The 72,089-nt window shown below is 44.5% G+C and overlaps 1 protein-coding gene across 2 annotated transcripts; it reads right to left on the reverse strand.

The window, feature by feature from the left end:
• Positions 1-7,423: 7,423 nt before the first annotated feature.
• On the reverse strand, positions 7,424-55,478 carry SNX7 (sorting nexin 7). 2 transcript variants are annotated; one of them, XM_081914247.1, is made up of 9 exons: positions 55,281-55,478; positions 38,125-38,307; positions 36,236-36,346; positions 35,543-35,707; positions 34,044-34,248; positions 33,191-33,390; positions 28,973-29,059; positions 21,392-21,544; positions 7,424-8,183 (listed from the first exon to the last, which is right to left on the reverse strand). In XM_081914247.1, exons 1-9 carry the CDS (start codon positions 55,461-55,463, stop codon positions 8,109-8,111), a joined length of 1,362 nt encoding a protein of 453 aa, XP_081770373.1. In that variant the 5' UTR covers positions 55,464-55,478; the 3' UTR covers positions 7,424-8,108. The 2 variants fall into 2 exon arrangements, with proteins under 2 accessions (XP_081770373.1, XP_081770374.1); XM_081914248.1 differs by lacking the exon at positions 55,281-55,478 and adding an exon at positions 54,878-55,045.
• Positions 55,479-72,089: the final 16,611 nt, after the last annotated feature.

Here is a 72,089-nt window from a genome sequence, read left to right on the forward strand (position 1 = left end):
ATTTTCTCTCTCTCATCGTTTCCCAGGTATATCCAGAATGTGATGTCTCATACAATACGGAGGTGTTATTGAACAATAATTGTACTGATCGGTGTTGACCAGTTTTAAAAAAACAAATTCGGAAAAATCCCACAATATGTGGAAACATTGCAATAATCAGTTGTGTCATTGTAAGAATCACGTAGACAGTGTGAAGCTGTAATGGTTTGAAGCACTACATTAAAATGGCTCTTATTTATAACGGATAAAAGAGTAACTTGTGTTGTGCCTATTGATGGAATGTTATATTCTCCCCTGTGGTTTTTGCTTCAAATGCCACTTTATTCTGATGTGTGGGTGTTTTTAGTGACTATTTTGTAAACTGCTTTGTGACCCTTGATGTTGAAAAGGGGTCTATAAATGTTGCGAAGAAATACCGGGAGCAAATACTACATGTTGTTTGCTTTTCTGCCAAGAACACTCAATGTTTCTTAGATTCTTTATGGGTCACATTGACTTGGCCCTATAGTTTTTGTGGCTGGGACACTGAACAGGAACATTCTGTAGGGCGACATGTTGTTACCAAAGTATATTAAAAAATTAAAAAATTGTCCAGTAGCACCTTAGAGACCAACTAAGTTTGTTCTTGGTATAAGCTTTCGTGTGCACTTCTTCAGATACCTGCATGCACACGAATTGCATGCCATTGGTCCCATCACCTCCTGGCAAATAGAAGGGGAAGAAATGGAAGCAGTGAGAGATTTTACTTTCTTGGGCTCCATGATCACTGCAGATGGTGACAGCAGCCACGAAATTGAAAGACGCCTGCTTCTTGGGAGAAAAGCAATGACAAACCTAGACAGCATCTTAAAAAGCAGAGACATCACCTTGCCAACAAAGGTCCGTATAATTAAAGCTATACATCCCAGTAGTGATGTATGGAAGGCTGATCGCCGAAGAATTGATGCTTTTGAATTATGGTGCTGGAGGAGACTCTTGAGAGTCCCATGGACTGCAAGAAGATCAAACCTATCCATTCTTAAGGAAATCAGCCCTGAGTGCTCACTGGAAGGACAGATCCTGAAGCTGAGGCTCCAATACTTTGGCCACCTCACGAGAAGAGAAGACTCCCTGGAAAAGACCCTGATGTTGGGAAAGATTGAGGGCACAAGGAGAAGGGGACGACAGAGGACGAGATGGCTGGACAGTGTTATTGAAGCTACCAGCATGAGTTTGACCAAACTGCGGGAGGCAGTGGAAGACAGGAGTGCCTGGCGTGCTCTGGTCCACGGGCTCATGAAGAGTTGGACACGACTAAACGACTACACAACAACAACGACAAAGGTGCTACTGGACAATTTTTTTGTCTTATATATATATTTCAACTGTCAGACCAACATGGCTACCTACCTGAATGTTGTCACTGGTCCCACTTGTGTGAACCTACCCCCAGCCGTAGTCAGAGGATCCATGTATTAAATAGAATGCTTGTTTTTGGACTTTTGTGAAATGTGCAAACTATTCCTTTACCCTCCTTTGGTTCCCATCTGCAGAAGCGATGACTTCCAAGTTGCAGAGAAGTCAAAAGCATCACACAGCTCTTGACACTTTAGCTTGGAGGCGTTCTTTTGTACCCTTGCCCTGGTGGGGCTTCTGGCGACACAGTCCCCTCATTATAAGATTGCGGAGAAGAACTAATTGCGTGTGCAGCTCAAATCCATGTTGCCTCCAAGCCAAACACACAAGACTCTTGAAAATCTACATATCTTTCAACAAATCTACCACTGCCAGATGTTAGATCAATATTGAAAAGGACGCGTTTAAAGAACTTGAGCTGTAAATTGCAGGGACGCATGTCTCTCCTGGTTTCAGCACATGCTGGAAGGTCATAGTACTAAGCTGGCTGTACAAACCAATCATTTTCATCTGGTGCGAACCGCAAGCTCCAGCTCCCTGAGGGAATGGAACAGGAGAATTCCCATAGCAACCTTTGCATCACAAGACAAAATAGAACGAGAGACACAATATCCTTATATGAAGTAATTCAAACAAAAAGGATTCAGATGATTAAGTGGTAAGAGAGCTTGACAAATACAAATTCAACTGGGAAGCAAATATTGGTTTTAAAACGAAAGGCTCATAAATGGAATATTTGCATTAACTCTTTATTTATTTAAGCTGTCTTCAAACGCATTTCTTCAGAAGCAGTAAATACCATTGCACCGTTAGGATACGATAATTTAGAAAGAAAGAAAAAACACCACAATCCTGTGATTTCTGACTTCTTCAAGCTGAAGATTCGGCCAATGCAGTAGGTGTTTTGCATTTATATTAATCTGCTGACCTTTGGCCAACTTGTTCCTTTTGTACTTTGTAAACCCTGGAATTGCAAAGCATATGCACAAAGGAACATTTTAAAAACAAACAACTGTTTATCTCCCACGGCTCCCCCTCTCCTTTCCTCCTCTCCAGAAGCATCACTAACAAATATAGACAGATGGTTTAGCTGCTAGGGCTCAGTTCTGGTCCCAGGCCCAGAGAGTGACAAAGGGAAAGGAAGGAAGTGGGATCGTGTGGGTTTGTGTTGTGGGTGTCAGAACCAGCAAGGCCAGAGAATCACTATGCCTTTTATATGTTTCCATGGAGCAATTACCCAAAATACATGGTAACAAGCTCATCGTTCGAGCTCCCTTCCTTCTGAGCCCTTCAAAGCACTGCTGTTTGCCGAAATCTTTGGAACAAAGAAAGCGGTGATCAGTTTGGGGAAATGATATCACATCTTTGAGGTGCAATTACCTGTGCAGTTTCTGTGCGCTGTGAATTAGTTTTCATTTTTCCTCAAAGAAACACTGTCTGTTCCCTCATCTTGGGTGATTGCCAGCGAAGCCCACACTGAAAGGATTCAAACACCTAGCTGATACCCATACCTAGCACACAGGGCTGGCTCACCCATGAGGCAAGGTGAGGCGAGTGCCTCAGGCGGCAGGATCCAAAAGGGCAGCAGATCCGGCTTTCAAATAGGTAAGGAAAGATGTACAGGGTTTCATACAAATAACACTAGCTGTTTCAGGAGTGGAGATGTTGCTCCAAATGTTGCTGGTCTACACTTTCCCATCAATCATGACCATGGGTCAACTAAGGCCCGGGGGCTGGATCCGGCCCAATTGCCTTCTAAATCTGGCCTGCGGACGGTCCGGGAATCAGCGTGTTTTTACATGAGTAGAATGTGTCCTTTTATTTAAAATGCATCTCTGGGTTATTTGTGGGGCATAGGAATTCGTTCATTTCCCGCCCAAAAAATATACTCTGGCCCCCCACAAGGTCTGAGGGACAGTGGACCGGCCCCCTGCTGAAAAAGCTTGCTGACCCCTGTTCTTGACCACTGACCATGTTAGCTGGGGGTTGATGGGAACTGGAGTCCACCAATATCCAGAGGGCCACAGCTTCCCCATCCCTGATTTAAAGATTTGGGATTTTGAGCAGCCTAAGACTGGGAAAAGATAGAAGTGGCAATGAGGCATGTTGGGCCCCCGTGACTCCTTTGAAATCTCTAGCAGCTTTGGAGTGGGTGACTCCCGGACGATACAAGCAGAGGGGAAGGAACTTTCTGAGAACTTATTTCATTTACCTTACGATCCAAGACTAATTTTAAACAATTCCTTCCTCTTTCAGCACCGCCCCCGCTGCCATGCACCAACCCGCATTTCAAGGTTTGCAGTTCTTTATGCAATTATGCACACGGTCACATCAAAATTACTTTTTTTTGTTTTTACAGAGTTTTATCAGTGCACTAATGCACATAAAAAATTCACAGCAGAGATAGAAAACCTTTAAGCAAACAGAAGGAGGTGAAAGATCGGGTGAGTGCTGCATGCTTTGCCTCAAGTGAACATACTTGTAAACATGCTCACATTTCATTGGATGCCAGGATTGGACACCCACCCTAGCTTCTGTTCTGGAAGCTTTTAGAATGTGATGGTGGTGGATGCAGGTACCTTTCCCCCATTGACGAGGGGACATTTTCTTTCCCTGTACTTTTCAATGTGTTGATATTCTGTGTTAAGTTACAGCCCCATGGAAGCCATGTTCTGCCACACCCCAAGGCAACCATTTTGTGTCATGCCACAACTCCGAAGTTGCCATTTTGTGACTGGCACCCATGGCACCTTCTTGATTCCAAATGGGCTCCCTGGCCCCACAATGTAGGCAAGCTCTACCTTATTGTAATGGAATTTCATTAGAATATGTTTTTGGCATGTTATATCTTTAAAAATAAAATAAAAAAATAAGTGTGTGGAGGTGGAACGATCACAGCCAAACATTCCCATCTGTGTCTCGGCTTTTCTGCAACCGAGTGTTGGCATGCCTTGGGTTTCAAGGGAGAGAGGGGGGAAATGTCCTGTTTTCATGTTTTATAGTAATGAGCTGTGCAATATGCACCATCCAATTACAGCTGTGTTTTGTGGAAGTACTTCAGCAAGTACTTCCACACTAGTCTGAAGCATATTCATACAGACATAAGATGTAGTTGCAGGATCAGGCCAATGCCTCATCTAGTCTAGCGTTCTGCTTTCCCAATGGCCAATCAGAAGCCCGAAAGCAACAACATCGAAAGTTCCAAATTGTGTCAACCTTACATTTTATTTCCCACTATTGTCATATCTGTGTTTCCTGGACCAGTCTCTTCCTGTTTTTTGAGAAATTGTGTAATCATTTTATAACAGAAATGTTTTTCACTTTCTACTATGAGAAAATAAAAATAACTACCTCCAAAATGAAGGGTGTCAAAAGAAAGAGAGAGAGAGAGAGAGAGAGAGAGAAAGAAAGAAAGAAAGAAAGAAAGAAAGAAAGAAAGAAAGAAAGACAAGACAAGACACAAGTACTGTCTCTCTCCCCCCCCCCTTCCCCGCCCTAAGCAAGGCTTTTTTTTTAAGGAGTGAGGGTATTGGAAGTGACATACAATGGTACCTCAGGTTACAGATGCTTCAGGTTACAGACTCCGCTAACCCAGAAATAGTACCTCAGGTTAAGAACTTTGCTTCAGGATGAGAAGAGAAATCACGCTGCGGCAGCAGTGGGAAGCCCCATTAGCTAAAGTGGTGCTTCAGGTTAAGAACAGTTTCAGGTTAAGAACGGATCTCCGGAACAAATTAAGTTCTTAACCTGAGGTACCACTGTAGTTGCAACATCCTGTATTTTTCCCACTTTAAGAAACAGACCATGTTTCAGTGTCTTTTCTCTTTCTATGGTTTTCCTCCATTCCACAATAGGCAGTTTAAAAGTGTGTTGATAAAAGGCCAGAGTATATTATTCAAACTTTTCTGGTAGCTACATAGCCCTATTTGTTCCTTGTGTTTCAGGCATAATTCTGATCATTCCAGCTGTGCATATAATACCAATGGTACATTTGGAACAATCCCATCTTGTAACCTTGACTGTACATTTCTATGCATGTTTACACAGAAACAAGGGTGGGGCTCTTGCGATTTCTTATTCTTCCAATCTCAAATCAGTTCTCGACATTTTCATATCAATAATGTGATACCTTGTTTTTAGAGTCCTCCGGAAAATTTCTCCTAATATACAGGTTTGTATGCAATGTTGCGTATAAATATAATGTCTTGTCTTCTTCCTTTAGACTTCCTGGTACTATCCCAATAGAAAGCCTTCTGGTGTTTTCCTAAATGAATATCTGAACATTTTTTCCATTTTGTTATATATTGTTTCCCAAAATTGTTTGATGTTTAAACAATTCCACCATATATGTATCATAGTACCTTTTCCAGTGTTGCATCTATCCACAATTTGGGAAAGCCTGTTTCTACTAATACTTGTATATCCCCTAACATAAGGCATTTTTGTATGCAATATATGCATTTTTATGCACACTTTACCCTACAATATGCATTTTATTTTATTTTAATATTTTTACGAATTACTTGGCCGGAGAACTGCATTACAAATTTTAGGGAAGTGTGACTTTAAAAGGATTGTGTTTCCAATCTGCGTATTGCTTCAGAAAGTGCAAATTTGCCTTTAAACCAAATCAAACTTATTCCCCATCCCTATTCAGAAGTAAGTTCCACTTTGTTCAGTGAGGCCTGCTTCCAGGAAAGATTGCAGACGTCCTTTTGCTTCTGTCTCATTTAAATAAAAATAAAAATAATTAAAATGGTTCACCTGCAGTCACCTAAAGAAAACAGGTAAAGCAAAAGGACATTTCCAGTCAAATAAGTAGGCGGTTAGATGTTAACAAAGCACTTGGGATGCATGAGCTGTGGCCTGAGGGAAAACAAATGTTGACAACCAAGAATACGTAAAGAAATGAATCCCCAGAGACGGGGGTCAATGGGTGATAAATTGCCAGAAAAATTCCTCCTGAAAAGTAATATAAAGTATATAACCACATAATATGTATTGGGGGTGGGGAAGGTTAGTGGCATTTTGATGACTCCATATAGTAAAACTATAAATGAATTATTGAAACAAGAAGTGTTTGGCATACTTGACGTAAGAGTATTAGAGGGAGGAAGATCACAGAATGGACAATATTGTGATGTGAAGGAGCTTTGTGTTTATGGGCTACTTGTGAGATTCTTCCTTCCATAATTTACAGCTCGGCTGGATAAGGAAAGCAGAAGTACGAATTTTAAAAATGTAACACGAAAGGGAAGCCTCACTAGTGGGGGGATTAAAGCAAATGTAAAGTAAATGTGCTATGATGTAATGAACAAAAATGGCCACCTGCTCTTAGAAAACAGCCATTGCCCATCACCTCCCTGATTTGTGTAACACACTAGGAAAACAGTCCCCCCCCTTTAAAAAAAGGGAAAGAGTGTGTTCTTAACTTGCAGATTCAGAAGCGGCTTGCCTGGTTAGCTAGAGCCACAATGCCTAGCATCCCGGCAGCATGGGAGGAAGAGGTGTGAGGGGGCTACCAGGGTCATCTAGTCCAACCCACCACAAAGCAGGAAGCTTTGTCCAATATGGGGCTCAAATCTATGAGATACAGAGTCTCATGCTTTAACAACTGTGCTAAGCTAGTGTTGCGGTTCCAACCCACCGGGAGAGAAGCTTCTGTGCAGATTAAAATTTACCACTTTAATTGGCTGATCTAGCAATAATGAAAGTGTACGAGCCTTGTTTATATTGATTAATATAGAATAACATCATTTGTTTCTGTGTGTGAGCATGCAAACACACACACACACACACACACACACACACACACAGTAGTCTGACAATCTAAAAATAAAAATAAAAAATTCCTGGTGTCAGACACGTTAGACTAATTGGTGTTGAATCTGCCGTTAGCGGCATCCGCATTCCATCTAGTGAAAGCTTGGCTGCAATGCATTTACCAAGAAAAGATTTCATTCAGTGATTGTTCTGAAGTTTTATAAACAGGCTGCACCAATGAGCATAAAGAGAGAAAGGGAGAAAATCCTCTTAATTTTTATTTATTAAAATGGAGCTATTTTTTACATATTTAAAATATTTTATATCCAAATTACAGGGTATTTAAAAAGAAAAACCAGATAAATGCACAAAACTGGTAAAAATAAAAGCAGATCTCTCTCTCTAACTCAGTTTGGATCCAGTGCTAAACCATGATTTGGTGTTATGAGTGTTAGAAGGTTTGCATTCTCCTTCCTCCAGCACAGCCATGAAGGAAAGTTTGGGCATTTTTGTTCCATTTTTGATTAACTGCGGCTTACCATCCAAACCCAACAAACCATAGTGAATCTTAACTATGGTTAGCTGAAACAGACCAACTTCAAACCATGGTTTAATAACCAAACGATGCTTTTAACAAACCTTGGTTTAGGGTTATGACATAATGTGGTTAATCAAAACCTTCCAATGTCTTCCAAGATCTCATCCTCATAACATTAACCATGGTTTAGCAATACATCCTAAACACTAACCTCACCTTCTCTATAGATATAAACCATGATTCAAAATATAGTCCAGGACTGTAGAATACCTGAGACTTCAATAGGTTTATTTTCTACATGTTACAGAATCTTAACAGTTCTATGGAAAAATGGATTTGATCTCATAGGCAGAGAACTTCTTTGGCTAGACGTATTTCGGAAGATTAAGGAACAGGTCCTTGCTGGCGGAAGTCAATGTCGATCTTCAGGTTCTTCCAAGCGAATGTCTGTTTGAGATGTCAAGAAGGACTCCCAGGTAGCAAGGCACTTAAAACAAGAGGGGAGAAATTAAATTGAAGTCTTGCAAACCTGTTCTGATGTCTTGATGTGCGTGTAATATAAAACAAGCAGTAGGGTGAAATGTTAGGACCCATTAATTTTCCTAAGGATAGCAACAATTTACATCCATTTAAAAACCATGAGGAGTGATGAGCAGGGCCACAGCTTATTCTGACAAGTAGCTGCTTTGCCCATGTTCAGGAAATCGATTCCTGGTAACTGGCTGCTTATTTTAGGTACTTTTAACTTGAAAAGGTCTGCACTGACTATTACAGTCTTGATCACACTACAATAAAAGGTCAACGAATACTGGCTCTATGGATGGCAGCTCTTTAGGCAAAGGATATAAAAAAGCTTGCCTTCCTCTCAAAAGCACAGGGGCCTACCCCTTATTTACCATATTTTTCACCCCACAGGACGCATTTCCCCCCTCCAAAAATGAAGGGGAAATGTGTGTGCATCCTATGGGGCGAATGCAGGCTTCAGGAAGCTATCTGCAAGCCTTGCCAGCCCGGCGGGAGTTCCCGCAGGCTCACAAGGCTTGCGGGCAGCAGCCTGCAGCCCCGGTGAGTGTCCGCAAGCCTTGCGCACCCGGTGGGAGGTCCCGCCGAGTGCGCGAGGCTTGGGGCGGCAGCCTGCAGCCCGGAGCACACGGAGCCCTCCGGAGGCTGCCCCGTGCTTCGGGCAGGTATGCGCAAGGCTTGGGGCGGCAGCTGCGGCTGGGGGGGTATTTTTTTTAATTCATTCCCCCCCCCCAAAAAAAACGAGGTGCGTCCTATGGGCCGGTGCGCCCTATAGGACGAAAAATATGGTATTTACAGCTTTTACACATTGCTCTTTAGTCATGAAGCACACAGGTTCCTTCACAGATCTGCTTGCCTTGTGCCTAGAAAGTGCGGGTTCAAGCAGTTTTGCGCCTGCTCCGTGCTTTCTAGACACAGATCTGAGCAGTTTTGCCCTTTCCCCTTTGCTTTTACCCAGAAAACCTGCTCTCTAGTGCTAAATCAGAACAAACAGCAACTCATGGGAAATCCTATTGCTGTTTGTTCTGATTCAGTGCTAAACTGCAGGCTTTCCTGTTTGAATCTTTGAGCGTCAATTGTGTGAACGAGAAGGAGAATCGGCTAGGCATGGAAATTGTGATTTATCTTGAATTGTTTTGAAGATAGATGAAAGGAGATACTGGGGGATATTTAGTAAGCAGGAAAATTAGTCAAAGTCTTAATAAAGAAGGACACTGAAAAATGATCAGGGCTTTTTTCAGCTGGAATTCAGTGCCGGCACCTCTCAGATGGACGCCATTGCCATTGTAAGAGAACAAGGAAGATGCTCATGGTGAGTTCCAGCGCCATTATTTCTAGAAAAATAGCACTGAAAATGATTCTATGTAATCACATGGTATTATGATGAGGGCTGATCTGAAGAGCTAAATAATTTTTATTGGTTCAGGATAATGATGTTGGGTTGCAACGGCTAAGATTGCTGTGATCCTTTGAGTGGCAAGCAGAAATCACGTGTCTAATAAGAAGCATTGCTTTCACTTGAAGCCTGCATCGCTTTCTTTTGGGATTATGGGAGGGATGCCTCCAGTGTAAGAACGCTTTTAAATTTATCCAACGCGGGTGGCGCTGTGGGTTAAACCACAGAGCCTAAGACTTGCCGATCAGAAGGTCGGAAGTTCGAATCCCTGCGATGGGGTGAGCTCCTGTTGTTCGGTCCCTGCTCCTGCCAACCTAGCAGTTCAAAAGCACATCAAAGTGCAAGTAGATAAATAGGTACCGCTCCAGCAGGAAGGTAAACGGCGTTTCCGTGCGCTGCCAGAAGCGGCTTAGTCATGCTGGACACATGACCTGGAAGCTGTATGCCAACTCCCTCGGCCAATAAAGCAAGATGAACCCCACAACCCCAGAGTCGGTCACAACTGGACCTAATGGTCAGGGGTCCCTTTACCTTTACAAGCTGCAGATTTCAGCTTCTCATGAAACACTTTCTAAATTAAAGGCCAAGTTGGTTCCTAGCCCCGGTGGTTGTGAATACAGTGTAACCTTGGTTGTTGAACACTTTGGAAGCCGAACAATTTGGAACCCAAACGCCGACAACCCGGAAGTGAATACTTCCATTTTCGAACGTGCCTCGGAAGACAAACAGATTCTGAGGCACATTTCTCCATTTTTTAAAAGGAATTTGCCAACCAGCAATTGTGCCTCGATTGTCAAACATTTCGGAACGGATTATGTTCGACAACCGAGGTTCCACTGTACAGGAATTCAAGGTATTGCTAAGCAGTTTGCCCTGTCTGCCCACCCCCCGTGGGCAATGATTCTGTGCTAATGATTTTGAATATAGACACAGAGGTGGCAGCAACTAAGAAATATACAACAGTGTGATCTTCCATGCATATAGTGGAGGTCCCAGTTGGACCACAGCCTCCAGTCCATCTGACTGTAAAGACAGACTGTGGATCAATTTTACAGTAGCCACAACTGTGGAAAGGGCTGCAATGCTGTCATGTAACACTGGCTAAGGGAACACTTTACTGCTCTCCAGCCAACAGAATGGAGCGAAAATGCACTGCACTGGATCAGAAATTACTTCACATTTGTAAATACTTCATAGAACTTGCTGATGCACCAGACAGGATTATGGTGTAATTATTGCAGTTGCTAATGATCTTTAGGCACAGCTGCATGCAAAATTAAAGCACTTTCTGGGTTTCCCCCTATAGCTGATGTTCTGGTTTATATGTTGTAAATTGCAATGATATTCCCATGCAATATGTCATTGCAGGCAAGCTTCTTCCATTTCGTTTTTTGGTCGTTATCCTTTCCCTGTGACCCAGAACGGTTTTATGAGTAATTAGATCCGCAAATTACAAATCCAATCCCACACGTTGAAATTAAACTCCGTCTTAACATTTTACACTCCTTTGGTGAGTTTGTGCTAAAGGACCTTTATCTGGAATCACCCACCTCCCTGCTCCGTGCTAAGGGAGCGGAATGGAATAATTTCAGAGTAGCTCAAATGAAGGCCTCAAAAGTAATGTCACTTTTGCAGCTGATGTTTTTGCAGAAGAAAAGGCCTGGAGAGCCTGAGGCACAGAGACCTACTTTTGTATTCGTATGGTTAATTATATATCTTGTCAGCTGGAGCAGAGCTCTGATCTCCGACAACAAAATAAGCCACAGAAGGATCTGAATTTTGGAACACACATTTGGTTACATAAAAGTGGATAAGCTTTAAAAATTGAATAACTTATGTAAGTAAAAGAGGCTCTAAATCTTTGTGTTGAAAGGCAGCGCTACACTGTTGCTTCAAAGGCGAGTCACTTACTGTGATTTTAATTATAAAATGTCGTGCTTTGTCAGTTATAAACGAGAGCCGTTTTAATGTGCTTTTTCGAACCAATTCAGCTTCATACTTAAGCTGATGTCTACATGGTGTTCATCCTTGGTATTGCTTGTTCTTACAATGGTGCACCTGATTACTGCAATGGTTCCATATATTGCTGGATACCTATCTATCTATCTATATCTATCTATCTATCTATCTATCTATCTATCTATCTATCTATGGACACGGGTGGCGCTGTGGGTTAAACCACAAATCCTAGGACTTGCCAAGCAGAAGGTCGGCGGTTCGAATCGCCGCGACGGGGTGAGCTCCCGTTGCTCGGTCCCTGCTCTTGCCAACCTAGCGGTTCGAAAGCACGTCAAAGTGCAAATACATAAATAGGTACCGCTCCGGCGGGAAGGTAAACGGCGTTTCCATGTGCTGCTCTGGTTCGCCAGAAGCGGCTTAGTCCTGCTGGCCACATGATCTGGAAGCTGTACGCCGGCTCTTTTACCTTTACCTTATCTATCTATCATCTATCTATCTATCTATCCATCTATCTATCTATCATCTATCTATCATCATCTATCATCTATCATCTATCTATCTAATCTATCTATCTATCATCTATCTATCTATCATCTATCTATCTATCTAATCTATCTATCTATCATCTATCTATCATCTATCTATATCTATATCATCTATCTATCATCTATCATCTATCTATCTATCTATCTATCTATCATCTATCTATCTATCTATCTATCTATCATCTATCTATCATCTATCATCTATCATCTATCTATCTATCTATCTATCTATCTATCTATCTATCTATCTATCTATCATCTATCTATCTATCTATCTATCTATCTATCTATCTATCTATCATCATCTATCTATCTATCTATCTATCTATCTATCTATCTATCTATCTATCTATCTATCTATATCTATCATCTATCTATCTATATCATCTATCTAGCTATTGCATATTGCTGGAGACATTGGATAGTACCTCCTGATCTCCTGTCTCCCTGGCTTGGAAGTTTCTGCCCAGCGCCTCCGCCCTGTGGTCATTGAGAGCTGGCAGTCCCACAATCCTGACTTAGCAGATATAATAAACAAGGAGACAATGTCTGCCTCTGAGAATTCCTTAAACTGTGACCCTTGAACAGTTAAGGATTATATGCCCATTATACTGTAGATTGTCTTAACTCTAAGGGAAGGGTGTAGAACTTTACTCCACCCGAGGGATGCAGTCCTTTTTGTCCAACCCTTTAGGGCCTACATGCCAGCGGTGGATATAGCCAAGGGAAGCGGGTGGTGCTGTGGTCTAAACCACTGAGCCTCTTGGGCTTGCCGATCGGAAGGTCGGTGGTTCAAATCCCCATGATGGAGTGAGCTCCCACTGCCCTGTCCCAGCTTCTGTCAACCCAGCAGTTTGAAAGCACACCAGCACAAGTAGATAAACAGGTACTGCTGTGGCGGGAAGCTAAATGGCGTTTCCGTGCACTCTGGTTTCCGTCACGGTGTCCTGTTGCACTAGAAGTGGTTTATTCATGCTGGCCACATGACCCGGAAAGCTGTCTGTGGACAAACGTTGGCTGAAAGTGAGGTGAGTGTTACAACTCCATAGTCACCTTTGACTGGACTTAACCGTCTAGGGGTCCTTTACCTTTACTTTACCAAGGAAAAATGGGTGTGGCTACTACCTCCTGCATATACAGGGGCCTCCCCACTCGCATGTGATCAGCCCACACACAACTGCTGATGTGTGTGCGCTGGTTTTGGTGCTAGAAGGAGACAGGGCAGGAGTGGAGCAGGCTGCAACTGACTTGAATGTGTCCCACTGTCGCACATGGCGACCCAGAACAGAACACCCATGTATGCAAGGATTCCCCTGTACTCACATGATTACATATAGCGGCCACTACCACAAAACTGCCCCCGCATATTTTCTTCTTGAAGTCATGCTCTCCCTGCCCCCTCCCCACTGTCCTGAGCTATTTTGTGTGGTGCCGGCAGTTTAGAACCATGCACCCAGACAAAGGAGAGCTTGATGCGAATCTCTGCTCAGCTGGTGAAGACTCAGCAGGTACCAGTCACTTTCATTCAGCCTAACAATCCTCACAGGGTTGCTGTGAGGAGGAAGTGGGATAACCCTGTGTAGGCCACTCGGATGAAGGGCAGGTTATAAACCTTTTTATTTAAAAAAACAATTGGGTTGAATCTGATTTCTGCATGTGCAAGGTGAAGTATGGGGACTCTAAAAGAGAGCTGCAGTAGATAGGAGGCACTGTTTAAAAATCAGAAGGAACCAGAAGAACAAAGCCACCATTGGGTATTACTTCTAAAGTTATTGCTAAGGTAAAGGTAAAGGGACCCCTGACCATTAGGTCCAGTTGTGACCGACTCTGGGGTTGCAGCACTCATCTTGCTTTATTGGCCAAGGGAGTCGGCGTACAGCTTCCAGGTCATGTGGCCAGCATGACTAAGCCGCTTCTGGCGAACCAGAGCAGCACACAGAAATGCCGTTTACCTTCCCGCCGGAGAGGTACCTATTTATCTACTTGCACTTTGACATGCTTTTGAACTGCTAGGTGGGCAGGAAAAGTTATTGCTACCCCACCCCTAATAATAATAATATTTTTTTTTTATACCCCGCTTTTCCCATCCAAGACCGGGCTCAGGCTGGCTAACACCAAGTATAAACAATTGATTAAAATACAACTTAAAAACAAGATTAAAATACAACATTAAAATGCGGCCTCATTTCAGTAGAAACGCAAATCAAAAACGTTTTGGGGATGAAAACGTCAAATCTTCCCCAAGGCCAACTATCCAGACTGGTCTTACATGGGCCAGAAAAAAGCCAGGGAAGTCCCTAAAAGAGTTTCATCACAGAGGGAAAAAGGAAAGAGAGGGAGGGAATCAAATTGGCTCCAAGCCAAAGGCCAGGCGAAACAACTCTGTCTTACAGGCCCTGCAGAAAGAAATCAGATCCTGCAGGGCCCTGGTCTCATGAGGCAGAGCGTTCCACCAGGCTGGAGCCAGTGTTGAAAAGGCCCTGGCTCTGGTTCCTTGGAATCTGACTTCCTTAGGGTCCAGGACCTCTAGGGTGTTGCTATTTATGGACCTTAAGGTCCTCCGTGGGGCATACTGGGAGAGCTGTTCCGTTCATGGGGTGTGGCTGCCGTCACATGCTGACAGCTTCTAGGAGCCACAGGTGAGAGCTGAGTGCAAGGTCGACACCAAAGGTGGACAAACTATCTCAGAAGCAGCATGAAGTGTCCACCACCAGTGAAACTACCCCTTCCTTAACACCCCATACACAGGCTGGTGAGGGTAGCCAATGGGGTCTCAAACCCTCAGTGATTTAAGGACTTCCCCTCCATGTGAAGACAGGCTCTGGTAGGTTGAGTGGACGAGACCAATAGTGGGCCCAGTGGTCAAGAAGGCAGTTTCTGCATGTGCTGTAGAGGGAGGTGAGGGGCAGGTGGGGCTCATCAACATGGGAAGGGAGCTCCTCTAGGAGAAGGAAAACTCTGGTCCTAACCTCTACTGTCTTGTGGGAGAAGAAGGAGCTAAGAAGTAAACCCTACACAAATCTGGAGTGGAGCTCCTAAAATTGTTAAATGGCTCCTTGTACACCTCCTTTGGCAACTCTTGCAGCCAAGCTGGTGCCAAACGTATTGCTCTCATTTCTTTTGGACCATATCAGTGAGGCTAAGAGGGAGTCTTGTCATCTAGGCAGCCTGGGACCTCCATACACACTTCTGGGCTCACACCCTAGGGAGGTCACTTCAGTGCCGCTAACGCAGCAGTTTGACTTCACCCCCGGAGGCTCCCTCTGTTGTTTTTTTTGAGACAGACAAATGCCAACAACCCCCAGGGCTGTGTACTCTCTCCTGTGCAAACTCCTCATTCTACAACACTCATCCCAGGCTATCATCTCTCTAGGAAATGAGCAGTATATACAGGTAAGCCTTGCTTTTGAGTGCTACTGATTTCATCTCGACTTAAAACTGCTTGACACTTTTTTTCTGGACGTACACCCCTTCCAGCAAGATGCTGCAATGGCTAATGAAGCTATCTCTCCCCAAAATGATGAATTAAACATTATAGATATGGAGCGCAATGGAGAACAGCAGAAAACTCATCTGTTCTTGTCGCAGGGGAAGCCCTGCTGATATGTGACAGTACAAACACAATAGTGGTGGTTACCTGCTGGTTTGTGAACAGCGTGCTGTTCTTTTGATTGTCAAGCAGTCTGCACTTCTGCATCCATGTTGTTTTTTTTATAATACCCACCACGGTGTGGGATTTGTGTGTGTGTCACGCACACGCACACACATTTAAAAGACACCTCCTACACAGCCTCTGAGGGATGTACGCACAGCATTTGATTTCTCATTGTATGATTACTCCACACTTGGCAACTGGCAGCTGAATATCTGACTGATTACAATGAAAGGCATTGTGCTCCGCGAGGATACTGAAGTTCTGCCTGCGATGGTTCATTCATTGGTACATACAGGTTGCTGCTGTGTCACAAACCAGTCTGTGGCCTAGCTGCCTTTTTCACTGAGCCAGAGGGGCAAATTCTCGATTGGCTCTGGATGGGTGCAACTGATACTGATCAGCAGCTGGCTTCTTCTGCAAATATATATAAAGTCAGTCTGCATGTTTTCAATCTTTGCATAGGGCAATGTCCACAATGCTAGCAATCTAAGTGGAGAATCATGCTCCTTACTCAGACATAAACAGGATTGTCGGCAATGTGAGAAGGGCCAGCACACCGTTTCCCCAAACTTGTGCCCCCAGCTGTTTTAGGACTACAGTTCCTATCATCCCTGATCACTGGGATGCAATGGTGTCCACCTGAGAGGTGTCAGAACTGAGTTTCAGTGATTTCCGGCAGGGGGGGGGGAAGCCAGGGTTGTACTGCTAGTAAAGGTAAAGGGACCCCTGATCATTAGGTCCAGTTGTAATTGACTCTGGGACTGTGGTGCTCATCTCACCAGCGCCGAGGGCCTTCTGGTGGTTCCCTCATTGTGAGAAGCAAAGCTACAGGGAACCAGGCAGAGGGCCTTCTCGGTAGTGGCGCCCGCCCTGTGGAACGCTCTCCCATCAGATGTTAAAGTGATAAATAACTACCTGACATTCAGAAGACATCTTAAGGCAGCCCTGTTCAGGGAAGTTTTTAATGTGTGATATTTTAGTGTATTTTTGGTTTCTATGGAAGCTGCCCAGAGTGGCTGGGGAAACCCAGCCAGATGGGCGGGGTACAAATAATAAATTATTATTATTATTATTATTATTATTATTATTATTATTATTATTATTATTAGCCGAGGGAGCCGGTGTACAGCTTCCGGGTCATGTGGCCAGCATGAACCAGAGCAACGCACAGAAATGCCGTTTACCTTCCCGCCGGAGCAGTACCTATTTATCTACTTGCACTTTGACGTGCTTTTGAACTGCTAGGTTGGCAGGAGCAGGGACGGAGCAACGGGAGCTCACCCCATCGCGGGGATTCGAACCGCCGACCTTCTGATCGGCAAGTCCTAGGCTCTGTGGTTTAACCCATAGCGCCACCCGCGTCCCTGGGGTTGTACTGCTAATCATTAAAAAAAAATCTTATTTGAAACCAGTGGGGCATTTGCCACACAGTCCAACAAAATGTTGACAGCATTCTGCATTGCTAGACCAGCTTTAGGCACCCAGAATAGAATTCCACTACATGGCAAAAAGAAAGCTTAGGTATCAACAGTTATGCATAGGAGGCTGACTTTTTATCAAATCATTGGTCCTTCCAACTTAGTATTGTCCACACTCTCCAGTATTTCAGACAGGGGACATTTCCAGCTCTGGCTGGTGATGCCAGGACTGCTACAGTGTCAACAAAGCCCTGCAACTCATTGTAAGTCATTTCGCTCTGTGCAGATCAGTTTGCAGGTACGCTCTGTTGTTGAAGTACTTCATACAGTGACAGCAATAATCTGGCTTAAGGAGGATAAGACATGTTCTTCCATACTAGCTAAATGGGGCTCGACAGACTGACAGCAAAAATCCTCAGGCAAACGTACCTAAGAAAGCATGTGGAACAACTCTGAGGTCACATCTTTACCCCAGACTTCACAAAGGGGAAACAACATTTTAGAAATACTTGTCTGATACGATGGAATCCAAGGCAATAAAAGGAACAAAACACAAAGCAAAGGGGCCATTGCAACCTCTTTGAACATCTCAGTGTAATGTTTTACTGTGCTTATTGATTTAAATTTTCTTTGAATACTTTTAATTGCATTTAAATGCTTTAAATAGCATTTGTTTTTTTCACTGGTGTGTTTACTACCCTAGACTCCTTTGAAAGGAAGGGCAGGATATAACTTTAATAAATGAAAATGTAATAAAGGGGGGGGGGGGAGTGTCATCACCCAGAATACATGCCATGATTTTTGCATGCATTTGATACCAGCAGGTAAATGGAAGTGCAACATAGTGGCTAGGAGAAGGAACCCTGAGTCAAGAAATCACTGGTTCAAATCTCAGTCTACCTAAGAGGTCACTAGGTTTCTGTAGGCAAGGCTCAGCTCCCCATCTACACAAAGGGCACAATACATTATGGTTTACATGAGAAGGTTGATGGAGGGTTACGGAGACAGCACGTCTGTGAGACGCAGAGATGGGCAAGCCTGCTGAGACTCTCCTCAGATTGGTGCAGGAGCCCTCCAAGGTTTCCTGGAAATAAATGGTGAAATCACAAATAAATTTCCCCCAGCCTTTCTTAAACTATCTCGGGAAAGTGTTGCTCTGTCCCCTTGCCAGCAGCCCACCGCTGCCCGGGCACACGCTTTTCATCTTCCCTTCCTCTAGCATCACTGGCAACCTGGAAGAAAAGCAAAAGAGAGCATTCCCCCCCCCCTCCTTTTTTGTCACCCTGGCGAGATTCTGTGGGAGTACAGGTGACCCGTTGAAAGCAGGAGGTGGTGGGGAAGCCAGAAATTCCATTCCAGCTTGGATTTTGATCTAAGCCAAAGAAAAATGTCAAGGCGTGTAGCATTCTCTCCTCTGTTTGAAGATAGTTCCCTGAGGCCCTGAAGTCTGATAATCGTTCCTGGCATGTCTAATGTGACAAACCTTTTTAAGGCAAGACTGGCGAACCTCTTTTTGGCCTGATCAGTGGGTGTGGCCCAGTCAATGCCTCTCATGCATATCATATATATATGCGCGCGCGCGCACACACACACACAGATGCAGATCAGCTGAGGAAGGGATTAATATACTTTAGTTCCTTCTCAAGTTATTAGTCTGACAGCCCAGTTCTGAGCAGTTGCACCAGCATATAAATGCTGGGGATGGGTTAGAGCAGATGTTGTTGGGACTCCAGCTCCCATTAGCCCCAGCCAGCATGGCCAATGGTTGGCGGTGATGGGAGCTGCCATACAACAACATCTGGAGAACCACAGGTTAGCCACCTTCAAATATCTTGAGAGCTGTGCACTGGCACTGCATCGTAATAATACTGGAGAGCTGGTGCAATGGCAGGCATTGTAAGGAGGTCACTGTAAGAATTCACAGATATACTCAAAAGCAAATGCTTATGTTTGGGTTGCAGATCCTTTTTTCCTCCTACGAAAAACCCAAACTGCCTCAAGACCAGTCTGTGAACAGTCTAATAATTTTAGAGCACAACATTTGTATGACTAGCTTTGGGGCATGCATCTCTGATAGGAAAATCCAAAAGTCCTGAGTGGATAGGAGGAAGCTAAGGAAATGTCAAGAAGCGGCAAAGCTTCAGATACGAGGAAGCGTTTTGATCTTGATTTACAGGAGCAGATTGTCAATGCCCCGTGCCTCTCTTAGACAAATTTAAACAGATCTGATAATCAAGAGCTCTCTCTTTCTAATTACATTATGTTGAAAGCATTTGTAAATTCAGCACTGAGAGGTCAGATGAAAACCATTCATATTAGGGAAAACCCATATTAGAATACAACAAGGTATAGAGACTCTCTGTATATTTTTAAAGGAACTAATTAATATGGTGCTCTCAGTCAGAAAATATAGCATGGCTCCTTTTCAAGGTTGTTAAGGGGGGGGAAGAGCTGTGCCTTCTATGGCAATTTCATTTGTTCAAAGACTCCATTCAATTGGTTTTATTTACAAAGAAAACTAGTTAAACTTACTTATTTCTGCAAAAAGCTCTTAGATGGCATGGGGGTACCACATTAAGGTTTTCTGTGGATCAGGTCCTTAGCATTTTGCAGCAAACATTAGACATCCATGTAAGACATTCATAATTAGATATCTTTTATGATATACTCCTTATTGCAGTGGTCACATCTGACCATCACACTAAACCACGGTTTACTGTGACCTGCAGGAGCAGAGACAAGCTGCAACAAGCCTTGAGCTTTCATGCTCCTCTCTCCTCGTGTATGGCTGGTTGGAGGATCTCAGAAGCTTTTAATTTCACTTTTGGTTAATCTAGTTTGCTGTGTTGCCTGGTATGACAAATTGTGGCTAATGTAAACATCTGCTCAGTTTCAAAAAAGCCTACTCCAAACTGAAGCTGGCTTGTTAAAACTAATTCATACCTAATTCAACCATAATTCCAGGAGCAAATGGCACGGCAAACTTTAGTCAACTAAAAATGGAAGCAAAGGTTTTCATACTCCTCCTCATGGCTGCATGCGAAGAGGAGAGGAGAGATGAGGAGCATGCAGGATCGAGGCTTCCTGCAACTTGTCCCTGCTCATATATGCTACACAGAACCATAGTTTAGTGTGATGTGCGAATGCAGCCAATGGCTTTAAGAAAATAAAACGAGTGTGACCCTCTATTAGTCTCCCCCCTCTTGCCCTACCCCAGTGTCTTTAAAACAGCTTGACATTCATAAGTTTAATAGGCAAAACTTTTTTTATTGTATGGAGATAAGAGATAGGACCCTTGTACCTACGGGACCGCCTCTCCCGGTATACCCCACGAAGGACCTTAAGGTCCATAAATAGCAACACCCTAGATGTCCCGGGTCCTAAGGAAGTTAGATTAGCCTCAGCCAGAGCCAGCGCTTTTTCAACACTGGCTCTGGCCTGGTGGAACGCTCTGTCTCATGAGACCAGGGCACCGCAGGATCTGATTTCTTTCCGCAGGGCCTGTAAGACAGAGTTGTTCCACCTGGCATTTGGCTTGGAGCCAATTTGATTCCCTCCCCGTCTTTCTTTTTCCTTTCTCCTCCTGTGAGGAGGCTGCATTTTAATGTTTTGATGTTGCATTTTAATCTTGTTTTTAAGTTGCATTTATTCAACTTGTTTTTATTATTAGTTGTTAGCCGCCCTGAGCCCGGCCTTGGCTGGGGAGGGCGGGGTATAAATAAAATTTATTATTATTATTTATTATAGCTTAATTTGCTTGATCTCTTCATGCTGGGTTGCTGTTTAAGGAAAAGGAACAGGTCCAATAAAAGAGGTGGCAGCTCTACCTTGAAGCTAATTTCCATCTCAGCCACACCAATTTAAATTTGGCCTACTGATTAATCAACTAAAGCGCTCAGTGATGGATCTACTATTCAAATCTTGCAGTCTTCTTCTACACAGCCCCGGAAGGCAAAGTTTCCCTGTCTCAAACGCTTGCAGCTCTCTTGAAGCAAGATAAATACATGCTTCCATCCTTACACTTTGTAAAACAAGACTGCCCTCTGTTGACCGTCAGCTCAGAAGCAGTTCAAGCTCACAGCAGCTAGCTGAAAGGCCTATGTTGGAATATAAAGCTGCATTGCAAATGGTTTCTTTTCTTAGCGAACTGTACAGAGAAAGCAAACAATCCCACAACGCTTTACTAAAAGTGCGTCTTACCTGTTCATAATAGTGGATATTATTTTCTGCAACATCGCAAAAAGCCAGTTTCATGTCAAGGCGCATACTTTCTTTCCATCTATCCCAGTCAGCTTTCAGAGCATTATTGGCGCACTCTACTTTATCTTCAAGTTTTCCAATCTCTTCTGATAGCTAGACAAACAAACAAACAAACAAAATCAGACTAAGTAACAGAGGGTGAAATCCCAATCAAGAACTCGGTAATGGAAACTTTGTTAGCATCAAAGCAAGGTCTTTGTTGCGTTTCTAGAATGCAGATGCAGGCAAGAGACCTTTTCTCTTGGCTGCAATTTTAAAAATCCCAACCTATTTTCCAGCAAACTCGGGTTCTTTGGAAGGTCAGTGATGGCTGACAAGTTTCCCTGAAGAACTGCTTGCCTATTGCATTCATGAATGAATTTCATGTCATTCGTAGCTGTGGTATAATGAGTTAGCTTTGTTCCTTCTTACCAGGTAACACAAAGCAACTTATACCCAAAAATAATAAAAACCTAAGAACACAGCAGTGCAGGAAGAAAGAGAGATAAAAACACAGCTAAACAAAAAGGCAGGACCAAATTTCCTGTGCCACTAAAAGAGGAAGTGCCACTTTTCATGCTAAGTACTAAAAGCCCAAGGAAAAAATAAAGAGTCTTTGGTGCCTCTGCTTTACTGGTAATGATTCCACCACCCCCCCCCCCGGGAGTGTAATTCAAACATTCAGTAGCCATCATTCTTCCCTTAATGTGCTCCTCAACTTTTCCCTTTCTCTTCCAGACTGTGGCACTAACTGGAAGAGAGAAAAGGGTCACGTTCTCTGAGCAGGGTTCAGTTACATGGCCATTTTCAAAGTGTGCTGCAGCTGAGCGAGTTTGGACATTAAAATATTGTGTGTGTGTGTGTTTTTTTTAAAAGAAATAAATGAAGAGGACCCCTGTGCCACCTCTTCTCATTGCAAATTAAAGAACACTACCCAAATCCTTGCCCCAAACATAAACTTTTTACCCTAAGATCTTGAGGGGAGGCTTTCCTGCCCCAACGGAGAATTTTCACTAGATTTCTTATCATTTTCTCTCGTTTTCCCCCTCTCTTCTTTCCTCCTCCTTTCTTTTTCCCCCCTTTCCTCTATGTTTTTATTTTATTTAGATTAACGTTGGATAAGAAAGATATCTGGTATTAAGTTTTATACCTATCTCTCTTTATAAGCTCTCATAAAATTTCTTCAAAAAAAGAGAATGTTCACTACAGACTAATACGCACGCAAACAAACTTCTTTCTCTCTCCGACTGCTTCAGCAAAACTGGAAACCAAAGAGATGTTGACACCTTCAAACAATTCTGGAATGGAGCTAAAGCAACTGTGCATCCCTAAGATTTCTGGCTGTTGCAGGAAAAAAAGCTGACTCCTCATGTTGGCCTCAGGTTTCCATGACAGGGATATATATATATCCTTGGGAGCTTATGGTGGTCACTGGGAGTAACCATCATTACATTTTTTGCTGCGCTGACTTCCTGGTGGTTGCCATAGTAACCACCTTGCTGCACCCACTGCAGACAAGCTGCAGTTACTTCCTGGTCGATTCTTGTTTACTGCCATGTAAGTTGACCAGGGCTCAGGTACCTTTAGGAGCGATGTGTAAGAGGCATTTTTTGGGCAGGCGACACTTATTGTGCCATAGAGCTGCTGAGATGAAGTGCACCTGCCAAAATGCTGTCTTCTCTACAGCTGTTCAAAGTATGGAAGCCCAGTTCCCATTCCTATTCTACCCAATTGCTTTATTGCAGTGTCAGGTTTGTATCTATCATCTATCTATCTATAATATATATCTATAATTTTTATTAAATTTTATGTTTTACAATTTAAAATACTCATTTAAGCATCATTAAAGTATCAATGACTTCCTTTCTTCTCTTTCCATGGTTCGTTTTGCATATCATAAACCCCTGCATATTTTACAAAAACTAAACCATTCAGTATTCCATTACTGCATCATCAAAACTTATTTACACTGTTGTATTTATCTTAATGCTGTCAACATTTTCAGGTGTACATATCCCCACCCCACATATATTCAATAAACATTTCCCAATCTTCTCTAAACGTTATGTTCTTCTTGTTCTCTTATTCTATATGTTAAGTCTGCAAACTATGCATATTCTGTCAGCTTAAGTTGCCATTCTTCTTTAGTTGGGACCTCACTCGTTTTCCCTTTTGGGGTTAACAAAACACGGGCTGCAGTAGTAGCATAAATAGATAAACTTTTTGACACCTGGGAATTTCAGTCTTAATTATCCCCAACAAAAAGGACTCTGGGTTTTTTTTTGCGGGGGGGGGGGGAGGACTTTTAAACATTTCTTTACAATTCATTATGGATTACCATATTTTTCGCTCCATAAGACGCACCAGACCATAAGACGCACCTAGTTTTTGGAGGAGGAAAACAAGAAAAACAATATTCTGAATCTCAGAAGCCAGAACAACAAAAGGGACCGCTGTGCAGTGAAAGCAGCGATTCCTCTTGCTGTTCTGGCTTCTGGGATAGCTGTGCAGCCTGCATTTGCTCCATAAGACGCACACACATTTCCCCTTACTTTTTAAGAGGGAAAAAGTGAGTCTTATAGAGCAAAAAATACGGTATTTCCCAATACCCTTTTACCCTTTTACAAGTCCAGGGTTTGTATCTACCTCTTAGGTTGATGGGACTTGGGAGTTCCACATCTGGAGGGCCACAGGTTGCCCATCTTTGGTATGCACCAGTGTTTCCCAAACTTGGGTCTCCAGCTATTTTTGAACTACAGTTCCCATCATCCCTGACCATTGGTCCTGGTAGTTAGGGATGATGGGAGTTGTAGTCAAAAACAACTGGAAACCCAAGTTTGGGAAACACTAGTATACACAATACTGAGCCAATTGAAGGGCCAACTGGGTATAAAGCAGCTCCATCAGTTCCTCCTTAGTTTGACCGCTTCAGTTCTGTCTTCATGTACAGTGGTACCTCGGGTTAAGTACTTAATTCATTCTGGAGGTCCGTTCTTAACCTGAGACTGTTCTTAACCTGAAGCACCATTTTAGCTAATGGGGCCTCCAGCTGCTGGCGCGCTGCCGGAGCATGATTTCTGTTCTCATCCAGAAGCAAAGTTCTTAACCCAAGGTACTATTTCTGGGTAAGCAGAGTCTGTAACCTGAAGCGTATGTAACCTGAAGCGTATGTAACCTGAGGTACCACTGTAACCCTGAGAGGTAGGTTGGGCTGAGAGAATGGGTCTAATCCAGGATTTCCTATTGACCACCGTGGCTGAGTAGGACTGTTGACCTGGTTCTTTTTGGTCCAAGTCCCACGTTCTTTCTGAACTTGCAAAGCTGCTCTTAAAGGAGCCGATTGCAACGAAGGGTCAGGAAAGGGGCAATTCACAGCTGGCCAAAATTATGCGCTTCAGCTTGGAAGCTATTGCTATTTATCACATGGCCTATCGGATGAGATCCATTTTTCAGTCTTAGAAACGACTGCCAAAACTGTTCCCGGTCCCAATCTCCTCCCTCTTATCAGGCGTCACAGCTGACTTCCCCGCAGGAACGAATCGATGTCCCCTATAAAGACCAAGCGTTCTAGCCTTTTGTCAGCGCTAATGACCTGTTTGTGATTCCATTTCTCTGGCACAACTACTCTTCGCATTACATTCACGCTCATGCCACTCACTGTCAACATAATTTCTGGGTATCCGCTTTCAAAGGCAAGCTCAACCGGACAGTTGTGTTGTGCTCATTAAGGTCGATGAAAGCGCTGCCTACGAGAGAGAAAGGGGTGGGGGGTTGCTGAACAGAGCCAGATTCTGTTCTGCACAGCAACCAAGCAACGTGCATCTACAGAACCGGTTTTCATGTACCCCAAACAAAGTCTTTCCTCGTCATGCGACTGTGCTACGGATTGGGAAGTCGCTATCACAATTTTATTAGGAGGCAGTTCACAGCCTCAGCTCCCCATCTGCAAATTCATGGATAAGAATCATTTTTATATGCAGTGCTTTTTTTCTAAAAAAAAAAAAAATATGTTTAGGGGTACTCTCATTTTCCTGTTTGTTTGTTTAGTCGTTTAGTTGTGTCTGACTCTTCGTGACCCCATGGACCAGAGCACGCCAGGCACTCCTGTCTTCCACTGCCTCCCGCAGCTTGGTCAAACTCATGTTAGTCGCTTCGTGAACACTGTCCAACCATCTCGTCCTCTGTCCTCCCCTTCTCCTTGTGCCCTCCGTCTTTCCCAACATCAGGGTCTTTTCCAGGGAGTCTTCTCTTCTCATGAGGTGGCCAAAGTATTGGAGCCTCAGCTTCAGGATCTGTCCTTCCAGTGAGCACTCAGGGCTGATTTCCTTCAGAGTGGATAGGTTTGATCTTCTTGCAGTCCATGGGACTCTCAAGAGTCTCCTCCAGCACCTACTCATATTGAAATACTGCCCCTCAATGAGGCCAAACTTAGATTCACAAAATGTTTAGGGGTATGCGTACCCCCAGAAAAAAAGTGCTGTTTATATGATTTCTTTTTTGTTGGGGGCAGGAGTGAAAAAAATATGTCCCGTATTTTGAATACTTGAAAGACAGATAGGCAAAACAGAATCATAGAACTGTAGAGTTGGAAGGGACCCAAGGGTCATCTAATCCAGTGTTCCCAACCTTGAGCCTCCAGCTGTTTTTGGGCTACAACTCCCATCATCCCTCGCTAGCAAATCCAGTGGTCAAGGATGATGGGAATTGTAGTCCAAAAACAGCTGGAGGCCCAAGGTTGGGGAACACTGATCTAATCCAACCCCCTGCAATGCATGTGGCTCTCCAGATGTTGTTGGACTCCAATTCTCATCAGCCCTATCCATCATGGCCAGAGAGGGCATGTCAGGGACTGGCTGGATGAGGAGGAGTGGTGGAAGCCGCCTGGCCAAGAGCCCCATGAGGCTGCCTCCCAGGAAGAACTTGGAGAGTAATTTGATCCCAGCCACTAGCCAGACAAGAAGCAATTTCACAAAGCTGTGTTTTCTCCTCCCTGTCAGAAAACAACACACAGATGCCGCAACACTAAAAGCCCCCTCCAGTCCTAGCATGCTTTGCTGCAGAGGCAAAGCTTCTAAAGGTGGCACAGTTTGGCCTCTGCCATCAGAGAAGAGACCAAGGGCCGCAGAAATAATAATAATAATAATAATAATAATAATAATAATAATAATAATAATAATAATAATAAATTATTATTTATACCTCGCCCATCTGGCTGGGTTTCCCCAGCCACTCTGGGCGGTTTCCAACACAATATTAAAATACGGTAATGCATCAAACATTAAAAGCTTCCCTAAATAGGGCTGCTTTCAGATGTCGTCTAAAAGTCTGGTAGTTGTTGTTCTCTTTGACATCTGGTGGGAGGGCGTTCCACAGGGCAGGTGCCACTACCAAAAAGGCCCTCTGCCTGGTTCCCTGTAAATTGGCTTCTCGCAGTGAGGGAACTGCCAGAAGGCCCTCGGCGCTGGACCTCAGTGTCCGGGTAGAACGATGGGGGTGGAGACGCTCCTTCAGTGCCTCCCGGGAAGAATGCCATGGCAAGCAGGAGACGAGCCTGACTCCAGCCATTGTCTTGAAAATGAATGGTGCAGGGAATTTCCTTTTCTCATCCCAGCCAGTTCCAACCACCCTCATCCACAAATCTAAGTGACCGAGGTGGGATTTAGGAGAGACGTGGTTTTGTCATTGCTCCAGAACCATACAGAGCTTCGTACACAAAGTGGTAAAGCAATTGGAAAGAAATCAGCAGCCTACTTGTGGACAGAAGAATAGGCATCTGATTGACCACTGTGTGAACAGAACGCTGGACTAGATAGGCCTTTGTTTCTGATGTTCTTGTATGGTCATCACGCCTAATGTGAGCAAGATGTGTTCTGCTTTTTTAACTGATGGAAGCTCTGCTGTCTTTAACGACTGTGTGACAGGCAGGTGTTGACAGGTGAAGCTTTTAGTCACTGGAAAATGACTGTCCCTCAACTACTCTGTGATTGTGAGTTCTATTGCACGCTATCATGGTTAAGACAATTTGGTGGTTTTGTGGAGCTTGATCACTGACCGATCGTTTCACTCTGCTCCCATCTCTGCATTCCCTGAGAAATTTTGCAAGTCACAACAAAACTCTTTTACATTCCCCCTCGTCTGGCCTGAGCAGCAACCTGCAGATTCATGACACGATTTCGATTTAGACAAATGCCAGCGACAACTCAGGGCTACAATGGAACACCCTTGAAGAAATGATACTTGTTTTTACCCGAACTCATTTTGCTTCCCTTGCCATTTTTCAGATGTTTTGTCCAAGCAGGAATCTCCAAATTACCTTAGGACAAATCGGATGACAATTCTATTAGAAAGTGTTTTGTGTGTGTGCGCACGCTCAAGATAAAAATCTGAGATACAAGACCAGTACTGTGACATCATCTCTCTTTTGAGCACAGACTAGCAAACTGTACCTCCTGAATTGTTTTCCCCACAAGAAAAGATGTAGTTGCTGGAGTGTGGAACTTAATTGGAAGCCAAGGTTCAAATCCATTGTTCCTGACATGTGATTAGCCTTCAAACATGCGGGGAGGAAGAGGGATGGCAGCTAAGAGGGGAAGTTTGCATTCTTTTTCCAGACACCATCTGTAGATGGGAGGGGGCAGTTTCCAACGATGCATCCTTCTACAAAATTTGACTTAACAGATATCATCACTCAAGAGGTTTGTAAGATGTCATGGTGAAAGGAGAAAGTGGTCTGCTAAGTATGTTCAAGCACACCAAATTACTACAGGGGTACCTTGGTTCTCAAATGCCTTGGTACTCAAACAACTTGGAACCCAAATACTGCAAACCTGGAAGCAAGTGTTCCAGTGTGCAAACTTTTTTTCAGAAGCCGAATGTGCTCCGTTTTGAGTGTTGCGCTTCCATTTTGAGTGCCATGCTTCCATTTTGAGTGTTACGCTGTCTGTCTGTTTTTGCTCTTTATTTTGCGTTTTTATTTTTTGCGGCTCTTTTTTGTTTTGTTTCTGTGACTGTGTGGAACCCAGTTCAGCTACTGATTGATTGTGTGACTACAGTACATTGTGTATTGCTTTCGTTTTATGGATCGATGGTCTCATTAGAGAGCAACATTCATGTTAAATTGCTGTTTTAGGGGTTGTTTTTAAAAGTCTGGAATGGATTAATCCATTTTGGATTACTTTCTATGGGAAAGCGCGCCTTGGTTTTGGAACACTTTGGTTTTGGAACAGATTTCTGGAACGGATTAAGTTTGAGAACCAAGGTACCCCTGTATTTGAAAGAGTATTGGGGCAGGAGCTGTAGATCTGTAGGCACAATCCCTAGCTATTTCCAGTTAAAAAAAATTATAGGAAAGATCTCTGTCAGTGATCCAGTAAAATTTGACAGTATACTGAGCTAGAGGGGTGCATCCCAGGAAGGCAGTGCCCTGGTGCAAGCCCTTTGCCATCATGTTCCATTAGCACAGTTATGTGATGCGACTGCAGCAATTTTTTAATTACAGCAATAAGTACCCCATTATTATTTAGCAATGGTTGGCATACTCACCAGATCATTTTCTGCCTTTTTATTATATAGAGCGTCCACTTTGGAATCCAACTCTGCTTGTATGTAGTCTCTTCTTTTCAAAACCCCCTGAATTGCAAAACAGGAGAGAGAGAAAGAGAGTGAGTGAGAGATAGAAAGAGAGAGAGAGATAGAGATACATATAACGGAGCAATGTTACGTCCAGTTAAATAACTTATGAAAGGGAGCTCCCAAGAAATATTTTCATTAGAAACTTGGAAGAAGGTGGATACAGACATTTCCGTCTCTTGTACTATGAAATTGGCAGATTCACTACAGATAAAGGAAAGTACACAATGCATATTTAATTTAAGGAATCTGCTGCCAAAAAAAAATGTGATAATGGCTGCTCACTTGAACTTTTTAAAATGAGCACTAGACAAATCCATTGAGGATACATCACATGGCAGCATACTCTGTCTCCATCAATTGGACAGGGGACTAAAAGCTACTGTGAGGCTGCCTCCCAGGAGAAACAGTGGAGAGCAGCATGATCCCAGCCACTGGACAGACAAGAAGCAATTTCACAAAGCTTCCCCCACCCCCGTTAAAAGAAGACAACAGCCAGCTCCAACCATCAGCTTCCCAGGGAGTGAAAAGCTGAAGGGAAGCACATTTTGGCCTCTGCCGTCAGAGAAGAGACCGAAGGCCGCAGGGAAGCTGCACCCAAAGTCTCCTGGGAAGACTGCCATGGCAAGCAGGAGACCAACCTGGCTCCAGCCATCGTCTTGAAAATGAATGGCGCAGGGAGTTTCCTTCCCTCATCCCTTCCAGAAAGAACACGCTGCTCCAGCCTTTGTTTTCCTCTCCCCTCCTCATCCCCTTTTCCTTATCTATCACATTCATTAGACTGTAAGCACATGGGTTGTGACTGCCTTATTTTTAATCTTGGCAGATTGTTTATAATTTGAGGCACTTTAGGGGGCTAAGGTAAATGTAAAGGTACCCCTGCCCGTACGGGCCAGTCGTGACCGACTCTGGGCTTGTGCGCCCATCTCACTTAAGAGGCCGGGGGCCAGCGCTGTCCGGAGACACTTCCGGGTCACGTGGCCAGCGTGACAAAGCTGCTCTGGCGAGCCTGCACCAGTGCAGCACACGGAAATGCCGTTTACCTTCCCGCTATAAAGCGGTACCTATTTATCTACTTGCACTTAGGGGTGCTTTCGAACTGCTAGGTGGGCAGGAGCTGGGACCGCAGACAGGAGCTCACCCCGCCGCGGGGATTCGAACCGCCGAACATGCGATCGGCAAGTCCTAGGCGCTGAGGTTTTACCCACAGTGCCACCCACGTCCCACCCGCATTAGGGGGCTAACTTGGGGCAAAATCCAAACCAACAGGGTGGTACGGAGCGGCAGAACCTTCCCCTGATATCCACAGTTCCCTAACATATATAAGGAGAGTTTGAGTAACAGCAGCAGAGCTGCTTCAAAGCAAACACTCCCCCCCCCCCCCTTATGCCTAAAATGGCTATTCAGGGCTACATTCTCAAGTGAATCCTGCCAAGTTGTATACAGATGCCATATATTTTGAGCAATTTTTCCTCTACTGCTGTGGAGGCTTCTACCTCCAATTTTCCTTTGATAGCTGCACAATCAGATTGGCCACCAGAATATACAGTATACAACACACACACACACACACACACAATTGCAGGCAGAATGGAGCTTTCAAATTGTCCCCTTCGCTTTGAAAACGCTATGCCATTCCTAGTAAGTACCCTATAAGTAGAGGGGGTTCAGTTGTGATGAAAGCATATTGGATGTGATTCAGAGAAAAACAAACACATCAAAGTTTTCTTCATGCCACTGGAGTTTAAGCGCGTTTTACTCTGAGCTGCAGACCCACAAGCTCTGGCCCACCTTCCAAATAATCTTTTGCTTCTGAGTTTCTCTCGCTAGAAAACAGTTATTGTGCATTGCTGCTCAAGAGAAATTGTACATCAGAGGGGTTTTGAGGCTGGCAACCTTTAAGAGGTGAGAAAGTGAGGAGGGGAAGACAGTTTTCCACTCAAGATGCTGACTACGGCAACAGAAAACAGCACCCTTGAAACAAAGGTAAGGATTTTGCTCATAGGAAACTCGAAGATACGGACAACTACGGCTTTTTTCAGCTGTAACTCACCAGAATTTGGTTCTGGCACCTCTCAGGTGGGGACCATTGCCATTGTAAGAGAACAAGGAAGGCGTTTATGATGAGTTGTTGTCGTTGTTGTTGCTATGATGATGACGATGATGATTAAACAACAACAATATTTTTTATTATTTATATCCCACCCATCTGGCTGGGTATCCCTAGCCACTCTGGGCGATTTACAGCATATATGGTTGGCTTGTAAAGCGGACCACTGACCATTAGGTCTAGTCGTGACCGACTCTAGGGTTGTGGCGCTCATCTCACTTTACTGGCCGAGGGAGCCGGCGTACAGCTTCCAGGTCATGTGGCCAGCATGACTAAGCTGCTTCTGGCAAACCAGAGCAGCGCACGGAAACACAGTTTACCTTCCCGCCGGAGTGGTACCTATTTATGTAGTTGCACTTTGACATGCTTTTGAACTGCTAGGTTGGCAGGAGCAGGGACCGAGCAACGGGAGCTCGCCCCATCACGGGGATTCGAACCGCCGACCTTCTGATCGGCAAGTCCTAGGCTGTGTAGTTTAACCCACAGCGCCACATGGTTGGCTTACAGCACATAATTAGTTAAATTTATATACTGCCCTATACCCGCAGGTCTCAAGGTGGTTCTCAGGACAAAACCTCTAGCACTGCAGACAATGCAATGCTGGACTCACTGGATACTGACAACTCATCAGCATCCTATTACCTATAAAGTTTGCTTTCAGAGCTCAGAACCACTCAGGACTGGGAGGTGGTCTGGATTATATCCATGGACCCCAACCAATCCTGTGATTGCAGTAGAGGGACTGGTCAAACTAGCCTCTCCATAAGATAATGGCCTTAGCTGGCCCAGCTAAGTGCCCCATTAGCATCTTGAAGAGTGGGCCATGTTGCCATAGAGACAAATGTGTGGGGCTTCCCCACTCACCTGGATGAATGCCAGGTCATCAAAGAGCTGGAAAACCAATAGTCTAAAGCTGAAGAGACACAGATGCTTGCCTTGCTTTGGATTTAGGGAACTGCCTGGAAACTTAACGGGGAAGCAAGATCTGTTGAAGGGCTAATGCTGTGAGTCCTGCCATCTCATGCTCAGGTTGTAAAAGGTAAAGGTCCAGTCATGACCGACTCTGGGGTTGCGGCGCTCATCTCGCTTTATTGGCCAAGGCAGCCGGCGTACAGCTTTGGGTCATATGGCCAGCATCACTAAGCTGCTTATGGCGAACTAGAGCAGTGCACATAAACGCCTTTTACCTTCCCGCTGGACTGGTACCTATTTATCTACTTGCACTTTGATGTGCTTTTGAACTGCTAGGTTGGCAGGAGCAGGGACCAAGCAACGGGAGCTCACCTCGTCGTGGGGATTCGAACCGCCGACCTTCTGATCGGCAAGTCCTAGGCTCTGTGGTTTAACCCACAGCGCCACCCACGTCCCATCAAGGACATTAGGCCCACCCTAAACGGCTCCGGCCCTGTACACCTGAAGGAGCATCTCCACCCCTGCGATTTAGTTGAGATCCAGCACCTCTGAGGGCCTTCTGGCAGTTCCCTCACTGCAAGAAATAAAGTTACAGTGGCCTTCTTGGTAGTGGCTCCTGCCCTGTGGAAGGCCCTCCAGATGTCAAGGGAATAAAGACTCTCTATATGAAGGCAGCCCTCTATGTTTAACGTTTGATGCTTTACTGTGTGGTGTTTTAATTTGTTGGAAGCTGCCCAGAGTGGCAGGGGCAACCCAGTCAGATAGGAGGCCTAATATTGTTATGATGATGATGATGATGCAGAATAAAAAGGCCAGATGCTCAGTCTCTTAAGCCAGGGGGTAGCCAGATCTTCAGGAGTTGTTGGACTTCCAGCTCTCATCAACCCCAGCCAGCATGGCCAGTGGCAAGGGCTGATGGGAGATAACAGTCCAGCAACGCCTAGAGAGCAGCAGGCTTGCTGCCCTTACCCAAAGTACTGCATTGCCAACACCAGCTAAGAAAACACACTGACTGCAGTCATTTGACAGGCCGCTTACACTACAGCAATGCAATCAGAAGGAAGGGAGTCCATGACAGATGAATCCACGCAGTGCCCGTTCCATCTTACCGTTAATATTTCACTGTACAGCACATATTCGTGCAGAGTAGGGAAGAGGCTTTCGGAGAGCCCTGCCATCTGTTTCTCGGTCGCCTTGCAGCACTTGTCGATGCAGCCTGCCACCCCTTTCAGCGTGTCTGCCAGGTCTACTTCGGATGCGGACCATAGCGTGTGGATGGGGCCAAACTCCTTCAGCTCACAAAAATAGTCTTTAAAACGGGGGGAAGGAGAGAAGAGAAGGGATTGGCATTTAAATTCCGTTTCTAAAATAATATTTTTTTACAAAATGTCTGTGACAAGATGTGGTCGCAGGCAAACCAGTTCAGTCCCATTTGACAGGTGAGGAACACATAATTAGCCCAAGATCTGGTCTTGAGTTCATGGCAGATAGTTCTTTAATTTCTATTTGGGACAAGTGGGGTCTGCAGCAAAATGTTGCAGCATGGCGTCTCACTGATTAGAATTCCAGCTACTCCATTCCATCACCCTCCCACCAGGTTTACTATTTACCCACCCTCAATAGTTAGTCAGCATTCTGCAAGCACTGAGCATGCTCGGTCCTTCTTGGACTGATTCTGCCTCCTCAACCCTAGGCTTTCTAAATATGTTTACTACCTTTCCAAAACCTGTGGCTCCTCCAAGCCTCCTGATATCCCCTTCTTGTGTGTGACTAGTACCATTTTGATTACTTAAACATCCCTACTCAGAAAATGGAGATCATATTGGTATACATGAAGTTTAGAGAGGGAACAGAGGCTGGATTCTAATCTGCCATACTGTGGGGAATCTGAACCCAGAAAGGAGGAAGAATCTGGAAGCCCACCAGAAATAGCCAAGAAAGTTGGCTTTCTTTTCCACCAACCTCTCTCTTCCCTGTAGACTCGGTGAGAGATTTTATCCAACAGATTGATTTTCTGGCTAAACACCTCCACGTGGTCCATCATTTCTGTAAATGCTTCTGGGCGGTTCTTCACGGGCGCTCCTCGCATCGACGACGCGACTGCTTTGACAGTTTGCCCCATTCTGCTGAGCAGACCAGGCCCCTGCTTCTTGTGAGATGAAAGTTCCTAAAAATTAAGGGATGAAATCAAGCTTTGACTTGGGTGAGTTGTTGTTTACGTACTTAAAAAAAAAGATGTAGTAAAAACCCAAGTTCACATCACAGTCCATATGAAACATGATAAACCTTTGTTCCCATCACTGATGCCAAAATTAATCTGCTAACTCACACTCTACTAAGGTATAACCTCTGGCGGTTCCTGCATTGTGAAAAGTGAGGTTGAAGGGAACCAGGCAAAGGGCCTTCTCAGTAGTCGCGCCTGCCTGTGGAACACCCTCGCACCAGATGTCAAGGAAATAAACAACTATCTGACATCTGAAGGCAGCCCTGTATAGGGAGGTTTTGAATGTTTGATGTCTTACTGTGTTTTAATTTGTTGGCAGCGTCCCAGTGTGGCTTGGGTAACCCAATCAGATGAGAAGCATATAACTATTACCTATTACAGTCACACCTCTGGTTGCGAATGTGATCTGTGCGGGAGGCATGTTCGCAACCCGCAACGTTTGGAGTCTGAAGCGCTGTGTTTACGCACGTGTGTGATGCGATTCGGCACTTCTGCGCATGCACAAGCACCGAAACCCAGAAGTAACCCATTCCGGTACTTCCAGGTTTGGTGCGGTTCGCAACCCAAAAACGCACAACCCGCAGCATTCGTAACCCAAGGTATGACTATAATAATAATAATAATAATAATAATAATAATAATAATAATAATTCTTCTCGTGTCTTTTTGCTCTTGTGTTCCTTGTTTTCTCCAGTGCTTTCAATGACTTCTTTAAAAGCATGGCTTTGTCTATAACCCCCAGTTAAGTAAAAATAAGCTGGTGCCTATAAATATTCAAAGGCATTCCCATAACGGAGGGGTGTATGTGCATTTTGATACTCCCACTAAGCTTTCTGAGAAGATGTGTTGTTTCATAGTGGCTTTCCTAAGGTCCTAGGCTCTTTCCCTGAATATTCCATAAAAAACGAAAACACAGGGTAAACGCAACAGGGTATTTTTGATCTGGACTGTATCCAGACAGAAGCAAGGAGGAGATCTTTTGATCTGGATGAGCAAAGAGGGAGTTCTCTCTGTCTGCTTTCTCTCAGTTTTGGTCTGCAGAGAACGTGGAAGGGTGCAGGAGAAGAAAAGAGGTGTCTGAAGTTAATGCACAACTTCTCCCCAATTACAATCCTGGGGGAAAGGAGGAGGAATAGTTTGAATTCACCCAACCCAGTTAGATAGGTACCTATTTTGGTCAGCCTTGAGAAATCTTACTTTTATGATCACCACAACAAAATAAAAAAAGAATATTTACCCAGGCTTGTGCAGTAAGAAAAATTTTGAGGTCCTCATTAAAAGTTAAAGTGGGATGATCAGCAATCCGGTTTAAAAATTTATGCAGTGCTTTCTTTCTCGTTTCAATGAATTCTTCATTAAATCGTTCCACAACTCCTTTCATTATGAATTTTTCAGGCAATGGCTAAGGCAGAAAGATAATGGAAGGGAAAACACAGTTTTATAAGTGCATGTATATGTAAACAGCCATTCTTAAAATATGGGTCTGCTTTGGATGTAACCCGAAACCATAGTTTATAGTGTCACAAGAATGAGGCTAAGTGATTCAATGGGCTCACATTCTCCTCCTCCTCTGGCATGGCTTGCTTTCATTTAAGATTTGGGTTTTTTGCATTATTCTAACTGTGATTCATCTAAAATAAAAGCAGAGGCTCAAAGGGTGAGAGGAGGGGGGTAGTGTGCAAGCCCAAGGCTCACTTAGGCTTATCTTCAAAACATTAGAACATGGTTTAGTGTTACATGCAAACCAAGTCAAAATAAAATATGCAGTGGTTTCATTATTAGAACAAATACGAGGGAGAGGATGCACTGCAGAAAAAGAACAGTTACCACTTATCACTCTTAAGAAATCAGTTTAGCACATCCAATGGGCTTTTTCTCTTCTTTCAATCTCAGCTTTCTGCCTAACAAAACAAGAGTTGATTAGACCTACGGGAATGATGAGAGTTGGGTGTGCTTCCTCAAGCCTTCCCTTTAACCAAAGGAAATCTTGATAGCGTCGTCTAACTTCATACTCACTGGAGTCGAATTCACCACGCATTGTCTAGAAAACATATAGAAGACAGTCAAATGATGCATATGTCGAAAAGGCCTTCAGGCACTCATGGTGTATAATGGCTATTTGGCGGAGAGAATGAGTGTTTTAAAAGCAAACAGTGCGTGATTATTGAGTAGCCACTATGAATGGGACTTCCGCTTCGGCACAGAGGTCCTTTTGTATCAGAAGAACTGCACACAGCCAGAGCAGAACTACAATGCATGACTCTGAGCATGAGCTAGGTTCATGAGATCATTCAGTCTTACTGCGGCACAGATTAGCACAGGAAGTTTGCCAAATTTGTATTTACAGCATGCTCTGAAGACATCTAAGCTTTAAGCAGCCTTTTGAGAAGAACCTGCAGAGAAGAAACTAAAATGGGTGGCATCTTCTTGTGCACTGGGGAACAAGCTCCTCGCTGCCCCCCCCCTTGAATACAATTGGACAGACTTCCAAGCAAATATGCATAAGATCAAGCTGCCTAGCCTCTCCTTCATTTACAAATGGAGGGGGAAAAAACAACAACAAGCACTCAATGCAGTGGATGGATAACTCAGTTGGTGAAGCATGAGGCTCTTAAATCTCCGGGCCTTGGATTCGAACCCCATATTTGGGCAAAAAAGTCCTGCATTTCAGGGGGTTGGACTAGATGATTCTCGAGGTCCCTTCCAACTCTATTATCTAAGCTGGTCCTTAGAAACTCAGCTCTTCTCAGGGAGACTTCAAAACTGACTAGTTGTATGGTTTTTTTTTAATTAAAAAATGGGCAAAGTGCATTTCAGTGCAGCCACAAATATATTCCTATATTCATCACCCCTCATTTTAAGATCGTTGTGTAACTGCCAGACAAACGTGTGTATGTGTATAGGAGAAATATCTGTGAAAGGTTATAAAGGTTATCACAAGGCAGGAATATGTGTGTGTAGAACTGAAGGGGTGTGTGTTTGTGTGTATGTATGCAGAAGGTAACTATCATAAACTGACAGGCAGCATTGCCAAACCACTTCCTTGTTATCTTTCCATTCATATAAATAGCTTTGGCCAGGACACCCCATGGGATTTCTGACCATTCCGCCCCCCCCCCCCCCGCCACAGCAGAATCGCATGCTATATCACACACAGCTTTCGAAACCCCACTTATCTGAGGGTAATAAAACCCTTCAACATTATTCTTATTTCAAAAAGTCTGTCACATGGCCCAAGCCCAAAGCCCTCTCAGGTAGGAGTAGCTGCCCCCCAGGTAAAGTCTCGGATTCCCATCAGTCCCAGTGGTGAGGGATGATGGGAGCTATTGTCTAAAAACATCTGGCTTCCTCTAAGGCAGGGGTAGGCAGCCTAAGGCCCATGGGTGACAAGTAGCCCACGGGGGTTATTTAACTGGCCCATGAGCCGCTCCCGAACTGAGTCGCCCACTTGGTGAGTCCCCATGAGCTGCGCTAAACCGGTGTGGGGACTTGTTTCTGTGGTGCCGGAAATCGCGTATGCATAGACGCAGATGCTGGAAATCACGTCTGCGCAGACGCAGACACAGACACCGGAAATCGCACCTGCACAGATGCCGGAAATCGTGTGCGCACTGAGGTGTGCAATCTGGTCCACGGAGAGATCTCTGCTGGAGTGAACCAGCGCATGCGAGATAAACCTTGCCAACCCCTGCTCTGAGGCAAGTGGAACAGACATGCTTCTTTCTCGCCAAGTACCACACAACACCAGTGACATCGGTACCAGCTGCAAAGTTTACTTTAAATGACCAAAGCGGAAATTTGCGGCAATAAGAAACTAACCTTTGTAACAACTCTGTAGGTGATGAACGTCTCTAGGGCAGTGATGTGGCTTTCCGGATCGTCAACTGTAATGAAAAGATCCTTTAATTCTGGTTCATCGTCAAATTTGTACTGGTTGATCATCGAAGACGGGGATGTGGGCATCAAAGGACTGAATGAATTGATCTCGGTGAGGGAGGCATCCTGTGGACAAAACAAGGCATTTTAAAGAATTGCCACTTACACCAAAAAGATGCAACTTACTTGTTGTCCTCAGAGCTAGTAGTGGCTCCTATATTATATCATTGATTTGTCACTAGTTTGTGAGGCTAAAATATAGCCAAGGGTTGTACCTCATCTGTGGAGCTTTCACCATAATCCAAAGGAATGTATTGTAATCATGACACTACCAGTCTTCAAGGCTGTGAGGAAATGGGGGCATTGACAAGTACTTACCAGAACCATTCCTACCATTAGGCACAGTCAGAACCAGTCCTACCTTAGGCAGCTATTTTTGAATGTCATGGAAAGTAAGCAAATGGCGAATTATCTCGGCTTGAATCCAAGCAGTGCAAGGGTTTACAATATTAATAGGAAAGGCCGTTGTTCATTGAGAAGAGGCTGTAACTGCTGCTTCTTGCTCACCTCAGGGTTTAACAGAGGCCCCTGTGGAGAGGTGACAGTTGGAGGAGGGAGGAGCCACCGATGGGAACTGGATGATGGCAGAGGTAGTTTTAGGGTAGTGTGACCAACTGGGTGCCCCACTGCAGGGGGGGGGTCCACAACAATGCTGCAGAATGGGGTGGGGTGTGGAATGCCAGATTTTAGCATCAAACAGGGCGCCGCTTAAATTTGAGAGCCCAAAGTCCGGCACCAATGAAGATGCAATGCAGGTCTGTGGAACCTTTGGCCTTCGAGATGTTGCTAAACTACAGCTCCCATCTTCCTTGCCCATTTGCCACGCTTGATGGGAGCTGTAGTTCAGCAACAGTTGCAGGAGCAAGGATTCTCCAGCCTGGGTCTTGTATGGCACTGTAAGATGGCTCAATATGTGATTTAATGGCGGGTGGCACTGTGGGTAAAACCTCAGCGCCTAGGACTTGCCGATCGTCAGGTCGGTGGTTCGAATCCCCACGGCAGGGTGCGCTCCCACTGCTCGGTCCCAGCGCCTGCCAACCTAGCAGTTCGAAAGCACCCCCGGGTGCAAGTAGATAAATAGGGACCGCCTACTAACGGGAAGGTAAACGGCGTTTCCGTGCGCTGCGCTGGCTCGCCAGAGCAGCTTCGTCACGCTGGCCACGTGACCCGGAAGTGTCTGCGGACAGCGCTGGCCCCCGGCCTCTTAAGTGAGATGGGCGCACAACCCTAGAGTCTGGCAAGACTGGCCCGTACGGGCAGGGGTACCTTTACCTTTACCTTTAATGGGAGTCATTAACACTTGAAGATTAAATTATTGACTCACTTCTCTCTGGTTAACTGCTTTTTCCATATACAAAAAAATATTTTATTCTCAGGCTTTCTCAAAACACTTCTCCAGCATTGCATCCCTGTCCCCTGCTGCAGGCACACCAGTCTCAACTAGCTGTTTTTTTATTGTCAGGCAACACCCAGATCCACAATGGCAATCGCCTTGAAAACTGGCTACTCAGTTATCAATGAAGCAGCAAAAGGAGTGAAAAAGACATATCAATCAACCAGCAAGGCACAATAGCTTTTATTGCCGTGAAAATGCCCTTCAATTCTGGGATGACTGTGGTGCTTTCCCGGATTTCCAAAGGTCATGCATCTCTGCCTTTTTGTTTCTTTTCGAGCAACAGAACCCCTTTGTACAAAGGAAGCTTAACTTTGCACTGGAAACCACATTTTTACAATGGCTAAAGTGCCAGTATTCCATGCTTCTTTTCTTGGCAGATCATTAAAATATATAAATTGCTAAGTCACACAAAAAGGTGACTTTGCATCCCGAAAAACTCCCTGAGCTGCCATGGGAGCCTTTCTTTGCATTGAACATTGAGTGGTTGTTTTTAACTTTTCTGTCCCACAAACACAAATCACTGCCTCTCTAGGATTAGAGTTAGACAACCAATGTGGCTAAGGGAATGATCCATAGATTAGGAAGTCCCTGGTGCAGTTCTTCACCTTTGCCACAAACCACATGGGATGTCCTTCAACGAACTACCATCTCTCATGTCATATGCAACATGGATAAAATAAGGGTCACAGTAGATGTGACTTTATGCATGTCATCCAAAACAATGCTTAGGCAGATCACATCTTTTTTGTTTATACAGTAAAGTGCAGCCACAAGGCCCATTCCCAAACTTGATCAGGACCAAAGTACTTCAATCTTTTCCCTATGTCAGTTTCTCACCAAAAACCCTCCATCCGCAGCTGTATCTTAATACAGTGGTACCTCAGGTTACATACGCTTCAGGTTACAGACTCCGCTAACCCAGAAATTTTACCTCAGGTTAAGAACTTTGCTTCAGGATGAGAACAGAAATCGTGCTCTGGCGGCGCGGTGGCAGCAGGAGACCCCATTAGCTAAAGTGGTGCTTCACGTTAAGAATAGTTTCAGGTTAAGAACGGACCTCCAGAATGAATTAAGTACTTAACCCAAGGTACCACTGTATATGGATGCTCACTCCCCATTATGTATCGTGATGCTCATCAGAACCCAATTGAACTGGTAGGATGTTTTTGCTGTGTTTTTTTTAAAATGTAGATTGAGATGTGCATAATCTTCTAGGTGTTAAGTACAATTAGTTGACTGACAAAACAGTTGGGTTGGGTGTATATTTTCTTACGTCTATATCCCATCTTTCTTCTATCATGGAACAACATATTGCATTGCAATTATCTCAAAAAGGTCTATCCAGCCGTAGTGAAAGCACAAATGTGAATTCTATTCCATTTTGCAAGTTCTGCTAGTTCGCAGAGTGCTAGCCTTCTGCTCTTGGTACATTTGATCCGCCATAGATGGCTTCAAGGGTTTTTCAATATACCGTATTTTTTGCTCTATAAGACTCACCTTTTCCCTCCTAAAAAGTAAGGGGAAATGTGTGTGCGTCTTATGGAGCGAATGCAGGCTGCGCAGCTATCCCAGAAGCCAGAACAGTAAGAGGGATTGCTGTGCAGCGATCCCTCTTGCTGTTCTGGCTTCTGAGATTCAGAATATTTTTTTCTTGTTTTCCTCCTCCAAAAACTAGGTGCATCTTGTGGTCTGGTGCGTCTTATAGAGCGAAAAATACGGTATTTTTCAGCATCATTTTCTCTTGTTATAGATAATGTAGTTTGTTTGTTTCTCTCTTCAAGTACTTTTAAAAAAATGCTCTTTCCTTTTGTCTCTGTGTGCAGACTTTCGCCTTGTCTTTGGCCTCATCTGCAGTATACATTTAAAGCAGTATTCTAACACTCCATACATTTAAATGGTTTCTCCCCTGTGTGAGCCCATTGATGCTTTCTATGGGTTTCCCACTGAAGGTCCTTCCACATTGCAAACATTTATCTGGCTTCTCCCGTGTGAGTTCATTGATGGTAAGTAAGGAAAATACGAAAAACAAAACAAAAAACACTTCTCTTTCTGTTTGTATGAGTTAGTAGACGTACAGTAAGTTCTGACCCCTGAAGCTCTTTGCATATTTGATACACCCAAATGGTTTATCCCATGTGAAAGTTCATCGATGTGAAGGAATCAACCCTGACTGAAACCCTTTCTGCCTTCCATTCATCTAAATAATTTCTCCTGTGTGAGTCTGATGATGTTTCTTAAATGTTCCACTCTCACTCTTTCCATGCTCCATACATTTAAATGGTTTCTCCTGTGTGTTTCTCCTTGTTGATGTGAAGTTAGTTGTGCACACTGACTGTAGCACATTCCACAATCCAAACATTTAAGTGGTTTGTTATTCCGAATGAAACTACACATGGCCCCCGACAATTCTGGCCGTCTTCTCTATTGCCTGCTTTCAATTTCTCCTGGACAACCAACATCTCTGTATTTATATTTTTCAAGCAAGCAGACGAGCTCAGACTTGAGTATCAGAGTCTCTCCAGATATCTCGAAAGGTCCTGGGTGGGAAATCACAGAGGTTGTGGAGAGGGGCACAGTTAACAACCTGACCCGGGTCAACAATCCACCTTCCTCCTTCCATTCAGATTCAGCCTCATCTTTCCTGAGGAGCTCAGAATCTAAAACATGTTGTAGATTCCCAGGTGGACCCATGGCTGGACTCCACATAAGGCAGTGTCCTGTGTTTGGATCCTTCAACCTCCAATGCAGCAGCAGCTTCAGTTTGCCCTGGGCATGGTAAGGGGGGTGGAATTTAGCTTCCAGGGAAGAACAGAGGCTGGGAGGAATTGAAACTCCCCCTTTTTAGGGATCCCTCTCCAGGATGAGTCAGAGATTCCTGAGAAGATGGGAGAAGCCAAGGCAGCCTGGGAGCCCCACCAGAGATTTTCCTACTAGCACCCCAGATGGAGGGATTCCCCAAAAGGCCACACCTCTCTCCCCACCCCTGCCCAGCTGGGATTCTCTCCCTGGGGATCCACTCAGCCCCCTCAGAGTCTGGCCTATGCCCAACGGCCCCATTTGGCACAGCTCACCCCTCAATTATTTTAAGTTTTGATGCCTGCCTTCCTACTTAAACCTCTCTGCTGTGCCTTAACTGTCCTCACTACCATGATACCTCCCTCTCATCATTCAGATCACTCACACCTTTGTACCACTCCATTCACCAGCTTTCTCCTGATTGTCGACTTTGCACTAAGCTTCTTATGCTTACTTCCAAGTATTTCCATGGTCTTCCTTATCTAGATCTACGGTCTCGTCTTTCTTTGTCTGCTGCTGCATGACACTTGTACAGCAAAGCTTCCAATCTAAAACCTAAACCTTACAGAACCCTTTATATTTAGCAATGGGAGCACAGTTTGAAAATTTAGATACCAAAAGTGGGTTTAAAACCTTTAAACAATTTTTTTTGCAACACTTTTAGTTATGTTCCAGTATTTATAATGTTGTATGTTAGCCCTGGTCTCTTTTGGGAGAAAAGGTAGAATCTACATCAAATGGATAATAAATCATCATCATCTGTTTACCCTGGAATTTTCTTACTAGCCTTCAGTCTTTTTCCCCACCCTTTATTTTTCTATCCTGCCCCCCTGGCAATGTGTCTTTAAACTGTAAGCCTACAGGTGGTTCTGCTTAATTTTAATATTACTTAAAAGTGATTTGCTCTTTCACTAGTAATTTGCAGCAGTTTATCAAACCCATCAGCTTGCATGTGTCTTCTGCTATCACACAAAGGAGGGGGGTAATGGAATAGAAACTTAAATATTTTTATTGGCTCAACTTCAGTGATGCTAATAATAATAATAATAATAATAATAATAATAATAATAATAATAATTTATTTATACCCCACCCATCTGGCTGGGTTTCCCTAGCCACTCTGGGCGGCTCCCAACAGAATATTAAAAACACGATAAAACATCAGACAGGGTTGTCTTCAGATGTCTTCTAAAAGTCAGATAGTTGTTTATTTCCTTGACATCTGATGGGAGGGACTTCTCGCAGTGAAGAAACTGCCAGAAGGCCCTCGGTGCTGGACCTTAGTGTCTGGGCTGAATGATGGGGGTGGAGACTCTCCTTCAGGTATACAGGGCCAAGGCCGTTTGGGGCTTTAAAAGTCAGCACCAACACTTTGAATTATGCTTGGAAATGTCCTGGGAAGCCAATGTAGGTCTTACAAGACTGGTGCTATATGGTCTCAGCGGCCACTCCCAGTCACCAGTCTGGCTGCCGCATTCTGGATTAATTGCAGGTCACCATTCTAAGGTAGCCCCATGTAGAGCACATTGCAGTAGTCGAAGCGGGAGATAACTAGAGCATGCACCACTGTGGCGAGACAGTCTTCGGACAGGTAGGGTCTCAGCCTGCGTACCAGATGGAGCTGGTAGACAGCCTCCCCAGACACAGAATTAACCTGCGCCTCCAGGGACAGCTGTGAGTCCAAAATGGCTGCATACCTGGCCCTTCAGGGGCACAGTTACCCCATTCAGGACATGGATATAACACATTTTGGGCACAATCCTATGATCCTGAGATGGCATTCCAAAGGCCATAGGAGATTGTGGATCTCCCTCTCTGTGGGTGGAAAGGGAGGCCCATCCCAGACACATGGAAAGAACCACCCACATTGCTCCTCTGCTATCAGCCCTCCAATGGTAGAGAGGAAATGTGGGGGCAGTTCTGAGTGTTGGGGTGGCTTTGCATACTCCCTCCGACCGGCTTCCAGAATGAACCCTGGAACTGGCATGCTTCTTCCCTTTCCAGCTCTTCTACCTTCCAACCTGATGGACGCAAAACCAGCAGGGCTTCTGGCTGTTCCGGTGCCACAAATAATCTCTGAACCACCCTCATGACTTCCTTCTGCCCAAGGGCACATTGACACCATACTTTTCGAGAACATGGCTTCCTCCAAAGAAGCCTGGGAACTGTAGTTTAAGGGTGCTGGAAAATGGGACTCACATATGCATGCCTAGAGCGCTTCACCATCAAACTCCTTACTGCCTTTAATCAGGTCTTTTTTCAGCCAGAACTCGACGGAACTTAGTTCCGGCACCTGTCAGGTGGGTGCCATTGCCACTGTGAGAGAAAAAAGGGCATTCATAGTGAGTTCCAGCACCTCTTTTTCTAGTATAACAGCAGTGCCTTTAAGTATATAAGTTTCATATACAGTGGTACCTCGGGTTAAGTACTTAATTCGTTCCAGAGGTCCATTCTTAACCTGAAACTGTTCTTAACCTGAGGTACTACTTTAGCTAATGGGGCCTCCTGCTGCCGCCGCACGATTTCTGTTCTCACCCTGAAGCAAAGTTCTTAACCCGAGGTACTATTTCTGGGTTAGCGGAGTCTGTAACTTGAAGCATCTGTAACCTGAGGTACCACTGTACTCGTATCCTGCAGATGGGTGATTTAAGTCTGAAAGAATTGCTGAAAGCCACACAGCATAGTGAGTTTATGGCAGAGGTGAAATTTAAACTGGTAACTTTAAATTTCATAATATATACTCTTAGCTGCAGAGCCACACTGGCTCCAAAGGCAGAAAAGGGATAAATTGGCATAAGTTGTTCCCTGGTGCCAGCTAGATTTCAAAGCAGATGTCTGACACAGATAAACCATAAAAGCAGCCCTCTGCAGAGCACTTTTGTAACCTTTTAAAACATATTAGTCAAAGTTCTTTATAAAAGTCCGGGGATCTAATGCCTATCAGGAATGATGACAAAGGGTGATGTCCTACATTATTATCTTCCAAGGCACCTTCCAAGCTTTCTAAACACCAGGGGCACCATTAGGCCACACAGCCAGGTAGTTGCTAAAATCACATGTGCTTTATGTTTATGCTTTGAGTAATAATCTGGATTATTACACTTGACAGTTTTAAGATTCTCATTTTTCACCATTTAGGGAGCTGTTTTATTTCCATTGTGCAAGCTGCGAAAAATGATATATGAAGTCAATTTACCTCCAGGCACTCATGCACTAGAAAAATAATGTTTTGGTTAGGCAGCAAACTTTGCAGATGAATACATAGAGGGGGCATGGAAATGGAGGAATTTCCTTCATATTAATATTGATTTCATAGGAAATCTTTTATTAATGTTCGTAAAAACCGGTTTATGAAAATAAAATAAAAAGTAAATACTGACCAGGAAACAATGAGAAGGCTGCTTCCCTTTCAATATCGCTATACCACAGTGTACCAATATCAGGAAATGGTATTTTGACACAGGAATGGCTAAAAAACTTAGTGAAGACTTAGTGAAGATGGGAAGCTAGCGACTCCCATCAGCCTCGGTGAGCATGGTCAACGGTCAAGGATGATGGGTATTGTAGTCTGTGTTAGAAACTCAGATATATAAGATAGGTGCCAAATGGTGCCTGAAATTCATTCCGACATTTTGGATCTTAAAATTCATTCCGATTGTGCAGATAAAAGATAACTGATAAAATTCCACAGGGTGTGGTGTTAGTGTGTGAAAACAGTCAAGATCCAAGGATCCCCAGGCATGCACCTCCAGATAATGGAGATGTCAGTCACCATCCTAGCACATGGAAATCTTCACTTGGTCGCAAGTGGCTGATAGCCAGGGCAAAATGCACCTGGAGCCTGCCAAATTTTGAATGCTGGCTGTAGTCTAATGCATCTGGAGAATGCCAAGATGGGGAAGGTTCCTATTAATTTCTATGGAGGCTCTCACAATCTGGGACTCCTTGTGTGCAACACACAAGTTTGTTCAAAGTGTGGGGAAGGGTGTGATTTGCAGTAGTGGGCACAGGGATGGCTAAGGAGAAGAAATGAAGTGCTCTCTCTCGCTCTCTCTCTCACACACCTATTTCAGCCCATCCACTTCCCCCAAATTCACTTGACAGAATCTGCTCCCGTTCTGAAGGACTTTGGAATCAGCATATTCAAGTATTAAATTGTTGCCTTCCAGTGTTTACCCCATCGCCACCCAAAGAGGATTCTGTACACAGAGCAGAAGCAGAAATATTATTTCAGCATTAGCCGGATGTATTTTTAAACATTAGGAGAAGTGTACAATTCATAAATGATTCATTAATGCCTCTTAGGCTTCTATTCAGGAGCAAATCTAGCAGTCAAATCTAAGATGCTGACATTTGGATTTTTCACTCCATAAATTTCTGTCATAAACAGATCTGTGAACACGGGTTTTCAAGAATGAAAAATGTGTGTCGTCTCCTACAGCTGCTCTGTGAATGCTCTTCTGCTTAATTTGTAGAAAGGCAGCAGGGGTTGAATGTTTGCCATTTCAAACAGCTGGTTTTGAACCAGTAACTGGCGAACTACAGTAGCCTGGAACAGTTTTACCTCACAGATTGATCATGGAAGTAACGTAATTCTTTTGTGTTCCAAGGTGCCAGCTTTTGATTGCCAAATTCTCTCAAGCCCCAAATGGCTTTAACTCTGGCGGTTCGAAGTCTTCTACAAACTTCCTGCTTCAGGACAGCCATCGGTCATAAATATCCTGCTCATGGTTTCAAATTTCTTCTGCCACATGGCTCTTTAGGGTTTTGTTTTTGCTCCTTTCCCAACTGACAGGCTTGCCTTTACAAGCTTCCACTCTTTTCTCAATATTTCCCATTCTCCTGCCCTGAAGCATAGACAATTACTTGGACAACCAGGGTTAACATGACCCTACACAAACACACACACGACTGTGCAAAGGGGTTGTGGGTAATGTGAACTAATCCCACCACACATACCAATGCATCTGGTCGCTACACACATGCCTGCCATCCACAGGTTTGGAGCACACTGAAAGGGACTCTATCCTTGAATTATGCACACACAGCTCTTCCACACAAAGGAACACTCTGGCCTCATCTAGGTTCCCCTTTAAAGCCCTAAATGGCCTCGGCCCTGTATACTTGAAGCGTCTCCACTCCCATCTTTGAGCCTGGACACTGAGGTCCAGCTCCAAGGACCTTCTGGAGGTTCCCTCATTGAGAGAATGAAGTTACAGGGAACCAGGCAGAGGGCCTTCTCGGCAGTGGTGCCCTCCCCATAGATGTCAAATTTGTTGGAAAAAGAGACTTGCCAATCAGAAGGTTGGCGGTTTGAATCCCCGCAATGGGGTGAGCTCCAGTTGCTCCGTCCCTGCTCCTGCCAACCTAGCAGTTCGAAAGCACGTCAAAGTGCAAGTAGATAAATAGGTACCACTCCAGCGGGAAGGTAAACGGTGTTTCCATGCGCTGCTCTAGTTCGCCAGAAGCAGCTTAGTCATGCTGGCCACATGACCCGGAAACTATACACTGACTCCCTTGGCCAATAAAGCGAGATGAGCGCCGCAACCCCAGAGTCGGCCATGACTGGACCTAATGGTCAGGGGTTCCTTTACCTTTACCTAAATTTGTTGGAAGCCACCCAGAATGCCTGGGGCAACCCAGTCAAATGGGTGAGGTACAAATAAAATAATAACAACAATAATAATAGCCTGCACTAGATGATGCTTGTGGTCCCATCCAGTTCTACAACTCTATGATTCTATGCTCTTTTAACGCATGAGGGGCTGCCAGGAAAACCCCTCCATGACTTCTCTTTGGCCTATTTGAGCATGGCAGGGTTCAGATCCTAACAATCTGTAGCCTGCCTGCTCACTAAAACTATGTGCACATTATCAGCTGAACACACAGCGAGATCGTCCCCATCGTTCTCCATCTCAAGTCACACTTGCACATTGCTGTGCATAGCAGGGATGCATTCACTGAATACACATTGGCTGCTTGGCTTCTTCACCTCCGCAACTCACCTCGACTAATATGCACGAAGGTGTCATATGTGCATGTGCAAAGTCTGCCTCAAATGTATACACCTCAAAGTAATGTGCCCTATACCTTCAAATCAGATGGAAACTGGACTAAGGGGAAATGCACCAGACAGCAGTGTTTATCAAGGAACTATGACAGGCTTCCTCAAACTTGGCCCTCCAGATGTTTTGAAACCAGTGGTGTAGCGTGGGGGGTGCAGGGGGCCCCGGCCGCACCAGGCGCAACATCTGGGGGGTAGGGTTAGGGGGCGCAAATCCACGAGTTAGGGGGTCAAATTACTTGCCTTGCCCCGGGTGCTGACAACCCACGCTACACCACTGTTTGAGACTGCAATTCCCATCATCCCTGACCACTGGTCCTGCTAGTTAGGGATCATGGGAGTTGCGGGCCAAAAATATCTGGAGGGCCGAGGCTGAGGAAGCCTGAACTATGAAATATAGATGTGGATTGTGGCTAGTATTATGGCTTCAAATACCAGAGGTGGGAGTGCACTGAGTCAGAATAAAACAGAAATATGTACACAGTCTAAGAGCTTCCAAGGAAGTTCACCTTTGCATCTCTTCAATATCTGAATTTCATTTAGTTTGGCTATAGGAGATGGCCTTCTCAGTGGCTTGGGAATTCTCTCCCTAGGGAGACCTGTCTCACTTGCTTCTGAAGACCTTCTGAAGACCAAAGTACAGCTTTCTCTTCTATCAGGCATTTTTTTCCCCTGCCAATTTGTGAAATATTCTACATTTCCAGTTTTCTTTACTTGATTTATACCTGTCTGCTGTTTTATCTTAAGCTTGTTTTGGGGCTTTATATATTTTTTATTGTATATTATGAAGCTGTACCTAAATCTATTTGTAAGCCAGCTTGATTTCTTCTTTTAATGGAAAGGAAGGGTAGAAATAGTTTAACATATAAATAATAACAATAAAATAGTTACAGACTGACCTGACTTGACCCAGGCTAGTGCCGCAGGCATTCCTACCTAGTGGCAGGGCTCCTGATGTTTGGATCAGAGAAAGAGATTCAAAGGCACACGCTGCCATTTAACAAACTTCAGAAACACAAAATGACTGTTAGTCACTAATTTCTTCTCAATGAAATATGCCATGATTAATTTACCATCACGCGCTTCAGCAAGAATTTGCAGTTCCGCATTCGGTGCTCGCCCTGAGCCTTTTGAACCAAACTCTGACCTTAAAAACTAAATTCTTTGCCTGAGAATATATAACACTGGTGGTTAGCACTTAAGAATGTACGAAGCCCCTTTAAATGTGTTGTGGGAGGGGGGATTATTGGTTTGTTATTGTTCTTACTTTTACTATATATTCTGAGGTTCTTTTCTGTAATTTTATCTTGAGATCTGCGGATGAAGGGCAGTACAGTGGTACCTTGGTTCTCAAACACCTTGGTATTCAAACAACTTGGAACCCAAACGCTGCAAACCTGGAAGTAAGTGTTCTGGTTTGCAAACTTTTTTCAGAAGCCGAATGTGCTCCATTTTGAGTGGTACGCTTTCGTTTTGAGTGTTACGCTGGGGTCTGTCTGTTTTTGCTATTTATTATGCATTTTTGTATTTGTGGCTCTTTTGTTTTGTTTTAGTGACAGCGTGGAACCCTGTTCAGCTACTGATTGATTGATTGATTGATTGATTGTGTGACTACAGTACATTGTTTATTGCTTTGATTTTATGGATCGATGGTCTCATTAGAGAGTAAAATTCATGTTAAATTGCTGCTTTAGGGGTTGTTTTTAAAAGTCTGGAACAGATTAATCCATTTTGCATGACTTTCTATGGGAAAGTGTGCCTTGGTTTTGGAATGCTTTGGTTTTGGAACGGACTTCTGCAACAGATTAAGTTAGAGAACCAAGGTACCACTGTATACAAATTTCTGAGATCTGCAGATGAAGGCTGGTATACAATTTCACTTACTGACTAAAGAAGTATCAATAACAACAATAATACAAAGCATCAGGCTATAACTCTTAAGAAGGAACACAGTCAGGCCACTAGTCCATCAAGTTCAGTATTGTCTACAGTGGTACCTCAGGTTACATACGCTTCAGGTTACATATACTTCAGGTTACAGACTCTGCTAACCCAGAAATAGTACCTTGGGTTAAGAACTTTGCTTCAGGATGAGAACAGAAATCGTGCTCTGGCAGCGCGGCAGCAGCAGGAGGACCCATTAGCTAAAGTGGTGCTTCAGGTTAAGAGCAGTTTCAGGCTAAGAACGGACCTCCAGAACGAATTAAGTACTTAACCCGAGGTACCACTGTACTTGGATTGGCAGCCACTCTCCAGAATTTCAGTCAGGGAATCTCCCTCAGAGCTACCTAACATGGAGGTTAGATTGTATCCTGTCTTCAATGTGCATTCCTCCTGATTTGTTTGTGGGGAGGTTATATGTTATCTGCATTTGTCCTTCCTCATTTGCCAGCAGGGCGTTTATACACCTTCCTGTTAATTGTGGCATTTGGCCCAGAAATACAGGCAACGACCAATTTATGCACGTCTAATTGACGTGCGACCGCCTCATTGCACTGAACCCGGAAGCGACTTTTAAAATGGCAAAATAGCCCAGAAAGGGCAAAAAAGGCACAAAACCAGCACCTAGCAATCCACCCAGCCTTTGCAAGTGCAATCCAAGGAGCCCTTCAACCAATTGTTGAGGCCTGTGGAGAGTTGGAGTTTGAGCAAAGAGGTTTGGAGGGAGTGATTGCCAGTATTTGTGCCTGGCTGGTAAGTGTTGCTGGTTTTAAGGGGTTTTTCAAGGGTTTCCAGAGGGTGTTTGCAGGATCTGCCAATGGTGTTTCAAATGTACAAAGTTTCACTGCATGTGTGGTGCCTCAGAACATAACCCCCGCATGAGATGGGAGTTGCCTGTTCCTCGCTTAGTCTTCTTCAGATCCACACGCAACAGCTCCCTTTCCATGAAACTTAAGAGACCCCCATCACTCAAGTCCTATTGTGGAGCAGGGAATCTATTACATCACTATGGTCAATGGAGCAGGCAGAAGCCACTCCAAGACTCTCTCCTCCTCTTCCAAATGGCAGTGCATGAAAGAAAACCTTTCCTAAACTGTAAGAGGGAGGGAAGGCAGGTGCTTCATGAAGTTGTGCTTAGCCATCAAGTAGGTGGAAGCTTCTATATGCCTGATGTCTTTGTCCATGGAGTTTTCTTGGCAGGGATACTGGAGTGGCTTGCCAGTTCCTGCTCCAGGTGGATCACGATAGGTCAAAACTCTCCACTGTGACCTGTCCACCTTGGGTGGCCCTGCGTGGCATAGCTCAAAGCTTCTCTGAGTTATTCAAGCCCCTTCGCTACGGCAAGGCAGTGATCCATGAAGGGGAAGTGAGAGCTGGACCATAAAGAAGGCTGATCGCCGAAGAATTGATGCTTTTGAATTATGGTGCTGGAGGAGACTCTTGAGAGTCCCATGGACTGCAAGAAGATCAAACCTCTCCATTCTTAAGGAAATCAGCCCTGAGTGCTCACTGGAAGGACAGATTGTGAAGCTGAGGCTCCAATACTTTGGCCACCTCATGAGAAGAGAAGAATCCCTGGAAAAGACCCTGATGTTGGGAAAGATTGAGGGCACAAGGAGAAGGGGACGACAGAGGACGAGATGGTTGGACAGTGTTCTCGAAGCTACCAGCATATGTCTGACCAAACTGCGGGAAGCAGTGGAAGACACAGGAGTGCCTGGTGTGCTCTGGTCCATGGGGTCACGAAGAGGCGGACATGACTAAACAACAGGTGGGAGTAGCACTAGAGATTTGTAATAGCTTCTGCTTGCTTCAAAGCCCAGAGCACGATGGAGCATCCTTCCTGTACCCCATATTTCTGGCTGCAAACCAGACTTGGGAGAGAGAAGCAGTCAGTGGTGGCCACAAATTACGACTGATTAGTGAACCAAAAGGCAAGATTTGTGGATCCCTGCTACAACACCATGGAGAATGGTGGGATGTGGATTGGGAAGAGGTGGGTTCTAATCCTGGAATAAGCTCATAAAGATCACTCAATGGTCTTGGGCAGGCATAGGCAAACTCGGCCCTCCCGATGTTTAGGGACTACAACTCCCATGACCCCTAGCTAACAGGGCCAGTGGTCAGGGATGATGGGAGTTGTAGTCCCAAAACATCTGGAGGACTGAGTTTGCCTGTGCCTGGTCTTGGGTAAGTCACTCATCCCTTTCATGAAAATAACTTGCATCAGAAAAAAAGGAATAATCCCATTTCTTCCACACTCAACTGCTGGGAAAGATCATGAGTTATCAGAAGTTCTAAACAGCCTTGTATACCTGAAGGAGCGTCTCCTCCCCCATCATTCAGCCCGGACATTGAGGTCCAGCTCCGAGGGCCTTCTGGCAGTTCCCACACTGCGATAAGCCAAGTTACAGGGAACCTGAGAAGGGGCCTTCTCAGTGGTGGCGCCCAAATATTAAGGAGATGAGTAATTATATAATGTTTAGGAAACATCTGAAGGCAGCCCTGTATAAGGAAGCTTTTTAATGTTTGAGGTTTTATTATGTTTTTATATGTTCTGGAAGCCACACAGAGTGGATGGGTCAACCCTGTCAGATGGGTGAGATTATTATTATTATTTACAAAGTATGGTTATTTGAAATAACTCATGGCCTAAATTAGGGACACTGCAGAGTCTCCACACCCTCCTCTCATGTCTACCAGATATGGAGAAACAACATGATGCTCCTGATCCATGTGATAAGCACCACCAATTATTAAAGCAAAGAGAAAATTAGTCATCACAAGAAGTCTGCTTTCCACACTAGTCTCTTGGCAAGTATAAAGTATCCTTCAAAACCCCTCCTGACCTATGTTGTTTGCAGGTATCCTTTGCAACATGTAACTGACACAACAATAGCGCACATTGGTGGGGGATTTATACTGGGTCATCCACACATCATTTCATTTTATTAGTTGTTCTGAATGCTTTCTCAGTGTTATCACATCATTGCCATCTGGTGGGGCATTCCTGCACTATAGCACAGCAAAAGCAAGGGGAAAATAAAAAATTAAACCGGAACATTTGTGGTATAAAAAGTTATGGGGTGTGCACTGATTGGAAATGAAACTATAACCATACTCGCATCATACATTTAAAGCGCTAAAGCACTTTAAGCAATCATGGCTTCCTGCAAGGAATTCTGGGAAGTGTAGTTTGTAAAGGGAGAAGAGGGTTGTTACAACACCCCTAATACCCTCCCAGAGCTGCAATTCCCAGAGTTCTGTGGCAAGAAAAACTGACAGCTAAATTGTAGCTCTGCAGTTGGGGGCGGGGGAGAATAGGAGCCTTCTTTCACGGGACACGGGTGGCGCTGTGGGTTAAACCGCAGAGCCTAGGACTTGCCGATCAGAAGGTCGGCGGTTCAAATCCCCGTGACGGGGTGAGCTCCCATTGCTCGGTCCCTGCTCCTGCCAACCTAGCAGTTCGAAAGCACGTCAAAGTGCAAGTAGATAAATAGGTACCACTCCAGTGGGAAGGTAAATGGCATTTCTGTGACCTGCTCTGGTTCACCAGAAGTGGCTTAGTCATGCTGGCCACATGACCCAGAAGCTGTACGCTGGCTCCCTCGGCCAGTAAAGCGAGATGAGCGCCGCAACCCCAGAGTCGGTCACGACTGGACCTAATGGTCAGGGGTCCCTTTACCTTCAAGAACTCTCAGCACCCTTAACAAACTACACTTCCCAGAATTCTTTGGGGGACTGTTGAAAGTAGTACCATAGCGCTTTAAAGGTATGATGTGCATGTGGCCTATATCCGCCCTGAAACGTTTGCAGGCGCAAACAAGTGTCAGAAGCGGAGTTGCATGCAACTGCCCTGATAACCATCATGAGCACCAATCTTCACCAACAGGCCAGAAAAGGGAAGCTTGACATCTCGCCACTTCCATGGGCTGTGATGGCTGAGCAGTCGTAAGAAGGATGATCAGGGCAACATGAATTTTTGTTCCGAAAAGGATGCCTGAAGTTTGCTTGGGTCCAAATTCACTTTCAGAGTTCTGCGGCATTAAAAAGAACCCCCCACGTCAGGAATGGGGTGGGGTGGGAAATCTCCTTTGGCCATCCTGATGTTTCTAATCTCCAATGACCCTCAGCCACACCTAGCATGGCCAATCAGGGATCCTGAGGACACCAGTTCCTCATCCCTGTGGGTTGGGAAAATCAAAGGCATAGGTCACTCTTTATGCCAACAGCAGACTCAGCGATGCCCTGCACCAAGAGAGAATCTGCACACCCAACCTAGAATCGTAGAGTTTGAAGGGACCCCCTGCGAGGCAGGAATCTTTCTCCCGACGTAGGACTCGAACCCACGACCGTGAGAGGAAAAGCCTCGTGGTTCCGTGGGCGGCGCTGTCTCCCCGCCCCTTTCTCGCCTTCCTGCCAAGGGCGGGGATGCTAACCTTCCCTGCTGATGCGGGCGGACCGGAGGAGCGCTTGGCAAAACTTCTCGGAGTCCCACAGCCTTTCACCGACAAGGAGGGCGCGAGGCAGAGAGGGGCCAGGACGGGGCGGGTCGCCTGCCCTTCTTGTCCCGGTCCCCTCATCACAAGCATGTTGGTCGGGTTGGAGGGGTGGATGCGGGAAAAATAAAGAGAAAGAGAACTTTTTCTTCCCAGCCGGCCAACTTCAGGGCAAAGGGCGGCGCGGTCTGGGTGGAGCGCCTTGCGCTTGGAGGTGGGGAGGAGAGCGGGGCGTCCCGTCGGGGGACGGCTCTGCTTGCCTCCACCCCACCCCCAGGGAAGCCAAGGGGGCTGGCAGGCTCCCCGGGAACGCCGGGGAAAGAGGGATCCCCCTTTCCTCTACCTTGCTGAACACTTCCAGGTCCTCGTCGTCGTCGAACTCCAGCAGCTCCGCGGGCACGGGGCGATCCGGGTCCGGGGGCCACGTCGGCGGCTCGGTAGGGGCGGCAGCCTGCCCGCCGCCAGGGGGAAGGCAGGAGGAGGCGATCGGCGGCGGCGAGCCGGGCGCGCAGCGATCAGCCTCCATCCCTCCCTCCCTCCGTCCGTCCCTCTCCGGCTGGTGTGCGCGCCCCGCCCGGGAGGCGGGCAGGATTCCCGGCGGGCGCCCCTCCTCTCAGCGCCGCAATTGGTCGCCGGAGCGCTTCTCCAGCCCTTTCCTGCCACTGCGCAGGACTGGAGGAGGACGCGGGGCGGCCGGGAAGGAGCCCGAGGGGTCCCCGTGGAAGGGATCCACGCGGAACGCGAGACGAGATCAGCCCGGGCGCGCGCCCAGCCTTACACCTTAAGGAGGGTGGGAGAGGAAATGGGCGGGGGCAGCTATACCCGGATTGCGCCTGGCTGGGTTTCAGGGTTTCGCGCACGCACCTCTCTGACTCTCACTCTTTCTCTGTCTCTCTCTCTGTGTGTGTGTGTGTGAGAGAGAGAGAGAGAGAGGGGGGGGGCAGAGCCGCAGCCAGTAGTTCAACAGGTGAAGCCTGGCTGTCACGCGGCAGTTAAAGCACACGAGAGATGATTGGGAAGGAGGGCATGCCAAGGTCTTGGACTGGCAGAGGGACTCTGGAGCTGAACAGCAAAGGCGTTTTGGGTTATGTGGCGCTGTCAAACTTTTGAGTCCCCTCCCTCCTCTGCATGTCCTAGGAAACACCAGTTTGATGCCTTGTAGGATAAAAACTGCAGCGACCTGCAACTTTTATTCATTTTAGCTTTTAATTAATGAAGCCCCAAATAATGAAAAAGATAGATATAGATATAGGTACAGTGGGACCTCACATACACTTCTGGTTACAGACTCCGCTAACCCAGAAATAGTGCTTCAGGTTAAGAATTTTGCTTCAGGATGAGAACAGAAATCGTGCTCTGGCGGAACAGCAGCAGGAGGAGGCCCCATTAGCTAAAGTAGTGCTTCAGTTTAAGAACAGTTTCAGATTAAGAACGGACCTCCAGAACGAATTAAGTACTTAACCTGAGGTACCACTGTATATTGATGCTTTTGAATTACGGTGTTGGAGGAGACTCTTGAGAGTCCCATGGACTGCAAGAAGAACAAACCTATCCATTCTTAAGGAAATCAGCCCTGAGTGCTCACTGGAAGGACAGATCCTGAAGCTGAGGCTCCAATACTTTGGCCACCTCATGAAAAGAGAAGACTCCCTGGAAAAGACCCTGATGTTGGGAAAGATGGAAGGCACAAGGAGAAGGGGACAAAAGAGGATGAGATGGTTGGACAGTGTTCTCGAAGCTACCAGGAAGACAGGAGTGCCTGGCGTGCTCTGGTCCATGGGGTCACGAAGAGTCAGTCACGACTAAACAACAACAACAATAATATGTGTGTGTGTGTGTATACACACAATGTTGCTTTTCAGGACCAATACATAATCACTACACACAAACACAGTTTTACAGGGATAACAGAATTAAAAACAGTTTTACTCTGCCCCGCAAACCCGATTTGAAAGATTTGTCTTCACAATGTATCTTTAGGCCAGGGGTGGGGACCATTTGGGGCTCTGGTAGGACTGAACCCTGCCCAACCCTAATGGGCCAACTTGGACAGGTAGGGGTGGTGGTTAGGTTGTTCTTGTTTTTATTTTTATTATGTATTTTGTGTTTTTATCTTGTGATTTTATCTTGTGAACCACCCTGAGACCTGTGGGTTTAGGGCAGTATGCAAATTTAATACATAATAATAATACTAATAATAAAGTGGGCGGGACCATTCACCCATCAATCATCTGAGGTCAGAAGCACTTCCCAAACGCTCAGCAATCAGATGGTTGTCTGGTGCTTGCGCTTAAGAGTCTAGAAGGGAGTTCCATAAAGGAAGCAACTCTTCCCTGTGCCGCCCCCCCCCCTCCACGCTTGGCGATGGGATTGTAAAGGGAGCCTCCCAAGCAGGTGTCTATTATTATTATAATATTATTATTATTATAATTATTATTAGTTGACAAAGTCAACTGTTGTAGGGATGTGGGCGGCGCTGTGGTGTGGTCTAAATCACTGGGCATTTGGGCTTGCTGATCAGAAGGTTGGCAGTTCGAATCCCCGCGTTTGAAACCATGCCAGTGCAAGTAGATAAACAGGTATTGGAGAATAGGTGCTGGCGAAGGTAAACAGCATTTCCATGCTCTGTGGCTTCCGTCATGGTGTCCCATTGCACCAGAGGCAGTTTAGTCATGCCGGCCACATGATCCAGAAAGCTGTCTGTGGACAAACACTGGCTCCCTCAGCCTGAAAGCAAGATGAGCACTGCAACCCCATTGTCGCCTTTGGCTGGATGTAACCATCCAGGGGTCCTATTACTACTAGTAGTAGTACTATGACTACTATTTCAAGGAGTCTGGGGTGGCAAGACACAGGCTGGCAGATAATCAAAGAGTCGCTCCTTCCGGTACTTGTGACTTTACAAGTTAGCAACAAAACATTGAATTGGGGCCGGTAGCATATTGGGAGCAATTGCAGTTTGAGCAGGACTGGTGTTATATGGCCTGAATGGAAGCACCACTCACAAGTTTGACTGGTTTCCTGCAAAGCTTCCCTATAAGTAAACCAGGTCAAAACCGAATGCTATTACATGGTTATTGCATAATTATTGATAATAGTATTAATTCATTTTTTATGCATTTTGTACAATTTTTATACATACAATATACCATATTCATCATTTATCTCTTTTCCTAGCACTTCCCAGTCCATTTCTCCATGGCTTTCTAAGCAAACCTTAGTCGGCTGCATATCCCAATATTCCACCCGTTTTCCTCTCAAATCTTCCTTTATTTTATGTTAACTGCTGCCAAATGTTAACTCATACTTATAAATTAAATTGAATATTGTATCCTCTATGATATTCTCCAGAACAGTTCTACTCTTATCTGTGACTCATCCTTTTTTCTTAGTTTCGCGGTCATAGTTACAAATTCTATGTATTCTATCAGTTTATTCTGCCAGGTTTCTTTCGCACATACCTCTTTTACCTTCCACTTTTTCGCATATACCACCCCATAGAAGTATTAATTCAATTTATAGCCCACTCTTCCTCCTGAAGGAGCAGAAGGTGGCAAACGCATCAATAAGCAAACATTTCTTTTTTTTTAATTCTAAAAGCAGGTAAAAACAGTTACCGTATTTTTCACTCTATAAGACGTACCCGACCATAAGATGCACCTAGTTTTAGAGGAGAAGAACAAGGGGAAAAAATGATCGATCCCTCTTGCTCTCCTGTCTTCAGCAAAAGCAATGCGAAGCATCCGGAGGCTTCCAGCAGCTATCCCTGAAGCCAAGAGAGCAAGAAGGCATTGCTTTCGCTGAAGCCATAGAGCCTGCATTTGCTCCATAAGACGCACACACATTTCCCCTTTTTAGGAGGGGGAAAGTGTGTCTTACAGAGCGAAAAATACGGTATCTCATGGTTTCCAGGATGAGTGTCTCAGCCATCAAATGTCTGGGCAACATTTCTCCTGCATTTCAGTAATGACAGAGGCAGATACATCTCACCAGGGAGGGCAATCTGTGAATGGGGAACCACCACTGAGACTAGTGGAAGGTTTTTATATATGCTGTGTTTTTATATAAGCTGTAAGAGGCTTTGGAAACCCAGCCAGATGGGCGGGGTATAAATAATAAAATTGTCGTTGTTGTTCCTTTGGAGGGTCTCTGTGCAGTTATTCCATTGCTACAGGCTCACTGTTGCGTAATTTCTTTATTGTTTTCACACAGTTCATTCTAGATATCACATTGGGAAATTAGCCTTCCTGACAGAAGTCCAGCCTTTTGCATCAGACACCTATGGCCCACACATCAAAGGCTTGTGTGTTCATGTTTCCAAGTGATTGGCTGTGAACTGAAATACCCAGCTTTGCATTTCTGGAGTGCCAGTAGTGACATTTTTTTAATCTTCTCTGCACAGCTCAGGCCACGATTTGTGCTATCTGAAGCATCTCTGAATAAACAAAGCATCCGACTGTAGGATTTAAACTTCTAATCCCGCCGTCAGAAGGATGGCTTACGTGAACATTGGCTTTTCATTCTGGAATGCTATGTACTCATCTTAAAAGACTGGAACTTGAATAGCTGCCAGATACATCAGTGTTACAATGTTTGTTAACTCTGGCATAATCACAGTATATGATGTGCTGGGATACTATTCAACTCTATTTTCTATTTTATTATATTAAATTATAGGCCACTTTTCAAACAAAATGTTTCCCAGAGAGGTTAGCAGAAATATACACAAATAAAGAGGCAAGATAGTACTTGCCTCTAAGTATGCTAGCACCACAAAATATTGCTGCATGCCACCCTAATCTCTGAGTGGTGAGGGGTTCCAGGCACTTACCCAGGATTCATGTTTCTTTTTTGAGATGAGGCACAGCAGAGACTGTTGTGGCTTTAGGATACAGTATATGGTTTATTTACACACATATACAACCTGAGCCTGCAATGGAGGGGTTCACAGTATTAACTCCCCCAAAGGATCTTGTTTCTCCCTTAGCTACAGCCTTGGATTCAAGCTGAAAGCAAACATCATACGAGGGCAACTGAGATGATCAAGGGTCTGGGAACCAAGCCATATGAGGAACGGTTGAAGGAGCTGGGTATGTTTACCCTGGAAAAGAGGTGACTGAGAGGAGATATGATAGCTGTCTTCAAATATTTTGTGGGCTGTCACATGAAAGAGCAAGCTTGTTTTCTCCTGCTCTGGAGGGTAGGACTCGAACCAATGGCTTCAAGTTACAAGGAAGGAGCTTCCGACTAAGCATCAAGAAAAACCTTTTGACTGTAAGAACTGTTCAACAGTGGAACAGACTCCCTCCAGCGGTTGTGGACTCTCCTTCCTTGGACGTATGTAAGCAGAGGTTGGATGATCCTCTGTCATGGATGCTTTAGTTGAGATTCCTGCATTGCAGAAGGTTGGACTAGATGACCCTTGGGCAGTGTCGGATTTATGTATAGGCTAAGTAGGCTGAAGCCTAGGGCCTCTGAATCTAGGGAGCCTCACCAGCCCATCTGCTACCTAGCAGGCAGTCTCCCCTCTCCCATAATTGCAAACCCAAGACTTCATGTGAGGCCAGGGCAACTCGGGCCTCTAAATCTAGGGGGCCTCCCCAGCCTGCCCTCTTCTCAGTGCTGCAGTCTCACATCTCCCAAAATTGCAAACCCAAGACTTCATGGAAGTGCAGGGCAACTCAGGCCCCAGCAACTATGAGACGTAGGGCTAGCCAGTGGGGCACAACTTGAATTTTTTTTGTAGGGCCCCACTTCACAGCCAAAGTCTGCAAAATCTTATAGATATAAATAAAACCCATCTACATTGCCCTGGTACGGGGGCCCCTTAGGAGCGGCACATGGTGCCCAATTTGGCCAAATTGCTCCAATTGCCTTAAGGTCAGCCCTGATGAGACTGTGCAGGAGATGGACTGACAAGCCCTGCACTTTTTAGGTTCCTGGTGTCACTGTTCAGAGTACAGACTCAATGACTTGTTATGGAAACAAAGGGGGCACTTATTGGAAATCAATTTTGTCACCTCCCTCCCCAAACCCTGAGACAATGAGGCCAGCCACTTTTTATTCACAGCTGCATAAGCACTACATTACAGCATGGCCATAAACCTGTACGTTCAACAGCTGAAATATACACCCAATATGCAGCAATGGAGATTTGTTACTGCTTTATGAATGAACACTGTGTTTTATGAATGGACTCTGTATTTTGGGAATTACCTAAGAGCCACCAATAGGGAGCTCTAGAATCTGACAGCTAACCAATTGGGTACTACCAAACAGCGACCCCTATTGATGAAAGCAGATAACCAGGAGGGAATGCTTCAGCTCAGCCTTTGCTCTGTTGACTAAACACCCCCTGCTGTGCAGATAATGGAGAAAGCTCATAAATTGCATCCCTTCTGGTGTCCTGGCCAACTCTATTACGTTGGTGTAAACCTTGGTGCACCAGAAGCCCAGAACAACAGCAAATAAAATCTGCTCATACGTCAGTGACTGATAAGACTTGTCAACCAGTTCTTCCAAAGTCTTCCTAAATTATAAAGCTCCAAAATACAGGCCGAAAGAGAACAGGTCTGGGAAGAGCGAGGCATACAATGGGCACCACCAGCGAAAAGACCCTGCTCCGTGTAGCTCCTGCCCTGTCATTTGATAGCGTGCCCACTTGCCCTCCTTCTTGACATGGAATGCTCTCTATTGGAGTCTCCAGGACCATTACAAAGACCATAAGAAGGGAGAGCAGGGACCTTGAATTACGAAACAGCTGTTAATCAAGCAAGCAAGCACACAGGTCACCTTTGTTAGTCAGGATGCCTGTGTCCTGGCCAGGCCTGCACCCAATCTTGTTTTTGTATAATCTTGTTTGTTCTCAGTAACCAAAATTATATTATCAACATATTCAAAAGTTGTTTTCCTTCGTTTGCAAGCAATCATACAAAACAAAGTGGCACTAAGAAAAGTTCCAGGGTGGCAACAGAAAGCAAACTAAAAATGCTTTTGCAGTTCATCAGAACTATCCAGCAATATCAAGTCACAGGAAAACTGGTGCTATTAACAGTAATCCTTCTACTTGGTTAAATGGTTCAGCAACTTCCATGCACATGATGTGTGATGCTAATTATTTCCCCCAAGAGTTAAATGATAACTAATCAGAGCTACAGTCGCAAATGGAAACAAAATATCTGTGATAGGAAGAGGAGCAGGTTTGCTCAAGTGTGTTGAAGGTAGAAATACTGTTTGTAATGAAGTCAGAGCAGTAGCTGCTCGAATTAACAAATAAGAAAGTTTTGAGAATTTACATACTAGATTGAAATTGAATAATTCATTGAGAAGGGGTTGGTAAGAAAAACAGTGGGGCCTAATTTGAATAATAGAGTGGGCAATCTCTTCCTTTATCTCCACACTGTGGCTGCAGACCAAATCACCTGTCAGGAGAGCTATGAGATTCAGGTGAGGGTCATATGCCTTGTCAATCCCAGCAGGTATATAACAGGAAGACCCGGCCTGCCCAGGCTGATGGCCTGCCCACATTAAACTCTCACTTTTGTCTTTCTAACAGAGCCCTTATCACCTTTCCTTTGTTTTTTGAATGACCCATCAAGCCAGGCCATCTCCAGAACACAGGAAGGTAGCCTGGCTTATTTAGCTTTTAACACTTGCTGGGTTCATGGATTAGAATTGTCCGGCACCCAGTTTAGCATTCCAGACCATGATTAAATCCTAACACTTACTGGATCAAGGAATGTATAGTGGTCTGTCACCCACAAACTCATAACAGTATAAGTAGTGGTGCCATATTGGACTGGGCAACAGGGAGAAGAGCACACCTGATCTGAATCTAGCATCCATCTCCCCTTTGATCCAGATAAGACAAGATAAGATGTACATCCACAACCCAGCACAGAGAGGGAAACATACAAATCAGGCTATATAGCTCATGTTCATCTCATGTTCAAAGCCAACATCTGTGCCGTGTTTCAATATCATTAACAGACGAATGAAACTATTAAGGTCTGATCAACAAATGCTCCTGCTAGAGATTCTGTTGACTGATTAAACTGATTAGGATGAACATTAAAGGATTTTTAATAATGATAACAGTCACCTCACAACAGGGGCAAATTAACTGATCTGTTAGAGAACCATCTTTGGTACAGTTCCAGAATTTCAAAAAGTGCCTACCATCAGCATCCCCATCCATACACAAATCGAACGATTGAAAATTGTGATTTATAGCCTTGGTTTTTCCACAAGGAGGCCCCCCAAATGATATATTTACCTTGATTATATTTACTGATTTCTATTCATGAGCATTTGAGAAATAAGGGATTTGAGTTCGCTCAAGGGCTAGATTTTCAGGGCAAAATTGCAGTGTTCTGTGTAATTCATTGACTCTCCATGTAGTGAATTCTGCAAAATAGTAAAAATGCAGCAGAAATAAAGAACGCAAAATAACTTTGTCTGGATCACACGCATGCAACTCTACACCCCAGCAATAAAATTACAATGCCAAAAACAAACAAAAACCCACCTGAATTCCGCGGCATGTGGAAATCATAAAATTGTACTGGCTGCATTTTTCAATAGCAAATAGACTTGCTGGGCACTGTGTTCTAAGTTTAGTGCTTTTAACCTCCACTGATTCGGTGTGGATATTAGCTATGTGCTCTCCCTCCTGACATCAGTTGGACTTGGGACAGATAAAAATGAGGGAGATGTGTTTATGATGAGGGAGGTACTTTCTTTCTTTTTAAAGGTTTTTATATACTTCCTTCTCTCAAAACATCAGGGTGATGAATGACAACATAAGGTAAAGGTAAAGGGACCCCTGACCATTAGGTCCAGTCGTGTCCGACTCTGGCATTGTGGCGCTCATCTTGCTTTATTGACCGAGGGAGCCGGTGCGACTAAGCCGCTTCTGGCAAACCAGAGCAGCGCACGGAAACGCCGTTTACCTTCCTGCCGGAGCGGTACCTATTTATCTACTTGCACTTTGACATGCTTTTGAACTGCTAGGTTGGCAGGAGCAGGGACCGAGCAACGGGAGCTCACCCTGTCGCAGGGATTCAAGCTGCTGACCTTCTGATCGGCAGGTCCTAGGCTCTGTGGCCACCTGTGTCCCTGAATGACATCATAGAAGCATTTAAATGAATGCAAAGCAATTATTGGATCATCCTGACATATTTTTCCTTCAAGGCAGGAGAGGGGAGGGGAAGTTCTGATAAAGATCTGATCATTGGAACTTGGAAAAGCCACACCATTTTTCAGTTCAAAAACGCTCCCAAGGCTTTTTTTAGTCCCGCTGGATAAAAATTTAGATACTATGGTATCTGAATTGTGCCTTGATTTTTTTCCTCTTTCTCTACCAGAGGTAATAGCTGCCTCTTTTTGAGGGTGTGGGCATTTGATCAGCCTCCCCAAGGCTACTTTGAAGACAGGGAAATGTTCCCTCAAATCCCTTTGGAGGCCAAGGAAACACTTAAATTTAGCTAGATGATGAACTCCTTTGTTTTAAAGAGTTGCACTGGATAACTAGCTCTGTAATCTGCTGTTAGACATGTGTTCCCCAATTCAATGTGTGTGTGTGTGTGTGTGTGTGTGTGTGTGTGTGTGTGTGTGTGTGAGAGAGAGAGAGAGAGAGAGAGAGAGAGAGAGAGAGAGAAGACACAAGAAAGAGAATATGAATGTGTACCCATTTCGTGAAAAAGAATAAACTTTGAATCGTAACTTTTTTAAGGCCTACAATGCATTTTATCAAACTAGACACCAGTTGCTTCAGTTAAATTTTGCGTTCTAATACGAGGAAATACCTCTCTATTTGCAATAATCTGGACAAGTGTTTACTGGAATGATTTCTGCTACAATTGCAGAAAGCACCTGGGGAAGTGAAAAAACAACAACAGCAACGGCAGCCTAACAGCTAGCACTGAACGGTGAGGAACTTTACATTAAAGCCCGTATTCCTTACTGTGGCAAAAGCAAAACACTTTCCTCAACAATTTCACATTCGCTTGTTTCTGGCAATTTAGACTAACTAGAAAATATTGGTGGACATTTTACCTGCCAGTTCTCATTTCTGTCACTTTTAACCCACTAACCCAGCTTCTCGCTTTAAAGGCATCAGCTGTTTTCTGAATGCACTTTCCCCTCCCAGCAAATGTGGTATATCTCAGCCAGGCAATTCTTTCCAGAATGTTGAAACAAAATATTTAGGTGACTCATACGGAACCACTCTCTGAGTGTTCCTTGGCTACCTGTCCATTTACGCATTTTTTTGCAGCTTTTTTGTACATGGAACCTGTGCACGATATTTTTTGTAATGTAACTCTGGATCATTCAGGGCCATCATGTATTGTACAGTGGTACCTGTACAGACGCTTCAGGTTACAGATGCTTCAGGTTACAGACTCCGCTAACCCAGAAATAGTGCTTCGGGTTAAGAACTTTGCTTCAGGATGAGAACAGAAATTGCACAGCAGCGGCACGGTGACAGCGGGAGGATCCATTAGCTAAAGTGGTGCTTCAGGTTAAGAACAGTTTCAGGTTAAGAACGGACCTCCGGAACGAATTAAGTTCTTAACCTGAGGTACCGCTGTATAGGCTGTTGAATCCAAACAGCAGTACTAGTCCTACAGGAGATTGTAGCCTATAAATGGCTGCTCAAAGATTCCTTCCCCCTTCTCTCCACATTGTGGCTCTTTCTGCCAGTCACCCACCTCGTCAGTGTTCAGTTTATCATAGCAATAGTGAAAAATATGTTGGATATGGGGATGTGGGTGGTGCTGTGGGTTAAACCACAGAGCTTAGGACTTGCTGATCAGAAGGTCAGCGGTTCGAATCCCCGCAATGGGGTGAGCTCCTGTTGCTCAGTCCCTGCTCCTGCCAACCTAGCAGTTCGAAAGCACATCAAAGTGCAAGTAGATAAATAGGTACCGCTTCGGCAGGAAGGTAAATGGCATTTCCGTGCGCTGCTCTGGTTTGCCAGAAGTGGCTTAGTCATGCTGGCCACATGACCCGGAAGCTGTACGCCGGCTCCCTCGGCCAGTAAAGCAAGATGAGCGCCGCAACCCCAGAGTCAGCCACAACTGGAACTAATGGTCAGGGGTCCCTTTACCTTTACCTTTATGTTGGATAGCTCCGTTGGTTAGAGCTTGATGCTGGTAATTGCCAAGGTTGCAGGTTCGATCTGCATATTGGACTGCTGCCCGTTCCTACATTCTAGGTGGTTTGACCAAATCATGAGTAGGAAACTAAAGCCTGGGGGCTGGATCCGCCCCATTCACCTTCTAAATCTGGCCCATGGACGGTCTGGGAATCAGCGTGTTTTTACATGAGTAGAATGTGTCCTTTTATTTAAAATGCATCTCTGGGTTGTCTGTGGGGCATAGGAATTCGTTTACCCCCCCAATATAATCCGGCCCCCCACAAGGTCTGAGGGACAGTGGACCGGCCCCCTGCTGAAAAAGTTTTCTGACCCTTGGACTAGATGATCGTCAGGGTCCCTTCCAACTCTACAATTATTATTATTAGAGGATGAGCCAGGACCAGATTTAGGTTTGATGAGGCCCTAAGCTACTGAAGGTAATGGGACCCTTTATATGTTCAGCTGTCCTTTGTCAACAACAAATCGTTGTTGTTTTTTGTGTTGAATATATGCTATATGGTAATTTATGGACCTAATAGGTGTCTAAAGCCATTTGCACATAACAAATAGGAGCCTACACAACACAAAACACTGTTGGTGTATGTAGATTTTATTTTATTTGTTTTTTATCTTATATTTTGGAAATGTACATCCAGGCTTTTCCCCCTTTAACTTTTTTGGGAGCCCCAAGAGAGTGGGGCCCTAAACTATAGCTTGTTTAGCTTATACATAAATTCGGCACTGGGATGAGCAAGTAAGCAATAACACTGCAAGAGATGCTTTCTCTAAATGGCTTTACTATCTGTCAGGACCAACAACTACTACAGTCATTCAGAGGCTTCTGATCAATGGAGGCTCATTCATAGGCATCTGTGTGCATCTTCTCTTCCAATTTTGAAAATAATCTTCAAGCACATTACTGTTGTAAATATTTGGCTCATCACAAAGATTTCAGAGGGAGGTAAAACTAATTTTCTGCTTATTTTCAAAGAAAGGGGTAGAAACTAGACAAACTCTGGAAATATCCCCCAGACTTGTTGCACTGCGTTGCCTTTATCCGGTACTTTATATAGTTTACATAATGTGAATCTGTGCTTTTATTTGAGTTTGCAAAATGCTTGATTATTATTATTATTATTTTTGAAAAAGCTTTGTGATTCATCCTCTAGCTATCTTACAGCGACTGAGAATAGTTCTTAAAAGGTTTGCAGATTTGATCTAATGGGATTCAGTCAAAATGATTAGCCTTCCTCATTTGCCTTTTCCGGAATAGAAAAGTTCTGATATTATTATGTAAAATATTTATATCCTGTTTCTCTCTGTGCTTGAAGTAGTGTTATGGTTTTAATTACTGGAAGCTAACAGAGCAAGTCTAAAATAATGAAATTATTAAAAAGCAGGAACAAAAGAGAAAAATATGCTTTGGGCAGGAAAATAAAACTACTCAAAGCTGAGCAGACTAGATCCACAACTACTTAAAAGGTTAACCCTCCCAAACAAACCTGGTCTGGCACTACTGGCCAAATGCTCTACAAAATAAATGGGTCTTTCACTTTTCCTCTAAAGGCCAGGAAGCATATCCTTTGATAAACCTGGAAGGATATTTCTCACAGTCTTGTAATCTTGACTGATTGTAGTGTCCATTCAAGAACTTGCTTTTAGATAATCTCTCTCTCTCTCTCTCTCTCTCTCTCTCTCTCTCTCTCTCTCTCTCTCTCTCTCTCTCTCTCTCTCTCTCCTTTACTCTTTGGGGCCTTTGGTTTTAGCTGTAGAAGCCAAAAACTTTTCCATCAATAACAAGTGCCATCAAAAGTTAGCTTAGGCAGGCTGCCAAAATATATAACCGCTAAAGCTTTGTGCTGAGACGCAAACCCTGAAAGAAGACAAGTTGAGGCAAGCACCTGCCTCTTTTGACTGAAAGTGATTTAGGTCAGATTGAAGAGGTTTGTCTATGGTGCTGGTGCAATTAATTTTGGAAATTGCATCTACCTCCAAAACCAGTCCCAGCACTGTTGCTTTTAGGAATTAATGAAATACCGTAAAGATCAGAAAGAGATATCCATTCATTCAGTCTGAGATGCAACTCTATGCACACTTACTTTGAATTAAGTCCCATGAAGTCAACGGAGTTTGTTTCAAAAAAATGTGCAAAATATCAGGTGGTGGAATGCTCTCCCCAGAGAGGTTCATCCGGTGCCTTCAGTATAGATTTCTAGGCACCAGGCGAAAATGTTCCTCTTCAACCAGGCCTTGGGCTGATTAATATTCTACAGCCTTTTAAATGTGTTTATGGAAGAGTTTACTGTTTTGTTGCTTCTGTTATGACTATTTATTTGTTTTCATCTTGTGAACTGCCCCGAGATCTTTTGGTGAAGGGCAGTACATTGGTACCGTGGGTTACATACGCTTCAGGTTACATACGCTTCAGGCTCCGCTAACACAGAAATATTACCTCAGGTTAAGAACTTTGCTTCAGGATGAGAGCAGAAACTGCGCAGTGATAGCGTGGCAGCAGCGGGAGGCCCCATTAGCTAAAGTGGTGCTTCAGGTTAAGAACAGTTTCAGGTTAAGAACCGACCTCTGGAACAAATTAAGTACTTAACCCAAGGTACCACTGTATATAAATTTCATAAAGAAATAAATAAGTTGTAAAGACATATTATCTCGAGCATCCAACCTGAGCCGACTAAAGGAACATCAAAGCAATTAAAAATGAAGGCTGCACCTTTAATCAATTAATCAATGCGATTGCTCGATTTAGTTGTCTCTTTGCAAGTAACGTTTGCCCAACCAATTCATTTCTTTCCCATTTAAACAGTCAAAAGCCTTATTAAGGTCTCCAGTGGGGATTTGGTATCTGTGATGCAACCTTGGAATCTGGACCACCGGGTTTCATGGATGAGCTATCAAACAGAAAATAATCCTCAATATAGATTCCCAGTAAGTCAGAAACAGAACAGCTTTGCTTTCCAGCTGAGTATTGGAACTCAAGTCTGCTGGGCAAAACTGCAAGCCTGTAGCCATTGCATATTAGATGCAGGCGCTGGCGGTACGATCTATGTGTGTTGTATTGTATAGGTGCTTTGAGTTGCTGAGTCTGGACTGCCTTTCTAGTGTTGGAGGCTAAGATGTTCATGAGGCAGATGAATGCATCTGGCTGTTATGATGACCAGATGGGTGACAGTACTCCAGATTCTGAGTTCTGCTTTATGCACAACAGTAATGTGCCACATTTGTTATAACTCTGATCATTTAGTGTGGCAGCCCCTGAACGTTGGAACTCCCTGCATATTGATATCAAGCAGGCGCCATCGTAGTATTCTTTTAGGTACCTGCTAAAAAAAGGGATGTGGGTGGCGCTGTGGGTTAAACCACAGACCCTAGGACTTGCCGATCAGAAGATCGGTGGTTCGAATCCCTGCGAGGGGGTGAGCTCCCGTTGCTCAGTCCCTGCTCCTGCCAACCTAGCAGTTCGAAAGCACGTCAAAGTGCAAGTAGATAAATAGGTACCGCTCTGGCGGGAAGGTAAACGCCGTTTCTGTGCGCTGCTCTGATTCGCCAGAAGCGGCTTAGTCATGCTGGCCACATGACCCAGAAGCTGTATGCCAGCTCCCTCAGCCTATAGAGCGAGATGAGCGCTGCAACTCCAGAGTCGGCCACGACTGGAGCTAATGGTCAGGGGTCCCTTTACCTTTAAAAACTTTCTTGTAGACAAGTGATTGAGGATTGGAGTGATCATTCTGTAATATTATGACAGTGGCCAAAGCTGTATCATAACCTTTGAATAAATGTGTTTTAATAAAACAAGCCTACCCAGATGCTTATGAAACTTAGGTAATTTTAATCTGTTTTAGTATTTAAACCTTTGTATGTTTTAAAGCAGGGTTGTGCAATTTTTCTAGATTTTATTTTAACTTTTTGTAAACCTCTTTGAGGGTTTAGGGTTTTTAATTCACAATCAAGTGGTGTAAGATTTTGTGAAATAAATAAAATAAATGAATAGTGTGGCCAGTGCCCCTGAGCCTTCTGCTATGACTATTTCTCGTGCATGGGTGAAAAGGTACCATTGTGGCTACGTAAGCTGCAAAGCCACTCACACCCTGAAATTTGAAAATAAAAAGAAATGTGTTTTTGTTCTTTTGTTGCTTTGTTCTTGTAGGGTTGGTTGGTTTCTGTAACAGTTTCTAGTCTTTTCCCTGTCCCCTCCTCTCCCTTGCAGCCACTTGCAACCCTTAAAAAAAGCATTTCTGGTATGTGTATATGGGGTGTGTGTGTGTGTGTGTATGCCCCAAGCAATATGGGAGAATTAAATAAACTCATGGAGGGAAAGACTATCACTGGCTTTTGCTCTTGTTGGCTAGATATTATTGCCTCTAGTATGAGAGGTAGCATCCCTCTGAAAACCAGTAGTCAGAGAGCACAAACCAGATTTACGTATAAGCACAGTGCCAGATTTACGTATAAGACAAACAAGCTATGGGGACGCAGGTCGGCGGTTCAAATCTCCGCGATGGGGTGAGCGCCCATTGCTCTGTCCCTGTTCCTGCAAACCTAGCAGTTTGAAAGCATGTCAAAGTGCAAGTAGATAAATAGGTACCGCTCCGGCGGAAGGTAAACGGCGTTTCCGTGTGCTGCTCTGGTTCGCCAGAAACAGCTTAGTCATGCTGGCCACATGACCTGGCTAATAAAGCGAGATGAGCGCCGCAACCTCAGAGTCAGCCACGACTGGACCTAATGGTCAGGGGTCACTTTACCTTTAAACAAGCTATAGCTTAGGACCCCACTCTTTTGGGGCCCCCCAAAAAAATTTGAAGGAAAAAACCCTGGATGTACATTTCCAAAATATGATTAAAAAAACAAAATAAAACCTACATACAGAAACAGTGTTTTGTGTTGTGTAGGCTCCAATGATGTAAGTAATGGGCCCTGCCTGCTAGCCTGCTCCCTAAAATATCACTGGTTTGCTCATTTCTATATATAGGGTGCCTACATTCTGCATGGACTGGTTGCATGACAACATGTAGCATACCTATTAGGTTCATAAATTACCATATAGCATATATTCAACACAAAAAAACAGTGACAATTTGTTGTTGACATGTTGACAGCTGTACAAATACAGGGCCCCATTACCTTCAGTAGCTTAGGGCCTCATCAAACCTAAACCCGGCCCTGGGCTTCCTATAGGCATCTAGTTAGCCACTGTGAGAACAAAGTGCTGGAGCTCTTGTTATGTTCCTGTGCGTCTGGAGTTGTGGGAGGAGGGAGGAATCGTCCAAAACGAAGGTTGGATCTTAAAACAAGCCAAGGGATGGATTTATTTATTTATTTATTTATTTCTTCTTACAGAGAGGCAGATGGTCCAGCCACAATGTACATCTGAGATGGTACAAACAGTGCCTGATATCTGCATTAATAGGGAGACCACCTTTCAAAACTAAGTCTGAGAACTGCAGAGCTGAGTAAACTCCATTTTTAACTGTACGGTTCTGCCATTCTTATCTCTGAAGTTAAGACTGTGTGTTTTTCTGCTCTGCTGAGCTCCTGCAGCCTAAAAGACTAATGCATTTCTTCTATATCATATCACTTAAGACAGCAAATGGATATCTACTATATCACACTCTTCCCCTCAACCTGCAGGCTTCTTAGCTACTGTATTTGATTTTATTTTTTTAGCTCTGCAGGAAGTCTTCTTTAAATGGATTTAACACTATATGCTGAAGAAAGGGTCACGTTTAGGGTTTTTGCCCCCTAAACTGGAGAAAATAGGAGGAAATTCTAATACATTGGCCTGTTTTGTTTTTGTGAAAAATTCATGTATAATATACATGAATATACATGAATTTTTAATATACAGTGGTACCTTGGTTTTCGAGCATCTCAGAAGCTGAACATTTTGGTTTTTGAACGCCAAAAGCCCAGAAGTAAATACTTCCATTTTTGAACGCACCTCAGAAATCGAACGACTTCTGCTGCACCCCCCCAAATTTTCTCTATTGAAACTGCAGACCA

Source organism: Podarcis melisellensis, assembly GCF_964234715.1.
Source record: "Podarcis melisellensis genome assembly, chromosome: 6".
In the NCBI taxonomy this organism is placed as follows: Eukaryota; Metazoa; Chordata; class Lepidosauria; order Squamata; family Lacertidae; genus Podarcis; species Podarcis melisellensis.

What these genes read in the sequence shown, in the direction of transcription:
- SNX7 (XM_081914247.1), bottom strand. Translation starts at nt 55,463, where the DNA reads ATGGAGGCTGATCGCTGCGCGCCCGGCTCGCCGCCGCCGATCGCCTCC. An exon ending in AGTCTACAGGGAAGAGAGAG is followed by an intron (nt 33,391 to 34,043) that starts GTTGGTGGAAAA and finishes CCCGTTTTAAAG; the next exon opens with ACTATTTTTGTGAGCTGAAG. An exon ending in TGTACAGTGAAATATTAACG is followed by an intron (nt 29,060 to 33,190) that starts GTAAGATGGAAC and finishes TTTGCAATTCAG; the next exon opens with GGGGTTTTGAAAAGAAGAGA.